Here is a 72089-nt window from a genome sequence, read left to right on the forward strand (position 1 = left end):
ATTGCAGAGATCGTAATTAACGTTAAAGTGACCATAGTTAGAACCCTTTAAACCCTAATATCCAAAATAATGTTAAAACCATAGGTGGAACTGGGAGCTCCAAACTTCTCTACAATATCTGGTACTCAGAGCATTATATAATAGTTACCGTTCTCTATGGCGTAATTGTAAACTTAATTCAAACGTCGCCTACATACTTTCGTATGAAGCATACAATAATAGAGCCCACGTGACTGTGTATAAGCAGAGAAATAGCCTGACAGATGACCATGCTCAAACACCGAGTTACCTATTAAGCATAACCGTCTGACAAGAGACTATTTGAGTCATCGATGATTTTATATACCTAGCTCGTTACTTTGCATGCTACGAGAGTAGGTCAAACAGTTTCAGGAGCCTTCTACGGCTCCTTGCGAGCTACTTAAGTATGCAAAGGTCGGGTTGAACCGAAAGACACATTGGAAAACTTGCCCGATGTCATAGTAGTTGGTATTCTTTGCAGGTACGTAGGTAACTGCAGATTAAGCCGTGAGAAAGTTAAGAGTCCTTGATACAGATGTACGTGTCCCGCTATAGACTCAGTGCTGGATTAGTTACGTGTTCACCAATCGAGCTCGTGTGACGATGGCAAACAATGGTGCACAGTTACCGTACACAGGGGAAATCTCGGTTATTTTTTATATAGGCGTATTGCTTTTCAGCGCAAAAATTTCATGATGGCTTAATATTGATTGTCTGTGTTTTTCTAGAAACACACACTAATATCGACTGCTACCGATAACAATGGAACATCTAACAAGATTAACTACCCATTTACGCTATTAGGAACGTAATTGCTGCTATTAACCGCTACTTCTATCGGAATAGGAGGTCAATGATCTTAAATACAGTAAGCAATGAGCTATCTTAAGCTAACGTAGTTAACTATAATTTACTCTGCACTGTAGTGAAAGGCAGGTGCCCAAGAATTGGGTGAGACGTTCCAGACTTGGTAGAAAAATCCGATAGTATCGGACAGGGACAGAATTGTCCCTGCGCACATATGAATCCTATTCAGTCGATACTACGAAAGTTAATGTATATTTTGCGATCTCGTCTTTAGAATGAAGTGATAAAAAGAAGGTCCTAGGTTAGGCCGAGTGGTATATTTCGAGTCGACTATACGGAAATGTCATGAGCCTACTGAGCAAACAAAAGCACTGGATTGAGATCGAAGATGAAATTACTTTACCGATCCTTTAGTGGATCATCTGATCGAATTCGGATCACAGAAAATGCCACTAGGATGCAATAAGGACGTGCATAGAATGTGTAACAATTTATAAGAATAACGTTAGTGTTTATGGCTTAATGAGACATAGAAGTGCAAACAACAATATGACATATTCTTGCAACTAAGGTTTCTATTTGTACGCTTTAGTTATATCGTTAGAATAGGCAAAAGTCTTTTGCCTGGTGCTCGTATAACAGCATGTTACGATGATAATAACTATAGTAATAATGCTTCTACATTCTAAGGCTACAAGGCTAGAAAACGACAACACTGAGTACTCACAGTAAATAGCCATAAAAATATCTGCGATCTTTCCTAAGAAATAGTTGTTAAAGGTAGCGAGCAAAACAGCCTAGGCTTCTGGAAATAGTGTACGATACTATTTCAAACATTCACGAACGGTGCTTTTACATACCTAGAGAGAGAGAGAAAGACATAAAATTTTCCCTGGATCCTTGCCTTTAAGTCATTTCAGAATTGTACATACCTGCCATTGTCATATATACCTCAACGCATATGTTGCCTGTTTTGCGAACATAATTGGACGACGACTTCTGCGTTTTATGCAGGTGGTAAGAAATTCTATCTGGCAAATGAGCTTTGCCAATGAATCGAATGCTGGCGTAACTGCTTCAATCAGAAAACTAGAATAGAATGCCAATAAATGTAACTTCGGATGAGAAGAATCCAATATTCAGTATATTCGCGGCAACAAATAATGATGATTTATTTTTCTCCACTAAAATGAAGCTTCTGTGAAGATTCGCATACCGATCTGGGTACAGAAATAATCCACAATATTTTTCGATATCAATAATTGAAATATCGGACAAAATTTGGGCTTCAATTCACTGAAGGCTCCCGGGATTCGATCGCGGGTAGGCGGTGTCAGGTAATACAGGTGAAAATACAAAACTACAGTTTAAACGAACGTTTTGTTCGATCTGTAGCCTGTAGGGAGTAGAAACAGGCAATTTTGGTGAGTTAGTTCAGCATTGACCCCCCCCCCCCCCAGAATCGCGTAATATGTACAACGTTTATACAATGCAATATACAAAACCTTGTTTATTAAAAACGTACAAAACGATTATAATATAATAGATATAGGACAGGCCTTCCGTGGGCTAATCTTGCCACCCGCTATGCAAACAAATAGTCAATATTGTTGAGAATGGCTCTTTCTGGAACGCTAATAAACACTCCACTAGGCAGATTATTTCTCTTAATTTCGAAATAATTGCTGATATCCCTGCGTCCTTACGTACCCAAAGTATTGGGAAATAGTTTTCTTTCGAGAAAAATATGTTGCTTCACAACTTTAATAGACTCATGAACGACATCACACTTACATTGTAGTCATCATGACGATCTTGCATATTTTGTAAGGTTGTATGATGAAATGGACACCACGCTTATGAGAAGCAAACAGTTCATCTACGCTATACCGTCGATGTCAAAGCGGCATTCGATAAAGCGTCAAAGGACCTGATTTTGTTGAAACTTATTGAAACAGAAGTCCCTTACTAGCTCACCCGGCTCATCGCTTTGATTCTGTAAGCGAATCTCATTACGGTACAGGATGACGCGTGGGAACTGGCTTCCACCAACAAATGACAGGAGTGCCTTAGGCGACAATTTCGACATTTTACTTTTCTGAGTCCACCTAAACGATCTTCCAAGCAGCACCATGAAAATCCGTGCAAATTGCTCTGAGGTTTAACAGGCATTGGCCCGCCTTCAACGGTACGTGGCGAGTACCACTTAAAAATCTATTTGGACGAGACCAAAGCAATGAAGTTCCAAAAGAAAGGGTCACTTGCAATAACGGACACTCTTTAATTGCACTCATCGCCTTTAGACTACGTGGAAAATTTTCGCTATATAAGCTGATTTTTCGGACTCCGGATTTCGTGCAAATAAATAATATCATGGGGCAAAGCTTCGCCTGGCAGAGGCCCCTGTGGGCCACACGACGTAGACTTATGTTTTAGGACATCTTTCTTGAACAGCATTGCCCAGTCGTACCGTTCTATGTTACACCTTTTTTCTATTTTATTTTAAATATTATTTTATATTGTCTATGTACCAGGCACCTAACAAAGATGTTGATCAATAAATTGGTTCATGGGTATTGATGAGTAATATAACCACTTAAAAATAATTAGGGGTTATAAAGATTCAAGCAAACCTTGAAGTTTTATAGGAGGCGGAATTGGCGTACATGGTTGTAATGATGATTTTGACGATTCAACAACGTGATTTTAATTATTTATTTATTTAATAGGAACACCTTAGAAACACGAAACGTTGACAAAATATAGTGACTGGAAAAGAGGCTTAGGCAAGAGCTTTGCGGGTCTCCAGACGGAGCCTTTGAAGTGGCTGACAGAGCAGATCCGATTTTTTCCCTCAGTGAGCGATCTGAAAGATACGCAGTACTGTTTCAGTACTCTAGAACTCTTACCAAAGGCGCACATTTTTTTATATTAATAGGTCATGATACATCTGCATGGGAAAAAGGTAAATAAACATTTAGGAGTGCATTCTGATACCTTTTTAGTGAATGCCTAGTCATAGGCGACATCCAGTAGCTGTGTTCAGGCTCACCTCCCGCTGGTAGACCAATGCCGATCTGGGTCTAAGGGCCCAGACGAGCATAGGTAAGCGCATATCTGATCCGCGGAATAACATTGTTACTTGAAGTTGTTTAAAAGTATTATCGTTTCCTCTGTCGCTAAGAAGTTAGCATAGAGGCAATCTTACTGTGAATGATCAGTCGTTCAACTGTAGATCGAAAAAAGAAAGGCCTATGTAGAACCTTAACTTGATGAGTTATTATTAGGACGTTTTTGCATGCTACAATTCGTCAGAAAGCCTTGCATACGAAGCATTGGTCAGGAATAAATGCATTAATAGAGCAGTGACCTGGTTCACATGGGTAATCAACGGTCGTATGCCTGTGATTTGCATGTTAATTGCAAAATATGCAAATAATGGAGGAGTTTTCGGTATTGATCCCCAAATCTTGCTCCTGACTCAAAAACGACGCTACTGTTCGGCCTCGATAGTCGCACCTACGGTAAAAAACCATTCTGTGGTAGTTGAACTGCGAGAATTGCCTGGAAGCAAAGTTTAAGTGAACGATTTTAAAAGGTACGGCCAAGTGATCCGAGACGACTGGCGAAAACGTGGCCGATACCGAACACACCAGTTTCTTCTGATCTGTGAGTACTAGGTCACAAATAGGTCCGCTTTTGGGCCTAGTGATCGTTATGGCAAGTCGAACAGGACAGTTTAGTAAGCAAACGCTCGGAAGATTGCTATTCTTAGAGGAACTGGTCATGTATGCCTTTGCCGTAGAGTTGTAGGGAAAATGATCAATCAGTTGGTGGATTTTTAGGAGCCAACCCCATTCAACAAAAGCATTGCATCGACGGTTTGTTGACAGTACGTACAAGTTGAGTAGTTCTCTCTCCTACAAAATAAGATTATAGCTAACAATATGGGTTTGTCTTGCGAATTTTTCTAACCAATCGTTGTTGCGGTGACATAACTTTCCTATAGTGAAATACTTCTTCCTCGACGTAACTCTATTTCAACGGCTTCCCTCTAAGTAAGTTGAACAGCTAATGTTACTGATGATAAAGGCCTCATTCTTCTTTTCAAATCACCATTATGATATTTTCATCTTTTTCATCGTTCACGTCCGAACACATCTACAATGACAACGGAACAGACGCGGCCATAAGTTGCAACAGTTGCCCTTTTCTTTTCGGCGTCTTGTCTAATATACATGCATAACGCCCTATGTGTGAGCAATATACGCGAATCAGAACCAGACCTGTCAAGCCTGAAATTGTCCTAGAGTAGGCCTAACTACTCAACTTGTTACTGGAGAACTAGCGTCAAAAAAACTAACTTTCCTTTCGTTCGTCTTCGTGTAAAGGGCGGGTCCGATAATGCCCACAGCTGATACGCAAATAGTAAATAGCGTACGCTCGCATTTTTCCACGGCGGCGTCGCGAACTCCCTCGATTCTCACTACTATTGGTGACTACCACAACAATTTAGAATGACAAGATAGATGGTTGAAATGTTTTGACGACGCCACGGTCAGGTTCCACGATATCCGTGACGAATTCTAGTGGTACTTATTGTTTCTGCTGCAAAGGATCAGAATTTGCCCCACAATAGCTAGATGGATGGGCTAAAAGAATGAAATTCAAATGCCATTTCGAGAGTCGAGGACAAGCATTGAACTTCATGTTAGTGACCAGTATGCATCTGCTAGTCAGGCAACGGCCGCACAGGGTACTGCAGGGTTTGGAAAAGGTTCTCTTAAGTATTCTCTGGGTCGGAAAAACCTACTTCAAATAGCCAAAATAATAGCAGACGTTGAAAACAGTCGCGACGATGTACGTCTAGAACCTTATTGGGTCATTCAGGTTATCGTTATGATCACTCGCACGTTGAGTCGGATCGAATATGACCGGAACCAAGATGGCATGAAGAGAAGATGTAAGTGTCTTGCCAACGCTCATGCGATTTTCTAAGTGCTAGCTAATTAAAACGACGTTATCCGATGACGATTATTTTTACTTGTTTTGTGAGGCGGGACTGCGCCGTAGCTACGAGTGTATATGGATGAAATCACACCTTCCACAAACACGTTCCAATTGATGTGCTAACGCGGCTTTGCGTATTAATAGTTATTTTTTACGTTTTTTTTTTCCTTTTCATCGTTATTCATGTGTATATACCGTGGGCTGTAACGACCGTAACATGTATACAGACATTCGAAAAACTCAATTCGTGTACGTACCAATAAAAGAAAAAGGTTAAGTACAAGAGAACTTGGCTACTTTTACCGAAGCTGAATTCGACGAAGCGACACACTGAACACATACAGTTCTAACTTGAAAACCGTTAATAATTATTTAGCTCAAATGTACAAGTGCCCAAAGCCAAAAGGGGCCTTACGACGATACGGAACCAACAGAAGGATCGGTACAATATGTCTTCTAATACTATTTTAGCAAATTATTCGTATCCGCCTCAACATGATGAAGAAGCATGTAGAGGTGGCTGTTTTCCATAAGAGATTACTGTTAAAGTCTTCTTCGCGCATATCGGGCTTTTACACACTTCTGGGTAGTTGCCACGATAATGCTGGACTCTAGCCAGCATTTCTGAGCTGCCTAGTACTGGTAGCTACCAAATTCACACCTTCTATTATCTGTGTTACTACGTCTCTACTTATTTTGATACTAGTCCAATTAGTTTGAGAGGTGACTTAGCAACGGTGAAACCCAATGCGGCCTTCTTATTTTATTACTTATGTAGATTAATAGAAATGAACTATTTGTACACCGGTACGAAAAGCCCCTGTAACACAGAGTAGCATCTAACTAATTCAGGAAGTAATGCGGACGGATACGCAACAAACAGATTTTCACATTTGCAATTCACAAGACGCCAGTGTTCGCGTGGCCATACTCCAAGTTCGATTGGACGACGGCTCGTGGGCCTGTAGTAATAGAGATCACCGTCAGGATTGGAAATGCATGAACGGGCCAAAATACTGCCATGTGCACTACCGACTGTGCTATTTTAGCTGGTATCACGCCACAACTACGTCTACATTTACGAAAGGCAAACGTACCGCTTCTTCCTGTGGCTCCATCTACTTGTTCCTGTCGCTAACTGGTGAAGATGTTCAGTGCCACGAAAGATACAAAAGATAGTGTAACTTTCGCAGGATGGCTTTCTCATTTAACAGTGGAGTAATCAATATCTAGACGGCGATTGTACAGTTCTAAATATGTGGCGCTGGACGCTTATGTGGTACCTCACAAAGGTGTCGTTTGTATACGCTAATGCCTCGACTAGTCTCGACAGAAGTACGGGAAAGGAAAAGCTTTTAGTCTGCGGCAGAACTTTCACTGCGTCCTTGGCTGGCAGAACATCAGTAATAACCAACCCATGGTTTTTATCACGTTTGCTTACGTCTATTGTGAAATGTTGGCATTAGCTTGGGCAGCACTATGGTCAACGAAACCGGATAATCCCATTTTTTCGATACCGTTGACGTTAAACAACAAAGTAGGTATACACAATGAAGCAGACGGTTAGTCTGTACGAACGTCTGCTAACGCATAGGACAGCGTGGAATGTTCTGGGTCAGATACGACAGTGGGCAGCGTTGCATTTGTGAAATTGCAAAGGGCGCGCATACACCACAAGCGCGTACCCGTTTGATGACCCAGGAAATGGGAAGCGAATCCCAGGTACGTTACAATTATTTGGAGATATTGACAAAAGATCATATTGTACACATGAGACAAAAATGAAATGTATGGCTCGCAATACTAACTTGGTTGATTTACACAAACCGTACAACTTTTATGTATGGTTGACAGGACCTGAAACAGAGATCCTACACTGACCTGCTTCAACCCGAGGCTGGCGTCATTCGCAAGGGCAGTTAGGATTTAAGGTACAGCCAAATATTCGACAACTTTTTAAGTATAGCCTTACGTTAATTCATATTGGCATGTTAGCCGTATTATGTCAGTAAATCTCGAATAATAAAATAAAACCTTCACGTTCTACACATCAGTTCAAAGTAGAAGGAGGATTACTTAATAAATCGAAATGTCCTGTCTAGCCTTGTTTCGGTAAATACAAACACCATATAGTAGTGAAACTTTTTGACGAAACGAGTTAAGTTTTGGCGAAACGAGACTCTATATGCTACGACGTTCGTATAGCAGATAACACGTATGTTACACAAAACAAAAGGTAAAATTCGCATTAGAAAGATAATGTTGTTTAAGGTTCTGCTACAAATGGGCCTTATTAGAACACCTAATATGGCTGGATTGTGAGACCTGATTGATTTTTGTTCGTTTCTAATCTCACAAAAAATATAGAAACTGAAAGACGACAACTGATGTAGCCTCCTTTGATACTGTCCTAGCACAATGGGTCAAAGCTTTTAGCTGGCACCCACAAGATTGTTGGCCAGACGTAGATGCTTAACATTGTTCAATAAACGCGGCACACATGAGGATTTCAAATTATAAGTAACGGCAAATAGATGGCCAGAAGGGTGTCCGTTTAGTACTGAACGGCGAACACAGATCTAAACGAATTCCGAAACCGGGAAACAGACTCAGAAATAGAGGAAATCGAGCGACAGTGGTCATCAGGCGTGCTTTTCACTTGGTTCTGTATTAAATTGAGTAATTTGTTTCGCTATCAAGTCGCCTACCATATATAGTCCAGGGCGCAATTAAAACGAATACGCGATGCATTTAGTTACCACTGTATAAATTATTGCTACCCGAAGGATTTGCTTATTGCAAAATTTTCCCTGAAATCTTCACGTAAGTGATCATATTTGACAATGTAAAATGTATTCTTCTTGATTTATTTGAAGGTGGATAACATTTTTTTACTCTATTGTTATTATTAATAAATAAATAATTTTAAACAATTGTATTCTTGGCACCCCTCTGAATAAAGATATGTCTGGCACAATACTGTAAAGTCATCTCATCACATCTGTCCTAAAGGTGCCTCTTCCTGGGTATAAAAAAGTTTAAAATATTGGCAGAAAGTCCTCATCTGAAGCGGCTTGAGTTTCTGCGCTTACAGAAATAACGGAAAATATTTTAATAGTGCAATATTCGGGAACTCCCGCTGAGTTGAAATAGAACGGGAAACGACACGAAACAAGCCACGTTTGTCACGCTTCCTACCACGTTTCAACACTATAACACGCCTAGAGATGATTTGACAAAGAACTTACCGCAGACAGATACCGCGGAAGCGAATAGCTCTGTGGAATCTTAATCCTAAACCTAGAATAAATGGGTCGAGAGGCTAAAACTAAATTTTTGGTAGGTAAAAACTTCTCCCTGTGGTAACTTAGTGGTTTTGCCTGCTAATACTTATGGACACGTTATGGTCTAGATTTGAATCTAGGTACAGCGAGACAGTTCGTTTTGTGCTGAAAGCCAGACGTGTATCTGATGGAATGCTTTACGCTGATACTGGACGTAAAACTCGAAACACAGAGGAAAAACTATTCAGACACAAAAGTAGAAATAGTTCAAGTTACGGAGAGATATATAATGAAAGAGAAAAACAGAGGAATGGGCTGAATGCCTGGATAAAATCCTATTCACCATCGCAGGATACGCACAGCTCCTACGAGAGCAGAAGAACGTTTCGTGTTCTCATCTGAAAACAGATCTATCAAACGAAAACAACCAGAAACATGCTACTTCTTCGAAAGGACGGCGAACATCTGCAACATTTTTTTAGCCTTTAATCCTAAGGTCATTTATCATCATACATATGGTAGCGAACCAGTGTTTTAATAACAACCCACAAAATTCAAACTAAAATTGGATTTAAATAAAGAAAGATTTCATTATAAACAGTTTAAATTGTAGATACGGTAAAAACCGATACCCAAGGGTCGTCCGCAAAGGATTCCCTTATGGATATGATTGGGGTGCGGTGTTGTTAGGAAAATTAGCAAAGCAAAACCTTTTCTTCGCGTCTTCCTATCACTTTTCGTATGTGAAATAGGAGCCTTTAACAGCAAAGCCAGAAATCAACTTGAACTCTAATGATTTCACTCACAGGCAACAACAGTTCACAGGCAAACAAAGGTCATATTTGAATACATTATCAACATATTAGACAGTGATGAGCACTTCTTTGTATTTTTGTCGTCATTCGACATCGTATGACCTTTTTGTTTTTTTTTTTATCGTTTAGCCGATTTATCATACATATACCTTCACACCAGAAATCTTCAGATATGATGTTGAAGAACTCATCTAGTCAAGCTTTGCGATACCTTTCTCTGTCAAGTAGACAACTGCGAATTTCATTTACCAGATACCGGAAAAGCCGATCATCCATCGTAGTAAAGTCTGGAGAATACGGTGAGTACCTGACAAGATGCCTCAAAATAGTTTGGTCTACTCAGGTCATCTTCCCGACCAGTTATTGAGTAGTTTTCCATCTAGGACCCTCGTCGACTTCGAACGCTCGATCGGGATGAGGTACATTTTCCAGGTCTAAATTTCTATTTCTGAACTCAGTAAACCCTTCTAGCAATCCTCTAAATCATAAAGTCTTCGTTGTACACGTTACAAGTACACCCGGCTAGTTCGCAAGCCTTTAGCGTTAAAACTCAAAATGGAAAAAGTGTCAAAAAAGCACTTAATATAAACCGAAAGTATTTATGTTTCAACCTGATGTATTATAGTACATTAGGTAACGACCTAATATATATATGACGCATGAGAGAAACTTTGCTTACCAGCTTAGAAGTGAGCTCCATTGTTACATTTTTTCCGCAGCTGTTGAATCCTAGAACACAAGTCTATGAAGGCTCGAAAGGCACTTTCGACGTCATGTCGAGACTCAATACGCAAATGATTTATTCTACTGCTAAGAAGTTGTCGAAAATTTAATGAATAACAGACAGTCTCCAATTGTAGGTTCTGCATTTTGCGGTATAGGTTGTCGTGCATCAGTTGAGCTTGTACCGAAGCATCAATGAAACACCATAAGCCATTGCGGCTGTACATTTGCTATAGAGTGATGTCCCGGTAGTACCCACCCATTGCGGCTATACACTTTTCATCATAAATCATAATTCGGTGCGAGTAGACTAGTTTTATAAGCTGAAGACAAAGGGACACGAACGTCTCTTCGTCCCTTTTGCTCAAATAATCTTACGGCTAATAATCCAATATTGTTACCCTATTGATTCGACCCAACTGAATAGGTATCGTATTGTTATATATATATATATATATATAGAACCTGGGCGCTAACACCTGTACACTTTGATTGAATGTGTCGGCTTCTACTGCAACTCTTCGTTATTGACCTTTGCAAGGAGCTGCCGATGAAACCCATGTTCCAATTCTAAAAATCCCTTCCGAAATTTTTCGAACGAACCGTATTTCTGGTAATGCAATTTGGATGCTAGACGGAAAGCTTGTACGGCCAACTACGTCTACCGCCACAGTCGCAACATGGAACCCGTATTCGTAAACTGCCTACATTTTTTATTTTGCATTATTAATTTCCATTTACCAACAACAAACCTGAAAAGCAATACTCGAGTGCACGGTCTGAGATTTTAGTAAGTACAGGTGCCTTTCGAATGCAAAGGAAGAGCGAACAGACTGGACCTCGACAGAAAATGCCCCAAGTTAATGGGCGGTTGGCTTATCCGAAACAGTTAAGTTAGAACTTACTAATTAAAGAGGGCCTTTAATGTAATTTTTATCTTTTTTAATTAAGCTTTTTCCCTGTGCAAAATAATATTTTATAATGCTTGATCCTTCTTTTGGATATAACAATTTATAAAAAAAAAAAAAAAAAAAAAAAAAAAGCTTTTCTCAATGGCTTACTTAGCAAAAGTCAAAAATGACCGCTCGTGATGTTCATTCAAAAGGGCCTAAAATACAAGCCAATCATATAAACTTATCGTAAAGTTTCACGTAACCCTGTCTATGTGTTCGGTTAGCCATGCGAAAAATATAATCGACCGTCCAGGCGAATATGATTTAGGCTAGTTGGAAATATAGGACACAGGTTGAAGATACGAACCTTGCAATGGTCGACTTTTTCCATATAATATAGTCTGGAAATGTCACTTATTTGTATGTTGCATGTGATCATCTGGGACTATTGTTTATATAGATATGCTGAGCTTCCAGGGCCTTTGTGACGTCTAATTAATCCCTTCAGCTAATAACCGATTTCCTTTTTTGCGACATCCAAAGCCCAAGGAAAAGAGCAATGGTTAACTCTATATTGGCTTTTGACGGCTTACATGAGCCTATTAAAGTAGAGGGGATTCACCTGCTCTCAGGCCCCTTTCTTCACGTTCGATAGAGCTCTGCCAAGAAGTGTCTTCCAAACGCGCTGACGACCATTAGTAATTCTAACGAATTGTTCGGAACTAAAACAAACGGATCGTTTCTGGGTACGGCCCATTCAGCCGTAACACTGCCAAATTGATCTTGAATAGAAATTACGAGCTTGCAATGTCTCTGTTACCATATGTCGTACTTTTACAAGGTCTTAATGCGTAAAAGATCGAATGCGAAGGCTATACGAAGAGCCTTACACCAAGCTATTCATACGTTTCACTACAGTGTCTCAAATAATCTAGCCAGCTAGCAGCAATTTTGTGATGTGTTAGGTTTTATTATATTGATGTCATTTGCTTCCCATGAACGTTTGTGCTACTAACACCTTGCTGATAAACAATTACTTATTCATACCATTAGTCAAAGCTAGTTGTATCACGACCCATAGAGGTCAATGGGCTTTGACGGAAAAAAAATTAATCTGCGTGCTTCAGTTAAATAAAGCGTGTCTTCATCATGTGGCCTTCGTAGTCGCTACCTGTCGAAGCTCAAATTGAAAAAAAAATTTTCAGTGCTGTATATGTAGTAGCTTTGTGATAGAGCCATTGTCTCTTACACGAGATACACACATTCAAATGACATAAGACAGACCTTTTTTTTTTTTTTTTTTTTTTAATTTTTATGTTCCTTTTTCTGAGCGGTTTGAAAAAGCTCAGAATAAGAGTAAAGTTAGAATCATTCCTCATTCGTTGAGAGGCTGTTCTGATCCAAATAGATTGTTACACAAGTACACACCAATCGATTTTAGACGCAAAGCCAATCAACAACCGCCAAGGCGAACACAATCATCAGGCGATCGTATCGTATAATGACGCTAACGTAGAAGCGCGATACACACACACCACCACCAACCCATCCACCAGAGAGAGAGAGAGAGAGAGAGAGAGAGAGAGAGAGAGAACGAACATATGTTACATACATAACAAGAAAGCACATGATGGATCTGCTAAGTTCACATGTCGCATACATCTTGTGTTTTGAAAAGACGTAAACACCAGCATCGTGAAAAGCCAGTTCTTAGACGCCTATTTTACTGATTTGGTCAAATAGATGTTTGTTATTGTTAGTGACTGTGACTAAACTTGAAGAAACAGGTGCCCTCGCCCGGGACCTTCTGAACCGTGCTCAACGATCATTTTGGGGTTACATTTTAATGAACCACAAGTCTATACCAGGTATGAGCTGCTGTCCATGGTGCCCGCTCTTGCGATAGGTGCAAATATCTCAAAGTGCTCATTGTCGCTCTCTCAAACGTATAGAATAAGTCCCGTCGAGTGAATCCCCAATCCCGTATATATGATCTGTGGACAGTGCTCAATATTGCCAAGATAGGAAAATTTTACTTACACAGTAAAGGTTTTCAGCGCTCTGAAAGCGAATTGTCCACTGACGTACTTTATGAGGGGCAGGCTGGAAATATTAGCATTTTAGTCATTAAAACCTTTCTTACCTCAGCCGCGTTGATCATTAACAACAGTATTGCCAAGTCGGCTAACTTTGTGAATTATTGAGATCGTTTTGATATATATTTTAGCAAGAACTTTCGGATGTCGCAAATTGAATTGGCGGTCAATACGATTTACTGTTTGCGGGGTAAACACTATTTTCACTAGTGATAGCAAGACGCTTTTATAAATTGTAAGATACAACGGCAATATACGCGATGCGCTACATAAACGCAAATATATACCGCCGTGTACGCATATAAGCGATGCTAACTAAACGTGCTCTAATTTTCAAATAGGCTTACACAATGTGAACCCGCCTGTCGCTATAGTAGTGCTTTAGGGATACGTAATCGACTAGGTTCAAAGCCTGGAATAGGCCAACATCCGGTTCGTTTAGCAGTCTAAAGTCGTGCCAAGTGGTACTCGACTGATTCCAGATGTCAAACTCCAAATATTTGATGTCGATACGTACGCGTGCGTCTCCAGCGCAAATCCAATGAGCCATTTAAGACTCCCACAGTGTGTACAAGAGGAACGTATAGAAGCATTATAAACAACTTCACCAAACTCATTGTAATGCAGGTGTTTTCGACGATACTTCATAAACACTAAGCAAAAGTTGTTTGAATTTTGCCGATTAAAAAACAATCTGTATTTGGCTGGAGCGTTTTATTTCCTACTGTTCCTGAAGCCACCAGAGGCTAATTCAATGTCCAGCCATATAAGCACCTTCACGTGGCCTGCTTTTCTTTTCCTAGCACGCACACGAATCTGAACGCTTCCGCCTCTTGCCGTTGTTGTTTGCGCAGCAAATACAGACTATTGTATTATATTTTTTATTTAAATTTATTAAATACCAGACGCTGCTTAAGACTGATCGTTATACAGACATCTTACAGAGCACACGTTAAATAGGGCCGTCGACAACTGTGTGACACGACAGAAACTCAACAACTAGTTAGCTTATTAAAAGCGTCATACAGCATTATATACTGTAAAATAAAAAAATTCTATCAGAACCCCAGCTACAGGATGAGTTTACTGCTAACAATACGTATTCGAGTAAGATATTGACTGAATTGAAGGTGCGCGCCAGAGTGCTTGATTAAGTGAGACAGCCGGAAAGAATACCTATTAATGAAATATGCTAAGATCTGATCAACTTCGCAATATAAAACAGGTTGGTCCATTCCATAATAGCGTTGATGATCGCTTCCTCTGTGATTCGGGAGGGAATGTCCGCGGGGTTCTGTTCGACAGAAATTAATTCAGCAGTTCTGGGTATTCAAAATTGGGGAACTCAAAGATCAGATCATTATCGGCCTCTAACAATTGGAAAAGGCCTGGAACAGCGTTACCCGCAGAAAGAAGTGGTCTCAAAGACTAATAACTGACTTCCTGACGTCTCGCGGATTTTGATACAGGATTAAATAAATATTCAAAGTAGTCGAAAGGAGTTGCTTACTTTTAACTCTGTTTTATTTTTTTATCTTTTAAACTAAATTGGTTAATGAAAAACACCTCTCATCTAGTGGCCTTATAGTTGTTGAGAATTTTTTAACTATGGACAAGTTTTTATGCGGTGTCGCTCTGCCAATCGTTGCACAACTGTTCTCGTTCATTATTCCAGTGTGTATATAAGCACAATGTAAATATAATTGCTCGAATCAAATGACTTATAGGTTCTTATTACCCTATTCTGTCTTAGTATATTTTTTTAGTTTTACTTTTACTGCCATTACCTTAATTAAGGGTTGCTTTAAACGACTGCAGCGCCCATCTGAGGAGCTTAAAGCAAAGTGTCGTTTGCCCCTTTTTCAGGATAGACCAGCTCACGTGTTTGTAATTTTCGTAGGCAAATATTCTACCGCTACAACCGTTTCTTTTAGAGGTTGGTATTTTTAGATTAAGATAAAGCTTTTTCTTCTTCAAAAATTCTGGCACAGATAAACAATTTCTTTTTGGGCCCAAGTAAACACAGCTTAATCTTATCCTATGAGGAAGTATTATGCAAACAAAGCACTGTTCGCTTCGGAGAAATGAACCAAGGCCGAGAACTACGCAGAGCACGTGGGGAGCAAGATGTTGTATATGTCACGATCTCCAATCGGAAATTTTTTCCCCTTTAATCAAACCACACAGTAATAGATAACGATCGTAAGCCGCCAAACGCTACGCATAAATAGCGCCATCTCCTTCGTCGTCGTGTACTGAGTTCCGCTTGTACAACAAGTGCCTGGGTCGCAATGCTGCAGGCTAAGAGATCATAGCGGCCGTCCAGTTGTTCCTGATCGTCCTGCTGGCCTTGCACAAAGAGAGAGCACCTTGTGGCATAGGGGACTAAGCTAAGGTGTTATTGGGTGAAGTGCAACGAATAAAAACTTGTGAGGTAAGAGAGTGACTATGATCCAGATTGAAACATGCATCTCAATTACGAATAAACAGGTTTTAACACTATAGGCTAGGATTGGGCACGTGAGAATCCGAGCGCCACATGGGCCTTGAGCCATTTTAAAGATGTGCTTTCCTGTGAGCCTGTGAGCTACTGGAAAAAGTTTTCGGTTTTGTACACTCTTGTAGTAACGTGAACTCAAACGACTACCCAAGGGAAAGGATGACCATGCGTTTGTCCTTTGTAGTAGTAAATGACAGAGACAACAATGCCGCTATGTTCGCTTATCTGAGTGTCAAGTCAGCTTTCCATCAGAGAAAAACGCGGACCAACGTGTGATTAGATGTTCGATACTCTGCCTTGACATAGATTACATTCTCTGCTGAAATCTTACTAGTTCGTGCACACTCTGTATCGATCTTTCACGTTAGCAAATGTTGAACCTCAATGATCCTTAATGCTGTTAATAAAAACGTTTATACACGAGCTGCCTGTTCTGCATTCGTCCGAGTGTGTTACCTAGGGTACTTGTATCTCTTTTCACATAGAAGAGGTTTGACAACTACGTCTCAAATCGCCTTCAAAAAGCATACTAAAACGGCACAACATTACTATATGTACACTCTGATCGAAAAAAATCATCATCTATGAGCAAAGCAAACTCTCATTTTACGCCTATCTAACAAATGATATGGTTCCGCCTTTCGAGACGCTAATCGCATCTACCATCTTATTCACTTGAAAACATTGCCGGAAAACTTGCCCGGTACGTAAACTATTAGGCATTCATCCAGCTGCTTTCAGCGCCAATAGAAGTTTGCCTGTCTACCGCCAACTTCAAGCGTGAGGCACCACGTATGCGTCCCTAAGTTCCTAAGCAGGCGAGCACCGTGTCCACTGCGCTATCACATTGACATGGCTTAATTATCTAACTATATTTTATTTTAGAATTTAAATCATTTACTGACGCTTGTTATCTTGCTTCTTATTGCGACAGAAATTAATTCGCTCTGCTCAATATGCCCTCCACTAGCAAATCAACCCTTCAGATTTCCGTTCCGCAGTGTCTACGTCGTTCCGCGTCCGCAATCGCAATACGTGAAGGTGGCTCGAGATCTTCAAAATATTTTAATGAGTTTGCCGCTGTTAAATATTTGCTGCTTTCTATATATATATGTGTCTGCCCTTGTTTCAAATAGAATGGGAGGCAAGGAAGCGACTGGGCATATATTAAAGTCACGTACATCACCAATTATACCATGGTTTCATATTATTTGTATATATACTACGAAACTACCCGAGAGGCAGCGTTATCATTATTTTTGTTTAAAGGTTGTATTTCCGTTAAAAGAAAGCAGCAAGGTTTGCTATTGCAAACGTAGCTCATTTGCCTTCAGACGCTCCTGTTTTTGCAACAAGAAGAAGTAAACAGAAGGCCAGACTGGGAGGCATTCAGGCCGCTGGCGCGTGGACTTTGTCAGGCGAATAGCGACCTAGCTGGCAGGCCTGCCGCGTCTCACTATCCAACGGCAAACACCGGCACCTCATTTTCTCTGACACTTCATCTTACGCGGCGCACGCAATAACTGCGAAGGGTGCTGATTCCAGAAATACCCGCAGAGACAGCAATGTTATTCTAATCCACTGATGTACTATGCGCCGACATCGACGTTCCATTCGAGTCTTTTTTTGGTTTATGTTGTTATTCGATGTGTGTTATATTGTCTGTGTTTTTTTAGGACAAACAGGAAGCAAAAATAGGTAGCACGTAAAAGATATGCAGGACGAAAGGGAAGATCTCCCTTCATAAGTGGAAGCAAGTTTGAAATCTTGTTTATTATTGCTTGGCTACGATTCCTTTGCAAATTAGCATCTTATTATTTTTAGGTCCATTTCCGAGACGTGCATAACGGACAAGGTTTTCGGTAAAGGAGACGATACTAATTGCTGGCTGTAACTGAAAATGTCCGCGAGGACAGATGGCAAGGAAGTGAATTTCTATTCAAGAGGCAACGCCGGCTGGGGTTGTGTTCGGCCTGCGGGAATGCCAGCAACTTTCAACGGGGTCGTCATATGCAATGGCAGCCTGCCTAAGCGGGTTCAATTAACGAAAAACTGTTTGTGGTCATTTGAATTCAAGATTGAAAGCTACGTTTCATCGTTTATGCGTAAGCGGTCGAGGTGAAGACGTGGCAGAAGAAGTTTGGGAAAAATGAAGAAACTATTCTAGGGCGATTCGAGTGTACGTCAGATTACAGGGCAAGTTATGTTAGTGAATCACAGAAGAAAAATTTAATTTTAGATTGACTTGTTGCAGTTCCTCATTTCGGGTGTACACACGAATTTTTTTGCTTATTTGCCCCTTTTGATGCTTACAAGGAGGAATGGAGGTAGACAACCACTCTTACAAAAAGAATCGTTTTTATCAGTTACAATGCAACGTATGAAAGATCACGCTCGGTGCGAATTCTGATAATGAAACAAAGATTTCAGCATTTTTCATAGAGATATAGTACCTGCTACGAACTAACTGAATTTACAATACAACACTATGCGGTTTGTAGTTGTTGGCTGATCGCAGCACTTACAACTGTCATAAATCAAAGCTTGCGTAGGAGCACCCAAGAGTTCGAACGGAACCGCTGTCATGATGTTTCATAATTGAGGATCATAACTCATTGAATAAATCAATTATCATCACAAATATCTGAAGACGTTATTTTTTCGTCGAAGAAATGATTGTTTGTCTATCGAATGGTCATCCCAAGTACCAAAATTGCCTCAGATCATGTACCCCTTATCCAGGGAAATTTAACGCACACGAAGTTATTTTAGGACTACTAAATAGAATTTCGGATGCTTACTTCTTATCAAATAATTTGCTAGGCGATCCGGTTACGTGATATGGTTGGTACTATCGAGAACAGGCCCTTCATGCATCGCTACATCAATTTTGTAACAAGTCAACAACACGACCAGCGACGATAATGATTATCGGCTGACAGTGCTTCTAGATAGGCTCGTTTTGATCCTAAGTAAGATGTCGGCTACCTGAACTTGTGTTACCCTTTGTTTGAACGTCGTTATCTGAAGCAATGTCTGCTGGCAGTGTCATGCGTTCACGTCAGAATACACCTCACGTATGGGTCTATTGAATTTTTTTTCTATTTATTCGCTCAGAGAGACTTGCGATAGATCTTTACGTGTATGACTCACAGTTGTCATCTGCCGTTCGATCAAGCTAAACTACCTTCTAAAAAAAAATTCGATTTATCGTTACTTGCTAGGCACACTTATTAAGTTGAATATGTTTATTGGAATTTTTGGCTAAAAATTACTTACATAACGCTTACTGAAAACCATGCGTCTGTCTGCGGTCTCCGAAGTGTGAACGAAGCCTATTTTCGTGTAGTAGTCGTAGACGAGTCTGAAACTTGCCATCTAAGTTACATACTGTGATGGCTACATCGAAGCAGCTATCAATTTAAATGAACAAAATACATTAAACACAACCTTGTATGGATACCCATATATATATATATATATATATGGGTACTAATATCGACTATATGTATAATTGATATTAGTAACAAATATGGAAACAGTAATACTATCGTCTCGTACATTTTTGCCACACACCGACGAGCAAGAGACAACCTAATAACACATAAAGAAGGACTGTGGTCGTCTGAGAATTTACAACTATTACTTTTCTATTCATTGGACTCTTTGCAACGACGCCTTTTCTGACCGCTCTCGGCAGCAATGCGGGCCCGTCAGAAACTAGTTCCACCGAACTTCTTTTCATTACGCCCTGAGTTCGTTATAGTTTATTTCATTAAAGTGCTGAAGGCAAATGTTGCTACATTGTTATCCAATTGACCCATCTAGAGGGGCTTGTTGACTGTTGGAGACATGTCGTTTATCTCGTTCGACTCCAAAATCCATACTTGGTCCTAGGTGGCTACTTTTCCACACAACGCTTCAACTTAAATATTTGGTTCTTGTTCTTAGTACGAGTACGAAATAAGAACGCTTGCTTAAACCCACTTTGATAGACTATACGTCATTTGCGTTACGGAAAAAAACACGCCTTCAACGAAGTGCAAATACATGTGTATTCACCACTATCAGTGTAGTTGTACTTCGGTATTTGGCTGTTGAATAGGATTGAGGGGATCCATATTTTAGTGGCCACTAAAACCAGTGGAAAGGCTGCTAATAATACTTGAAAGCCGTCCTAGAGCTGAGATTTTTTGCAGCTTATACCGGAGGTGGTCTTAAAAAGAAGACTTTTGTTAAAAAAAAAAATATATATATATATATGTGTGTTAGGTGGATGCAATCGGTTTTTCAGTCTAGGTTAGCGTTGGTGGAGTGTCGGCATCTCAGTAACAATTGTGGTTAGGGTCAATCGATAGCAACTGTACTACATGTCGGCCTGGGTCAATGTGTTGGACATGCGCATGGAGTAAGAGAACTATTCGAAAGTATCAACCGGTCTTGTTGTCGGATAGATAAACATCCTCGGCAACAAAATATCTACTCAAAAAAATTCAATTGGGGACTGAACCTATAACCATTTGGGTAACTGAATATGGGTCGAACGTAAAACGTCTGCAACTAAATCAATATAATAGCGTAATTTTTAGCTATCATTTACTGAATGTTGAACACGTTTTGCGTCCGACTGAGTATTGCTTTCGATGATTGTTTCGAAACTTCAAGCGAATCGTCTCTACCTTAGGTTTCAACCCTAAACCACTTCACATATCTGTGCGATTAGGAAGCAGACCTATTACCAGCGCTCGACTACGGGGGGTATTCGAGGTCTGTTAGTGCATTATATGTTCTAACCCTCATCGTAAATTCAGAGCCGTAATGAACAGGGTTGAGATGATCTGGTGGCTTAATAGAACATTCATCCAGGTTCTACTTGAAAGAGAGAGAGAGCTGACGTTTTATGATTGGAGCTATTAAGCGACATTTATAAATACGGCCAATAGTTCCGAGGCCATTTCCTGTAGTACACGGCAGGTGAAATCAACTAGGACGCACACTACGGGTAATCTTGATAATCTGAAATGAAAATGAAACAAACATGTATTGGTATATTTGTGACTTCATTTGTCAGTTCCATCAGTTCCATTAGCAGTCACCAATAAACAGCTTCATGAACTTGTCATGTGTGCTTATAGAGAGATGGCACGATATATCAATGGCTAACAACGCCGTAATCTTGTGATTTATTACCGCTTGTTTCCAAACGATCTTTGTCGGGTGATATCCGAACGAAAGGCAACTACTTGCATTTTTCTAGTACTGTTATAATATATTGAGTATATTTTTAATACATAACATTAATTGTATGTTTTTGACGCCAAGCAGGCGTTCTGCAAATACTTAAGCCGGTGAGTGCCGTCAGCCTTTTTCATCGTCTAAATTGCCTAGGGTCAGAAATATTTTGCTATATCTAAGGTGCCCTGTAGAGCGGTGACACATTGCTTATATGGGCTTTTTTCAACGAGGAATCATAAGCCCATTAACCCTTGTGACATTTGTCAGCGGAGGCTTCTACCAAACTGAATTGATGGAAGTGCTGGGCTCGGAATATTTCATATAGTCAAGTACGGCTGGCTATGGGCGGATAGCATATGATTACACCCCAAACTTACTTCCAGTTATTATACGTGTATTCATTTACAGGCCCGAGCATTTGCTGTTGTCGGCGATGTATTTCAATTTAGAAGTTGTATTATACAATGTAAGATTCGATATAACCTCTCAGTTTTCGCTGTTTGCATCCGTATTCATGTCATCATATCAGTGTTACGTAATTGCAAGTTACAGAGCGATCACTATATTAATGATGCAAATCCAGTGTACCAGCCACCAGCCCATCTGAACTGGGTTACCATCAAAGACGTGGTGTACAGACAAACAGTTGTACTCTAAACCCATTTCTAATACTCGTATGTAACGTCGCTAGAGTTACACATGAAAAGCTGACTCTATGCCGGTAGTTAAACGTCGGAGTACTGAATACAGTGAGCTGACACCGCGAGAGAGAGAGAGAGGGAGGCAGAGAGAGAGAGAGAGAGAGAGAGAGAAACACGGCCACCAACGAGTCCTGGGGCAGGAATCGATTTTGTATGGGTCCTGTGTTTGCTTCAGCACCCCAGAGAGTCGTCGTCGTCGAAATGCATCGTCGAACGTAGATTTTATAGCTGCAACGAGATCCTAGTAAGTTTGGACAAACAATCTACCAGCGGCTGTAGCTCGCTGCAACTTGACCGCCGGCGTGGTCAATAACAGCGTGAACAAGTCGCTTGCATCTATACTCTTTTAAGATCGTTATAGCCTCACCAAAGTTTTGCCTTTGAAGCGACACGTGTTGCAGGTTACCAATTACTGCAGCTAAGCAGGTACGGCTTTTTCGCTATGACACGTGGCCATCCTGAGGAAGGTATTGCCTACATGCTAGGCAGGGGACACTACGCCAACAATGGCCTTGAGCCCGACGATTTTTACTTTTCTTCAGTCTGAACCGACTTCTTTTCTGTGAAACGTTTTCAAACGCTGTCAAGGTTATAATAAAGGAAGCATTTTGTGCCTGCTCCATAAGGATCTATGTTATGGGAGTGGCCGCTAGATTCACTAGTGACAATGGGTTTGGGGTCCCAAGAATGAATTGGTGTGGTATTGAGCATCGGTATTGCATAGGATCTGGGGGACGAGAATAGTCGTTTAGGGGCGTTACCAAGTTGTAGGGTAGCTCCAAAGCTAATTTAGGTTGTAAACGCTTAGTTGAATAGTAGCGTGGATTAGGCCATATCTTGATTTCGATAACAAATCTACCAGCTTCGGCAAAAATACCGAGCGTAACTTCTCGGAGTAAAATATAAGTCTACTATATAAACTAAAGCCTGTGCCTGGTTATGGTAAAGTGATGAAAGGGGCAATGTATCGAAGACAGCGGGTATCAAGTGGGAAGAACCAAATATTGACTGCGACACATTTAAATTAAGTAAACTCGGGAAATTCATCATAGAAGCAACAACAGAAGCAAACAACATATCTAACAGAGTTTAAAGTACAAAAACATCCCTAAAATTCGCCGAGAGCTAAAAAGACCAGGTATCAATTCAAAGCGAGATTGCCACTATGCCGTACCGCGCGGAAAATGAGGCACAGCAGAAGGGTCACAAAGACCTGCAATAGGTTCGTCGCCTTTGTTTTTAAGCTATTCTGCTATCTCAATATCAAAGAGGATTTTGTCTTTAATATTGTATATATAATTGGGCAATGTACACATCAATAAATTTCATCCTTCTTTTCCAACCGCTCGAAAATATGTCGGTCGTTACCTGGCGGATTACGCTGTACGGGAAAAAAATAGACAGGCAGAATGTATAAATGCACTTCTGAGCATCCTGCTTCTATATGCAGTACAAGTTACGTGCATGTACTTCAAAAACTAAATGGTCTTTATATATATATATATATATATATATGAAGAAAAAATAAATTAAAAAAATAAAAAATCTCAGCCTGATTATTCTCGAATTATCAGTTGTCGTCGATATAGCTTACCATAAGTAGTCTTCTCCCTATATACATTGGAGCTTATGGAGAGACCCTTTATACGCCACAAGCCGTTTTCGAGACAGTCACCATATTCGTCTCACTCAAACGTACAAAATCCTATTCAGCTTACAGTGAATAATATATACGTATATATGTAGTTGCTTAGTGAGATACCCATACGGCTTTAATAAAGTAGATAACAGAGAATGAACAAAAAACGCTACGATATAAAATTGTTTATAGCTACCGTTGCTGCTGGCCGTGTGGAGACGGCATGAATCACCGCGCTGTTAAAATAAGCCTCTGCATTCTGAGTCGAATAAGCAGATTGATCAAAAAGGTAACGAAGCACAGAAATTTGTAAGTAAAGATGCAAATTGATTTGCTCTTTTTAACAGCAAACGATTCAGGGAACGGTAGGATCGCGGAATCAAGGATGATACGTTGAGGTTACAATGCCTTATCGTTATATGAATATGAAGTTGAGCTTTAGGCGTGTAGAGACGGCGTCAAATTTTTCGAGAATGGGCCTGTTAACTAAGCCCTCCTCGAAGCTGATTCCAGATTGACTTCCATTGAACGGTTGCCCTCTAAATCAGCGAAATGTCATTACTGAGCTAGAATCAACGCCAAACAATGATGTTAATCACCGTCGACTTTAATTTTTTATTAAATTGAATAAGTCGTCAAAACGATTTCCCACAATCGTCTGTTGATGCTGGTAGGCTGGAATTTGTGGAATCTCATAGAGATGAAAAGTTCCACTTAAAAACATAATTGGATTAAAACTGATATAACAAGCTGAAATGTTACTAGCAGACTTTTTCCCAGTCGCCCGATGTTTTTGCAAGACTGAGACAATAACTTATTCAAAACATAGATTCTGTCCTATTTGCTACTGAAAATTTAGTTGGACGCTTATGGCTAATTTCAATTGATGAAGTCTTCCAACAATTTGCATAGTAACACTTCATTAAGTTCGAAAGAGCTTCCTATGTACGTATAACCCCATACCATGCGAGCACGGTGTTGTCCATCTGGTCCTGTACTTTCATAAGTGCACTTTTAACTGACTTATTTTTAAGGTGACTATTATAAAATTTGCCGTTATCATCACGAAAACATCGATGTAATTTTGAGGAGAACTTTGTCATTTCGATATCTATCGTATATCTAAGAATCTCTAAATCTTCTATTTGTCCATCATAATACGTCAGCGAGGGTCGACTCTTCGTCGAGCCTTCAAACTTTTTCAATCCCCGGCGATGTTGGTAATGGCGGAACGCATTACAGCGTTTACATTTGACTGTGTCTTAGCTGAATTTCAAATCATAGAAACCAGTTGTAAGGGTCTGGATACCCCTCCGCTGTCCTAGTTGAATAAAAACATCCTAACCTAGAGTCTCGTTTGTCGGGGACAAATCGATTTAGTTAGCAAATGATAATTTCGAATCCGCTGCTTATTGAAGCGGTCACCACTGTCGTTGATAAATTTTTAACTGCAACAGCGAACCACATATCACTACCATCGCTACCAATAGTAAGAACAGGGTACCCGTTTTGTCAACCTCAAGGAGTTCGAACAGTTTTTCAACGCCTGTAACGCCAACTCCCTCTTGCATATTGCGGCTACCTTCGGTTGAACGACGTTCCATGCCCCTAAACCCAAACCGTCTACGCCGATTTATTATTAGCCTGATAGACTATCCATATTATGATTGCCTTTATATTCGTCTCGACCAATCTGTTCACTTTGTTTTTGCCAATTTTGGTAGGGGAGAGCAATAATATTATTCGATTACACGAAATGGCTCGAAGGACCTGATAGGTATAGGGATAACTAATATGATATCTCTCGTTAAAGTCTGAGCGGGTAATGTACGTCTAGTTGAATCTGTTTGGCCCCACAGCAAAGGTCAGTTTAGGTTTCCCCCGGCAACGAAACGTTGAGAAAGGAACAAGGTTGTCCTGGTAGGCTTTGAAGGATAGGGTCGATGTGGACCAAATCGGTGGATCTCCTTCATTTATTTCAATCATGCAAGAGATTTGTACGAAAATCTAACCCAATGAAGCTATGAAAGGTCTTTACATGTTAACTGGTCTAACACTATCGCATTTCTAACACATTGAATCAACAAACCTACTATGGTCTGCTACGGGGCAACTATAATTTTATTCACAGACAGTAGGCTTCTCTATGAGGCGTTAGCAAGCATTTTCTGACTGCGGTCTCTACCAAACGCGCACGCTCTTCGCCCCCTGGCCCTGGGCCATGAGTATTTATTTTAACATTATTTCGCTTTCAGAGGAAGAATATCGACAAATGACGTATAGAATTTGCTTTGCTCTGCATTTGACTATTATTCCCATAGCTGATTAGCTTTACAGTTAATTATGAACCTACGACATACATATCGAATAAGGCTTTGGCCTAACATCGTAACACCCCAGCGTCGTGTTCCTCTTATCTAAAAATTCGTTTCATTTTTTATTCTGATTTTCGATAAAGCGGCTATAAATCTAAATGTTATTACATATCACATTGCTCGTATGTTATCTCAATTTTTTTTTTTTTGTGAAAAGCTCCGAATCACTCGTTTTATTACGGATCATATGTCCGAATCTAAAAGCTCCGAATTATGTGGCAAATTATACAAGAAAAACGGAAAATTTAGATTACGTTGATATCGAATAGGCTCTTAGAGGGCACAGTCCTAGGTCGTCAACGGTGTACAGCCATACTGATTTTACTAGACTTGTCAGCTGGGTTTAATCTCCATCATATTTAACAACGCCGTCGCCGACGGGTTCAATGCTGTGGTGACTCATTATGCTCACTTCGGACCCCTATCGTGCGTCTGAAAAAGTCGCTAACGAAACGTTTACAATGGTTTCATCCAACAATACATTTCAATAAACATCAATGCGTTTGCTGCTCGCATGTAGAGGGTGGCGTAAAACGTAAAATTAAATTTAATTTCCCTATAGGAGAGGGCTAGCATTCTGTTGAGCGATGAATGCCGCTGAATGGCCACGTAAATAAATAAAAATTATCCCTTCAGGGGCTGACAATTCAACAGAGGGTGAATAATCAGTAGCCGGGTCACTCACAAAAGATTGCTGTGTAACGTGACTTGTAAAACGAAGGTGTTAGCAGACGTTTTTACTTCGGCCAAAACGGCGGCACCAGTCAATGACAAGCTCATATGGTTGCAAATTCTTTTATGGACCTTTCAGGTTACACCTAGTTAACAGACTGTGTACCAGTTAAATAGGATCTGTTTATCTGAGAGTGTTTATATCACCTGTTTTGTTACTATTTTTATGTATACCCGATACTCGACAAAAGTTAAAGAAGAATTAAATTTTGCCACGGTTCTAGTACAGCAAATACTAAACTAATACATAACAAAAAACTATAGAGGCCCTGGCAAAAAGGAAATTTCAACGGCAAAGCAGTAATGCCTAACATTTCTTTAGCAATTTATGTAAGACATCAGGCTGTTAAGTAGGTTTTGTAGTAGAAAAAATGCCAGTGCCCTCTTCAAACCACAAAAACGTAGAAAGCAACGTGGTTCGAACGCATCAAGCGACAAATCAATGTACATTGACCTTTAAGATAAAAGAAAATAGAATACTTTAGAAAAGAAACAAAGTTAAAGTATTTTAGCAGAGGTCTCGTGCGCGCCTTGTACTGAAACCAAACGTATGATTACCAACAAGTTGGCTACAGATAACTTCTCCAAGCGCATCCTTTCCTCAGATTATTCAGGGTGAGATTGATTACGATCTTTGCATCGTCTTGGTAATACGCTTAGGCTCTGTTCTGGGTCTACAAGTAGCCTTAATATATTCCCCGCTAGTCGGTTTAGGCAAACAGGAAATACAATTCTGAGGAACCGCACTGCAGTGGGCCGCTTCGTATTCCGATCTTCTATCTATTAGATTAAAGCTGCGCGCTATATTGGAGTGATGAGCCTAACTCGATGCTAATCGTGTTTGTAATGGCTATTCAAAGAAAGCTATAGAGAGAATGCTCTATGTATGGTATCGGTAAATTCGATCTGTATATATCATAACCTTCTGACTCTTACCTTATACCAATATTAGGTTGGAGCCTTGCCCTGGGTATCGGGAAGTCCCTTAATATCGAACGGCCCCTTCAATAAGTGAAGGTCAGGGTGTCGGAGATTTTATGTCATGATAACCTGATATATGCTTGCTGCCAAAGGTCTAGAACGGGGCGGAACTGGAGACGGATGGAAATTTCAAGAAAAGGCCTACAACTACCTTTCGAAAAACCTCGTAATTAATCAGCTTCTGACAATAGAGTGTGCAATAATCGTCAATAGTAACGTTTTAAATGCGAACGAATGTTGAGAAGTTCTGGCGATTTTTTAACCAGACCTCAAACTTAAAACAGCGATAATAACAAAGCTGTAGACAATTTTAATAAACAGAAGAACGGCACCAGAATATAGGCAATAACTAGTTCATAGTTAATAGATTCTGTCTTCAACGCTTAGGAATAGAAAATTCAGGAGCAGGACAAGGCTGTCGAGGTAGCTCGGAGTATCCACAGCTAGCTGTAAACTCAAAGGGATTAGTCCCACTATAAGGTGTGCACTGTGCAAGATCGAGTCGTACTGAGCCAATGGACTATCTGGGCAAACGAATTTGGGAGGAAATCAGTTCTGACTTCAATAATCGGCACTGCACACATTTCACGTCAATGGAACAAAAAAACGGTAATCGAATATTTAGACAATGTAACGGCGATATATTACATGTAATTGCAATAAGTTTAAAAAAGGGCATCTTTTTTATCGGAAGAATCACTGTCTCGGTTTAAATGCTCTTCATTATTTTGCTTTAACTTGAATACACTTAATTTCAATAAGTACAATTCCGGTAGTACGAACTGCGGCTCATCACTACTAATCCTTTTATGAAATACGCTTATAAGTACTTATACTAACTTATAAACTTATAAGTACTGAAGAAAGTTGCCTTCGGCAGATATCATGCGACTAGTTAGTTAAATTAAATAAATACGTCAGCAATCGCAACATTGAAATCAAATGGTCATATAGACTGCATTTTGCCTCAAAGACATATATATATATATATATATATATATGTATAAGACATATAAAGATATAACTAAAACAAAATTTTTTATTGCCCTGAGTAGTGTAAATTGCGAGCTTTCACAGAGAACATTAATTAAGATGCAGTTTTCGTTTGGATTAAGGGGCTACCGTTATCTTGCTTAGCTGCTTTGTTCTTTTCTAGAGAATAAATTACGTCGCACAGTGTTGTTGCGGATTAGGCAGCCCAGTGGCAAATATGTCATAAAGAAACTCAAGTACTTCTATGCGACTACGATGTACAGTTGAAATAGAACAATTGTGAGTAAACAGCCATGATGGATACTTAGATATCTCATGATAATAATAATCAGCAAAAACGAGCTATTTTGCCAAATGTATTAAGTCCCCATAAGTTAGCTCTAAATACGAATATTTTTACTTGATCATATTAATAAAGGAATAGGATAGAAAAATGAAAAATAGAATAATTGTTCCTGTCTGATCGTCCTGTTGAACAGAATAATTATCCACGTCAGACAAACCTAGGTGTTCTGATGTAAAACAATCTGGTTTTAAATTATACAATGCACGAATTTGATTTGATCTGAAAAAAGTGTTTTAAGTAAAAATAATTAAGCGGGAATTATAGGCATAAGTGAAGAAATCAATGTCGACCGTACACCTAAACGGCAAAAGTAACGTCCGCGAATCGGAACGCCACGAAACAAAAGATCCGATTTGATCTTCATGTGGTTAATTTACGTAAATATAAGTAAAATGCAAAGAAATGGAAACAGCTCGTGCATAGAAGGAAAAACAAATAATCGTAGCTCGATTTTCAACTATTGATACCTATTGAACAAATAGCCGATCAAAATTTGATTTAATTAAAAACTATCTTTAAATACGGCTCTGATAATAGGCATTTGATTTTATATAAAATTCTCCACGTATCGTTTCTATATTAGTATGGCTGGAATACGTCAATCAGTCCGAAACAGAACATTTTCATAGGCTAATTGCGTATAGTGTTATTAGCTTGCTACAAGCGAGTTCGGCAGACTTTGAAACTGAATAACTTCTAAATAAGTTGGGCTACAATGATTATTTAAGAATTACTATGTCTTACTCATTATTTTTTACACATTTTTTTAGCGCTCTGGCAGTCCTGAACAGCCATATACCTACCATTCGCGTTTCCATGTGTAATTTCTCTATGTATGGCTCATCTCACTAAATCGACAGTGGAGTATGCTTGCTTACCACCTGCCCGTTTTAGGGCATAAAAAGTCCCGTAATCACACGAACTTGGATCGGAAGAATAACTGGGTTGAAGCCAACGTCCAGGAGGCAACTGAGGCGTGGCGATACGGTCTGGCTTCGTTCGTAAGTAACCAGTCTATGTGCTTTCAATCGCAGTGCCAAAAGTTTGGAGTCTTTCGAGAAATTCAAGATAGCGGGCTGCATTAACTGCTTCATTTTTGGGCAAGTATCTCATAGTAGCAAATGCCCTTGAGGTCCAGTGATCGTATTACCATCACCTGACATTTAAACCTACTCAATTTTCTTGTTGAATTTGATTTTTTTTCGAGGGCGACGCCATTCCCTCGCCTTGTCCCTTGCCGACTGGCGGTAGATATTGAACCGTGCCTTACTGCAACCTTATGTTCCAGGCGGGTTTTTTTTGTTTGATTCACAAATTTCTGAAAGACTTGTCGGTCAAATTTCGTCTGCTTGTGGCGCGCAGTTTAAAACTGGTTAAATCTTAAAGTTTTCCAGATTCTCTTTTAACTGTTCAATATAATAGTAACAGATCGTCCTTGAAGTTCAGTTGGTGTATATGGATTTCGCAATAATCTAACTCGGTCCGAAAAGACGTTACTTTTTTTAGTGGTACCAGTGAGTCCTGTACCGAGAGCTAAAATTACGGTTGAATTTTAGTTTGTTCATTGGAATAGTGTTCTGTGATTGATTAATAACACGACGTACCTACGGAGTTGATCATTGTCACAACAACTGACACATCGATACCCATGGCTTGAATTTTGCTGATCTGAAAGTGTTATACATCATTTAACACATATCCTGCATAGTAACAACGTTTATGCCATAGAAAAGGTGTGATTTTGACTATGATACTACACAAGGTTATGCAATTACGTCGTTAGCGCTCTGTTACGCGACCACGTCAGTGCGTGGATTGTTGAACGGAAGTAGTGATGTGCGGACAATAGCGGCGGCATCATATGATTATGGGGCGCGTTCGTGGTTCCTATAGTTCTAATTCGATTATGTTCACTACATCTGCCTGCCAATTCTTTTAAATGGAGTATCAGAAAGAACCTATCTGAGCTCTATCATGCGACCCCAGAGCACTAAGAGGTTTTGTTTATACGAGGCTTATGATATAGCGCGCACATAAACTCGAGAAACCGAAAGTGCCTATTTACTGACTAGGACACTCGTCAATATGATCTCGTGTTTCATTTCTGCTGATGTCACAATTTCTATTTGGCTGAAATTGGCTCGGTAAGGAACGAGTCCAGCATACATACACAGAGCAATTAATGTGATTTCTTCTTCTGGCGTCAATAAGTCTTGTAGCACATCGGCTTCTGTTACTCGTATGCTATTTCATTTTATAAATTTATCTACATTTTATAAATTAACTAAAAAATACGCAAGAGAGAAGGAGAGAGAGGCCAAACCTTCAGCTGTGCATCACCCACGCAGTGCAATTACTCAAATTAGATATGAGTGAAGTCTACGACGCCGAAGACTGTGTGACTGAATTTTTTCCAGCGCTCTGGGGCAAATGCAATATCTATTCATGCGGCCCATCTGTTTTATTCGAATTGGTACTAAAGATAGAGTTTTTTGTTAGAAAACATCTTGATGCAATTCTGCGAGAAGCTACCGATAAACTATGTTGAGTGGAATTAAGTCGTAGTTTTGTTAAGAACCTGTATTTATGCGTTTTTTTTTAGCTCTTTTCTTTAGGCGGACAAGTCGATTCAGTACCTTCAAAGAAAACGAAGATTGAGCTTGGTCAGTTTGGTCAGGTTTGTTTTTAACTTGTGTTTCAAATATTGGATGCTATAGAATCGTTCCATAGTCTGCTCGCTTATACCAGGCAAACGTTCAAGCATCTTCGGCAGAATTTTGTTTTGTTATTAGCTTTTTTTCATACACGAACTGTCAATCCAATTGTCCTTAACCCCTAAAAATAACTAGATCCATAGTGCATATACGACTCAAACGACAGTTAGCTCAAATTCAACCGGTAACAATTCATAAACGTAAATCTTTTTCTTGATGAGTTCTATGGCTGCTATCATAACCCTGGCTACTATCGCATAAATTTACGTACTAGCAGTATCCTATACGTAGAGTCCTGTAATCAGTCTAGCAAAACAGCTAATGAATACGTAAATTGAACTATTCGACTTAAAACAACTACTCAGGTTTACACCGCTTCACTCTACCCATTTGCATACGTCATGGAGGTGTTTTGACACGGTGAAGAGCACGACTTCATCCCCCATTGCTGACGATTGCCACATTTTGAAGATGGCGCTTAAGATGAAAAACATACAAGCATGGTAAGCAAGCATGGTTGGGGAGCTGTATACTGAGGATTAAACTATGATCTGCTTATAATCATTGATTTAGCTGACCAGAGCAAGATACCTACCTAGGCCGCTTTTTTCGAAGAACTATCGTTTTTGCTTATTTAGATACTTTAGTATTGGAACTCTCCATCTGATCATACTAGGATATTTCGACTATAATCACTGACATACCCTATTTATTCAAAGCTTTTGACGCTTTTGCAGCGACAGAGGCGCATGGTATTCTTCGCACATTCAGTGTTCATCCGAAAGTATCTTCTGACCGATGCAGTTGGTAAGGCGTCAAATAATTAAACTTAGAGACGCGTGCTGGCCCAGGTTCGAGCCCGCGCGCCACTTCGTGTCGTGTTAGAAGAGGCCAGTCGTTTGAATCAATATTAAACGTTCAAATACCAAATCTGAAAGCAGAGAAATTTAACTCTCGAAAAGTGAGCTGTACAATATATTCTCTATAAAAAAAAATTGTTACATAAACTCTATTTCATAAGTTTGTGCAGAAATTATGAAGTTGAAGACATAATTTCGATCTAAAAATATTGATCCCATCTGCGCGACAGTCTACCATGAGGCCAAGCTAAAACACTAACCCAGTTTACAATTGCATATGGATTATGACAAATCGTATGTTACCAGAGTATTACCATTAACACACCTTGAAATTGTAAATTTGAGATCGCTTACAAAAGGTTGCTATAAAAGGTACGTATTTAGTAAAAAAAATATTATCACGGATATATTTTCGTCGTATTGCTTTCTATAATAGACTAATCTGTACTTATTTGCGAAAGAGAGATCAGACAACCGGTTATTTTAGGAATAGGCACAGCACCGAAAGGAAAATGTTCTCCCCGAGTGCACTACTTCCAAGAGTTTTTGCTACGGGTTTTAACGATCGAATCCGAACAATCATCCAAATAGGAAAAACGAACAGCCCTTTTCGGCCTACACAAACCACTACGCCAAAAAGCACAGGGTGTCACTGTGATCTTGCTGGATTATTATATTAACGAAATTGCTAGTAAACGACCCAATAGGAGAACAAATTGAACAGAGGGTACGATTTTTAATCTTTTACCGAATATTGCAGATTCTGTCCGTTAATGTCAATGTCCTGTTAGTAAAAGGACATCGAGGATTTCTAATATGGGCCGTCAGTAGAGCTTAGGTAGGTCTCTCAGGGTCACCGAAAGCAAGATATGCCTTGCTTTCCGAATCGTTACCCTGAAAATATTTGCGGCTAATATTTCTACCGAGGAAACAGGTCGGTGCATCCGGTGTCGCCAATATTTTTGCAAACTCCTTTTGTGGTTTTGAACAACGCTGTAGTTTTTCATCATTTTGTATGCCATAGAATCATATAGTCTTTTCTCCCAGGCGGAAAGTAAACTGCTTAGGCAAATGTTCTTTGCAGTCTTACCTTTCAGTGGAAGTTCCCGTCTATCGATGGCAACGTCCACGGGATACGTACTAATGATTGCGTACATAAGCTAGTATCCCTCTAAACCGCATTTATTTATTAACCTAACTCAGATCGATTAATTGATTTCTAAGCGTCACTGTTTGGAAGTGCCTGTCAGTTCTTCGTAAATATATTTGACTAAGTTAAAATCATTCACTTTCTATAGGTAGGTGATAGCTTTGGCTAACCTGTATAGAAGGGCGTCTAAAGCATTGGTCTCAAATTCTCCATTTTAGCAATGACGGTCAGTCAGTATCACTGTCTTCACGCTAGTCACTTATAATATATTTGAACTTAGTTCCCACTCTATTACTTGCAGTATTGCCCGTTGTAGACTCTATCGTAGAGAATCGACTCTGATGGGTTTCATCACAAAAAGGAGATTATTATAACAGCTTGCATATGAGCACGCACTAACTTCGAGCGATTTCCTGCACGGATTCTGTCGTTGGGGTCACTTGACTAAACATAAATAGACCAACCTTGCTTCTGTTCGCAAATGAAAAATTCTAAATAGGTTCAGACGGGCGATAAGCGACTGGGTCGACCTGAGCTTGTCTTCTGACAACACAGCCAGTTTTCGCCTCTCCGTCTTGCTTGCCTGCCGTTCTATTCATGCGTTCCGCAACTGAATAGCGCGCAAAGGTCAAACACCTACACCCTTTACGGGACACGCCGAGGGCAAACAAAGCCCAGAAGTAAACGGTCTGGCCGAGTGCAAACATTATAGTGTATATGGCGCTCCAACAAGCTTGTTTATTTATTATCGAAGCTTTACCACTCAATTTCGATTCAGTGTTAGAACGATCATGATGCTTAGGTATGCCGCAAAAAAATGTTCTGTAGTAATGAAGCCTGCTAACTTTATAGTGATTATGCAGGTTATTATGACGACTAACTGTTGTAATTTGTAATGATCGACTCTATGCTTTCTGATCCGATCGAAAAATATTTTTTTTTTATTAAACATACGTGTAGTTGATACAGTATGGTCACTTTACCAAGCTCGTATTGTTATTTTCTGTTTTACTTAGATTACTATTCTATGGCTGTAAACCTTTAAATAAGAATGAACGAACACCTGAATGCTCTCGACAAGAACCCTTCGTCTTTCAGATTTATCCTAGATTGTTGTATTTAATAATTAATCGAGCTTTCCTCCGCTTGAAAGGCGTTTTGCGTCCTCCTCATGTATTTGAACGTGTCATGGCCACGTTCATACTTCGTTTTTGGTGCCCAACACGGCGAAAAGCCATTTTCCCACTACTACATCGACTTTTGAAGACTTGATTGGCCTCTTCGAGCCTATCTGCTGCATTAATTTAGATTCTTCTTGGGGGGACATGCACCATATGCATATCCAACAACAAATTAGGTGCAAGGCAGACGCGCTTTATCTATCCTCTGTCGCACGACTCTACATTGGGTCCCTTTATTTTGTCGAATGAAATACACCGGGTTCAGACTGTAAAACCACATCGTGGAACCCTCTTCTACTCTAGTCGGAGCATCACTTTCTTATCTGTTTTTGTCACACGGCCATCCTGACAGTCTTCTGACTAATATGCTCTGTTACTATACAAACCGTTGTCGTTCCGTTTGTATCTCTCCGCGTTCCGCGTCTTCTACTCCGCTCCAGCTTGAAGCAGTTTAGAATGAATGATTTCTGCTCCATGCTGTCCCAGTTTACACCATTAAAGGAGCACCCGTAGTGACGGGAAGACCGCGCGTTAGCCAGATGCAGTCCAATCAGGGTCTCTGACGTCGTCGAATAAGGTATTCAAAGCGGAAAGATCACTCTACTAATGTTCCCTCACTGCTGAGCTTTGGATACTCGATAGGCGTTTGGGGTTCTCTTAGGCTCCGACTTATCGGCAGTGCAGCCAAGGCCAATAAGAAGTCCTTGGAGTCCTCTTACTCGCTGCTTTTTCATTCTAACCTCATTGGTTGCTACAACGGACACTCCCCACTCTTTGAATCGGCGTCTAGCAGCTATATTGGCGGCGCCTACTCCTTTGGCTCGTCGAGCTAGCAAAACAGAAATTCTTCTAGATACCGGGTTAACAGGTGCTCAGCTGTCGCCGATCTCGGCGGTGGTAAGCTCTTTACCTTTTATTTGGCTCTTTACGGGCCATTGGTGAAGCTTGATGTCTAGCGTAAAATTCTTTAGTGGCAGATACGGTGGGACTTATTCAGATGGGAAGGGAAAAGTTGCGGGGACAAGTTAATTGGAATAAAAGTAATCATTGTTCATTGATCTATGTAGCGGTTAGCAATAAGTTCCAGCGATTCCGTGACCGCAATTGGCGTTTCGATAGTCTGCGCACAATAAATGGGTGTTCACTAAAAGCAACGAAAAATACATTTTTTTGGAAAAGCTATTTTGAAACTTACTGATTAGTTTTGGTGCTGTCGGGAAGAGTCACCAATAGTATCGACTGATTGTTATTTGTGCCGTACGTTTTATCTGTATATGCAACTTAATATCATAAACTGACCGGATTAGTCTTGATGCCCAGATAGGCTGAAAATGTGGGAAAGAACAAAGATGACATCGTAATAGTTGAGCGCATATATTTACAGAGACAATACGTTGTATAGCATGTTGGGTCCTTGTATAGTTGAATATGTTGTATAGTTGACTTGTATAGTACTTATTACAAGATAAAATGTTCTCAGACAGTTGACGTATTTTGTTTTGAAAAATGAAAGTAGGTCTTTTGTGAAAATGCTAATAATAAAGCTAACCCATTAGCAAGTATAAAATTTGTGGCTGACCGGTTGTGACAGTGGATTTCGGTGTAATGTGATATAGAAAATATGGGACACCTTAAATTAATTCACCCTTAAAAGCGTTTTGATAAAATGTACTATTTTCAAGAATAATTGTAAAAACTTTAATTTCATAAACCAAAATGTAAAGCGTTTCTCGCATGAACAACTGACATTCCAGGAACGCTATTGAAACTTACGCTACGCTCAACTTCAGCAACCCCTGGTTCGAATATCTGGTCACGCCGGTAATCCCGCTACTCAGAACACTCGTTGATTTCCGCTTAATGAAACCCATAATTTTCTTAGGCCTTTAATCGACAACTATTTCCAAATACCTCTAAGCATCTTCTCGTTAATCAGAATGATGTAACTAAATGTCAATGCCACAACTCTTCTATAGCCTTGCTGTGTTTTCGAATTGTGATTTTCCAAATGATTCACCTAAGCCCCAATAAACTTCTTGCTTGTTTAGCTCCACCCAAATCGCTTCGCAGTGTTTATCTTATAGGATATTTTCTGACAACTTGCTGAATCATCTCGGAACTGCCCGCACACACCCGAAAAGCCGCTGGTCGGGTACTGCCTGGTTTGAAGCTGTCTCAATCGGAACGAGGGAACGTTGCAACCAGCTGGAGCCGAAAACTGTGGCTTCGTCCAGGATACCGCAGCTGGAACCTCATATTCCCGGGTGGCTGTTATCGCAAGCGTCGTTTGCTCCGAGTTCAACTCTGCGACCGATAAGAGAACGCTCATAGAGCTTACTCATAGAGTGGTAGTTCTGCATCTAGGGACACCACTCGTGAGGACTGCCCTAATAGAGCTATGTAGCTCTTTAGTTTTAGCTTTTTCGACTGATTTCTATCTTTGTGTCGCACTCTCTTGCTATTTCCTCCTGCAAGTTGTACATTGTGCAGTCCCGTGGGACCGTTCGTAATTCGTTATGCAAGCTAAAGAGTTAGACTGGGACTGCGCTCGGCGGAGCAGGTATCTCTTTCTGGGGAAAACAATGGATGGTGGCTAGTGGGTAAGTACTCCGAATTAACAAAAACAGCAGTGGCAAGATCTAGAGTAGCACAAAAAGGGTCAGCTGCGTATATGAACAGAAGAAAGTCCTAGTCAGCAGTAGCTGCATTTTAACGATTAACGTCAGTATACCTCAAAGTGCAGTAGGAGACCATTGAGGTGACGACTTCGAGCAGCTTGACGTTAGCGCCGTGCAGCGGTCAAGGCACACAGGAATTCAGTGTACAGTGAATTTAATAGAACAAGTCTTTGTTTCTATATGCCTTTTTTGTGAACGAGCGAATTTTACTATGAGTAGTAACTGAACAACGCCTATATGTAGGAGAAGCATACAAAGTAAGCCTGATATAGTAATACTGAAGCGCAGAACTGGTTCAGAAACGTCGCGAGAGTGATTTATGGGTAGGTAAATGTTATTGCTAGCAGACTTTAAGCACTGATATGTTTGGGTGTGTATCCATTCTTCAATCATATGATGAAACTCGTTATCAGTGCGTTTGTACTTTTTTGCCATTGTTTATACAGGCAAACGGCGAGTATTCTATGGTACTTTTTTCGGGTTAGCTAACCCAGTCTTAGATTTAAAGTGGTAGAACTTATATGTAATAGAAGCCATTTTAACTGTGGTTAGTTCAGCCTTCAGGTGCTTCTATTATCTGAACTCACTTAACTGTAGGAGGTCTTAATCCAATCATCGCTATTCCATCGGTCTTAAAAAACCTAAATATTTGTGTAGGTCTAAACTTATCCCAGGTAATCTTATAACCCGCACTAGCAAGCCTTTGTCGGCAGTGTAATTTATCGACCTGTTAATTAGGTGCAACGATTTTGATAGTAAATAATACTCGGGTACTAGGTTTGGAGTAAAAATCATGAAAAAAATAAGCCGCTAGCTTCAGCTCTCATAGGGAATAAATACAGATTCTCAAACAGCGGATTACTTCAGTAAACGAATTCAGATAAAGTGAGCAGCTAGCTCGATATTGTTTACTATTGTAGTGGTATAGGGATTCTACAGAACGTTTACAATTCTAATTTACAATGTAACAGGGGCACATATAGTGTATATGATTTTAAACACATTGCGGGAGGGATCATTTCATTTCGGAACAACAAATAGACATTTAGGAAGTGGAAGTGTTTATTAATGGCCTGTGCATTTCCTTTTGCATATAGATATGAGCCTGCACGAATTTTCACTACATAAATGGACGGTTATACCTCACGTGATGGAGTAGCACAATTTAGTTATCGTAGAAGACCCATGCAATTGAATATATATTTATATATCAAGGTTGCAATGTTGAATAAATGGCAGCTGAAAAGGACCAATACTTAACTAATCATTGGAGTTAACGACCGCTAAACCTTCTACTAATGTGTTCGCATATAATCAACACCTCTGTCCAAGCTAGGACAAGCAAGTATTAAGCTAGGACCTATAACATATAGTAATTCCTGCATAAAATAGAGGACACTCCCGATAGAATAAATTATCTGTGCGCGCGTACTTTGCCTTACATGATATTCATGCATACGAGCGACACTTATCGATCTAAAGACCTCCTATGCTTTTTACCCTGACTGTCTCTCACTCTTCCCATATTCTAATATGCTCAGACCATATATTATTTATGCTAAAATTATTAGTTTTTTTTTTTTTTTTTTTATAATCTCCGAATCTTTATTACAAATACTTGCGGGTGCCTAAGCAAGCATATAAACGCATGGGAAGCTTCGATCCAAAGAGTTTATGTAAGGTCTGTTAGCATCACTAAGTGTTTTCACCCCGTCAGTCTTATGGGATAACCAGCTAACTAGAGGTCAAATGCTATTACCTTGGTCATAGGTAATATCGTCACTACTTGACCTACTAAATAGGACCGTGCCTGGTCCACATGAAAAACACCACCGATCATGGCCTGGCACTAGAGCCTTTCGTATATTTGGTCGATTTCCGTTACTCGTCGGATGATCAACTTTTTGTCGTGAACTATTACGCCATATTTATATCTTCTCAGATAATCTACACCCAAGAAATAATGGAAGGATAACGTTTGCCCAGTCTTGGCCCTTTCGCCCAATAATATCTCTCCGCGGTGGGCTCTATAAAGCAATGAAGAACCATGGACTGGAAGGAATGAGAATGCTGGCAGAGCATTGGACCTTGCCAACAAATAGAAACAGCATCCACTAGGGACAAGTAGAGCCAATTCTATGTACGCAAAAGCAAAGGCGAAGGCATGCACCTGTCGTGTATCGCAATCTTTGTTAAACACAATGTCATTAATATTCTGCGTTTAATGAACCTGCTAATAGTCCGATACAACCTGGGAGTTGTTTTAGCATTGGTGTCGGATCGTCTGCCAGCGGGCCTTCTGATTGCCTTCAGTGGCAGCCTGATCAGGTATCGAGCCGGGCGCGCTAAACATGTGCGTGTACCAGTTGCTACAAGATCTGAAAAATGCTATTTCTAGGTTAAAAATCATAGGTAATTTTGATGCTTGTAAAATGTGGATACTTGTACGGCGGAACGTTGAGCAGAAGTAATAAGGCTTCGTATTTGCTATTGATCTCCTGTGAACTTGGGTGACATTTCAAAAAGGGTCTGTAGTACTGGCTAGCTTAGTTTGCTGAGAATGTTTTTTTCGGTAGTCTGTCTTGCGCTAGAAACAGGATCATATCTTTTGCCGTTTCACATTTGCCGACCATTTGTTAGTTATGTGAAAAACATACCTGAGTCAAAAAATTATAAACTTAGTATGTTATTTACATTCATATTAGTTATTTTTTAGTATATCATTAGATTTTATTATTGAGATAGTTACATTTATAAAAAAAAACACCATTACGAGCAATGGGGTAAAATAGCTTTTCGAAAAACACAAATTGTTTTGTCGTGTCTGAGTGCAGCTTTAGTGGATTTGCCATATCCTTCTAATATTAATTACGCACGAAATTTTGATTCTTTATTGGGGTTTAATCGTTCAAATTTGGTCTGCTTTTTTTTTTTTTTGAGATATGCCTTTTCTCATATTATTCGTGATTGTAATTATGATTAATTAAGTAATACCTAAATGTGTAGTGTTGGATTTATATTTTATATACATACTGGTGTTCAATTAGCATTATTATGTACGATCTACTACTTTAATCCAGACAACGGGACGTTTTGCTGGCGGCAGGAGGCCATGCTGACGTTTAAACGAGTAGTCATGTCCAAATACTTAGTATGTGTCTGTATTTTGAAATCACCCTATGGTAACTGTACAACAGGCAGGTATGTAGTAAGTACCGGTAGTGACTAGCATTTACTTGGAGCACTGACTTCGTTTAAGGGTCATACTTGCATCTTGTAATCTTATTAAAAATAATATTTAAGGACACTCAGTCTTCTTAAGGACTCGAATTTCAATTTGGCTTTCAACATAGCGCACGTACGAGCCCGTACATTTAAGGGCAATTATAATTAACATGACATCTATAAGTCCGTTCCTAAGGATGGAGTTCCCGTTAGAAGCTTCAAAACAAGTTTCTTATACATTCTGCAAGTTCCTTGGCTGTCCTTTATTTTTGAAAGTACCCGATTCGGTTTTTCTCAATTCGAGCATTAAGAACAGATTATGGCGCAGGTTTTACTAAACTAAATGTGTTAGCACAAATGCGCATTCTGTCGGCATCCATTAATAAATTTTCAGGTATGAAATTTTTTGGTACATTAGCTCACTATATCTCTGAAAGGCCAGCTATACACGCGTAGATTATAGGTGCTTTGATACCTTACCGAAAATCGTACTTAGCACCATTTTGTACACCAAAATCATCCTCTTCGTTCACATATGATTTGGGTAGTTAGAGCGCCAATTGTATATTTGGTGGGTCATCGAGTAGATGACTCCAACATTTCATTGCAAGCGTGACAACTTCTATTAATTATAGAAACAGGAAGTGCACTTTTTGCTTGTGGCAGCTCGTCAGAAGTTCGAGTTAAGTAGTTCGGAATAGCAGATGTCTCTGGAATAAGTAAATCACACCTTTCGACCTCAAATGATTCCGCTCACGCCGAATCCGACCTTTCAACCTATCACAGTTGCACGACTGCCAATTTGGGTTTAAGGATGCAGCAAGCATACGAGCTCAGTGTGACTTTCGGGTCGTCGACATGTTGACCATAGACATGCAGCTATCTGAACTGCGGCCACGATTTATTTCGATTTCTCATTCACTAGATATTTGAGGTGGGTGCTTAATACGGACGGTTCGAAAGCGGTAGTTTAATAAAGCGCCTGAGCGTGGTTGTCCTCGAATCTTTGACACGGTAATAACAAAGTTGGCTGTATTTATTTACCGTCTTGAACGCCAACGTAAACACACGTCACTAATCGTTAGAGCTTTAATACCTAATAAACTAGCCAATTATACTGTTGAGGCTATACAATAATAAATACATGCTATTTTGTTCTAAATTCGTGGTTCATTTGACCGTGCCTGTGTGCCACCCCGAAACCTGTGTGTGTAAGAGCTGTACCAGTAACCTAAATGTAAACCCTAAAAAAAAAGTAAAAATGTCCCGCAATCAAGTCTAATTAATTTCCTAGGTATGCTTTATTTTAACAGTTGATTTTCTGTTACGGAAGCGGTTATCACTGTAGGCCAACAGGTCACGGCCTTACACCTTCAAATCGTATCGACTTTGTACCGTTTTACTTTACAGTCTCTCGGCACGTCTGAATGATACGAGCAAGACGAAATGATCGTAAGTGTCGATGCTATATTTCTAAAATGTTAAGCTTTTTATATGCTAGTGAAACATTTTCGCCAAAAAAATGAAAATCTATACAAGGAACATATATAGGACAATATTTACGATTAATATTATTAAATGATATATAGGATGATTACTTAGCTTAATTTCGAATTCGAACATGTTTCACGTTATACGGACAACGGAGAGCAATCGTAATAACACGTTTTTTTTTGCTTTATCCATTTTTTTTAGTTCATCATTATTGTTTATATATATATATATATAACTATATAGTTGTATATAGGCTTCAGGTAGTAATTTTATTGGCAATGTATCGAAGTGAGCGTATGAAGACGTGTTCAGTAGCTGCTCCCGCTCTTATTCTCATCGGCTTTTTCGTAACTGAGTGCTGTTGGGGGTATATTTAATATGAACATAGGTACCAATTTGTATTGATTATCATTTTGTGCATAGGACTGAGGGAGGTCTTTGTAGGGTCCATCTATTTCAAATACATATAAGCTGCTTCCGAGTAAAAAGTTTAGAGTCAACTTTAGTTCAAAACATGAATATTAGGTTTCCATTTGTCAGCCTGAAAATAATTAATTCTTGAGATAAAATCCTGTAATCAGTTGTTGTAGACTGTTTTTGTATGGGTTCCTTAGTAAACTTTCGCAGTGATAAGATATGAATTTTTGAGATTTTTCATTCGATAGTTAATAACATCCGAAGGATATTTAACACTCACTTAAAAAAAACTTAGGTTTTTTTTACACGGAAAGTCCTATTTCCTTCAATATTTTCGTTCCTTTTTTAGCCAATCTTCTGGATGCTTATATTACGAAATTGCCTAAGGTATCGTGTTAGATTATTGGAAACAACAGTAGGATTTGAAGAATATATATAGCTTAGGACCGAAAAAGGAATTAGGTCCCTTCTGGCGGAAACACTTAATTCTTATATTATGAATAATAACCGTAATCAGAGGTCGATCGTATGAAGTGTCGACCCTCATTGCACTACGTTCAGCTGCTATTCGCATGGTAGTTGTTTGGTCATTTGTACGCATGAGTTAAGTGTTTTTTAATGCTTCGCGTTACCTCAACGCGGTGGAGATCACTCAGGGCGTTACTCACCTGGAGCATCTGGAGCAAATACGAGGTGGGGGTCCTCCTGAAAATAAACACAGAGGAGCCGGTTTCTCTGAAATGCGCATCCTCTCTAGGTTAGCAGGTAACCAAACAGAAGTCGCTTATGTTGCCGGCAGTAAGCTCAGCGTACGCAGCAGAGGGGAACTATCGGATGCATGGGAAACGTCTGAACCGAGAAAAGGAGAACGACGGCGGGTGGTCGATGAGCATTTTGAGAAGCGGATAAAAGCGCCTACAATAGGGCCGCATCACGGACCTTCTCCCTTGTATATTATCCATCTTATTATATTCTGTCGTACTCAGTATAACTGGTTGCTTTCTATTATTATCTGTAGGGCGTACTATAGAGTTTTAGCGCTGGTCGGTTTTGCGTTTCCATATACCTACCAGACAGCTTCGCCACCACGGGCTACCTTACAATCGGCAGGCATATGGTCATTTCTTTGTTACCCAGAAATCGTCACACACATACTAGTAGCCGGATTCGCAGTATGATTCGCTGGCACATCTGCTCCTTGCGCCACTAATGCCATCAACTTTCCGAGTTTGTCAAGACAATGGTTTTAATTAGATTCTGCAAGGGAGGAAATGCAGCAGTAAAAAAGAGTGAGAGGACAAAAGATAGAAAGAAGGAAAAGAAAGCGAGACCGAAAGAGTGAGCATGCAAATAGAGCCGCGCGGTCCCATATGTCAGCGTCTGCATTACTCTTGACCATTGCAGCTAGATTTTGGGTGTTCGGGCCCACGCCCATTGTCCGGTAGGTACGCTGGAATAAGCTCTCAGAAGATTGTAAAGGCAATGGGAGGCACTGATGATGGCAGGGGTTCGAAAAAGGATCGTTTAAAATGGAACAGGTACAGCGAGAGAACAACGAACTACGGTCTCACATATCGAGAGTCGTGATAATGTCCATAGCATAGAACTGGGATTGAAGATTACGCGGTGAACCATGTACGACGAAATCCCTTTAAACAATGCATGCCAATAGAGGAGAATCAATAGGTCAGAAGTGGGCTTGTAGTCTATGAAGTATGTGTTTATCGCTTGTACTAAAATTGTAAGGAAAGGTAGAAAAAGGTGCTTTAGCATTTGGTTGACTCGAAAACAAGTATGGCACGGTCGTTAAGCACTACCAGAAATGAGTAGTAATGTTAAAACTTACTAAATTTAAAGGACACTTTCGTGTGCCTTGACGCCTTTAGAATGCCAAATGTAATTAAGGAGGGTAGGGCCAGGGTATGCAAGACGCGCCCGTTGAAGTCTAGGTAGACTAATTTTGCTCACATTGTCGATATTTAATAATCTCTGAAATCCATAGAATAGATTAATTCATGTTTTGATACTCCAGAGAAAAGCATTCGACCGTGTCATGTTGTGAAGGAGTCGTGCTAGATGATTACGGTCAGAAGCGGGCAAACGACTACGCATTTTGACCCATCTGTAATATTATTGTGAATACCCTACACGCTATTCATCCAACGATTTCCTTAGATGCGTTTTCTTTTTTAATCTATTCGGACAGTTTCTATATGAATTTGTTTCTCTTCACAAACTGCCCATCAGCCACTGTGGTTGTTTTTAAATCGCTCCTCTACGAGCACTTCACAATATATCGACGGCCTATTTTTGTCTTCATGACAAAAAAAAAAAGGACTCGTCATTAGTGCTCAGTATAATGCCATTGGGAATTGATTTATCCTCATGTTTGTGACGTTTAATACCAGTGATCGAACAAAGTCTGGTGATTCAGATGCGATGCGTCCATTTCTATGCGTAGCTTGTATTCCGATAGTTGTTTTTCTATTAGGTATGATAGGAATTGAGGGTAAGTCGTTTACAGAAAAGCTTATTGAACACAGTTTTCCACTCCGAAATTGTATGAGTCATGCATCCAATGATCGGGCGTCGAAACTAGCCCTGTTGCTCATTGCTATACGTTGATATTTTCTAAATACCGAGGGAATACTTATTAGGACAGTCGTGAAATTAGCAGTGAGTAGCTTAGATGATTTATCTCTATGTAGAGTGTCTCTTTCTGTCACATCAGGTAAAAAATTTGTAAAGATGCTTCAAAATCAAATCAGTATATAATTAATAAATACCTCAAGTCACATTGAGAACATCTCGTATGGGAACTAAAAGCGTTTGAAGGTGCGGCGCGATGTCACGATACCTATCAGTATCTACGAAACGACTGGGTACTAGGGGGAAGTTGAAGAAGAATAAAAATGACTCTGCGGTGCCTAGGGCTATTTACGTTGTTAATGACCAGACGCGGATCCAACAGTGGGAACTCACCAGACATCGACGGAATGGGCTGTATATTAACCACTGATCGATATAATGGCACATGTTAGGGTTCAGCTCTTTAACATCTTTCTACAGTTTCCTATAGCACTTAGGCAGGCACAGCGTTTGTCCAACCAATTTCTCATAGGGGAAGCGAAAACGTTGCTTTCAAAAAAATCCTAGTTAAACTCTGTGCTTCTACCGATTTCGGAAGGTTTGCTTTGAATACGCTGTTTTCATTGTAGTACCTGATTGCAGTATTCGATTGTTTAAGCGAATGATCTTACGGTATACACAATGTATAAGCCTATCTGGACCTAGATGGGTTACTTTCGTGTCACAACTAAAAAGAATTTCGCCTTCGCAAAAAAAAAGCTTTTGGAAAATATATATATATATATATAGATATATACACACCCATAAGACATTAGAATAACTAGCTGTATATAAATCATCTCTCTGGGATCTCAGCCTCGCGTTATAAAGAAACCTTGAATTTAACGGAAGGAATGTGAGGCTCTAAGCTCATCAGCTGTGCCCTACAGGCTTTATAGCCTGTCATGGTGAAACGAAGAAGAGAAACAATCCCCCAGGCAATCGTGGAAAACATACGCATAGTTTACGTTTGCCACTGTACTGAAAATTGCGGTGGGTATATTTGTCACGGCCCATGATCCAAGACGTAATCGTCACATCAAGTGGTCCTGTATCTATGCACGTACCTAAAATTGCAGTTTACGTCTTTGTTTGAAAAGAGAGCATTGACGCTTACGTTTGATTTAAGCAAAAGATAAGTATAACTTATATTAAAATGAATGTCATTATGATTATAGTTATGTAGCTATGATTTAATGTAACGTAATGATACAAAATTAGGTGAGTTAGAACGCCGACGGAGCCCGGCGGCGTTAGGTGCAGCTATAGATGATTTACGAATTGTCCTAAAGTGCAGTTGTGACGAAAACGGCCTCCAGACCACCTCCGTTGGCAGCAGATACAAGGAATATACACGTTTATCGCACTAGTTAATTTGTTTCCCGCTTCAAAGTCACTACACCTAAAAATCACTTGTCTATCTGTGTCAGAGTAAAATAATCAGTACATGGTGGGGTACATATCCCCAGATATATTTGAGCCTCTAAAAGAGTACAGGGACGCATTTGAAATAGGCATTTAAGTGAACATTGATGTTGATGACGGGCACCGAATCTGCCAAGAAAAACATGTTGCAGGTCAACAAACAAAACCTACAATAGATCGTTTGAAAGTAATCACTTTCTTGCGAACTTCAAGTAAATCGTGATAAATATTCAATCTTTATGGAATGGAAGCGCAGCTGTCGCCCTCTTCATCAAACAACAGATCCAACACTGCGTCGTCGTTGCTTCTGTTTACTTGGTTGTTGTTATCGCTGCTGCTAATGTTGTTGTTGTTTTTGTCGCCAAATTGTCGTTTCTATTACGCGTCTCGATGCCTCCCTCTGCTATGTCCCAATTTACATAGTTCTGTCTTATTCTTTTGTCTCTTCCGGCTTTTCCCGCACCCAGCGGTAATAGGTACGAAGAAGACCTCGGTATAAGCAGAGCGTCCCGTTGCTGAAGCCACCCATTTCGGTGTTAAAAACTTTTCAGCGAGCAACTTAGTGCAGTACGCCTCTAACTGGCCTCTAACTCAGATTTCGGCTCTTTGTAGGAAGTCGTGTTATTGCATGATGCGCCATGTCGCTGTTACGACATCGCAGTACACAACGTATCACCAGTACTTCTACATTGAGTGTCGTCCGTAGAAGCAGCCTCTTTGCTATAATGTCTTTGCTAGACTTTCCGCGTCTTACGTACCCCCCGGGGCTTACGTAGTGCGAAAGTTGTGCGTATACGATACGTCTACGATTATTCTGAGGAAAAATGATTACAAAAACAGAAGTTTATCCATACCAGAAAGTACATCAAAAAGTCGATTAGTATGTTATTGTTTTTTTTTTTTTTTTTTTTTTTAATATATATATGTTCATAGCAATGGTGATCACAACTGATTTTATTGAGGCACTTGGAATCTCTTATACACAGCATGCACACACTTTAAATCTGCTACCATTGCCACTGCGGTCGAGAAGTACCACTGGAAGAGGGTGTTACTAAAACACTTTCATCTATAGAGTCATTAACGTCTGAGCAAAAGCCAGTTTTTGTCCTCTAACTATTTATCTACAGTAATGGAAGAGTGGACGAAATATCGTTGAAAAATTCCAATGACTAAAAATACTATCGACTTCTACTAGGGGGGCAATATAAAATCTCTGATCAAATATCATCTAGCATACTAAGTCTGTAATTGTCAGATGAAACGGCGTTATTTTAAAGTTACTTTTTCGCTGTATTGCATATCGCATTAATTTGTTAACACTGAAGAGCCACAAGGATAAAGTTGGAAAAGTTTGAATGTTCATTTTCATGTTTTGATACAAACTTTAACGGTTATGATGAACACGAATGAAACCACTAGCCATGGAAGACATCACGAGGATCTCAGGTAGACATGGTTTACTATGAGACTACCGCAGATGATCTTTGAGGTTGCTAAAGCTCGGATTTGCTGGTCAAACTTTGAAGCACGAAGTAGCTATCGAACAATGGCCGCTGGCGGCCCAATAATTCTAGAACGAATTTGCGTGCCATTATTCATCTAAATATTGTGTCTGGAGTAGATGATGTCTTGCTGTCTCACTTCTTTTAGATAGACAAATTCATAGTAGATGTATGCACTCTAAAAAATGTCGTAAAACCGTAAATGATCAACAGACTAGCCAACAGAAGACAGTACCTTATGGCAATGGGGCTCATTTGTGAACAACCCCATGAAACGATCTTTTGCTCATTTGAGCCTTTTCTCCCAGTCGCCTAGCGGTCGAATTTTAGTCGCTTATATTTTTTGTAGGGCGCGGGGGGGGAGGGGCGGTAGGTACTGATCTAGGGAGATAAACAAGTCTAGACATGTCTGTGCCAATGGATGCATTGCCGATATTGTATGTTCGTTCGCTAATTTCCAAAAGGAAGCTCCGGCAGGTGTCGTCCAAAAGTGAAAGAAATATCGAATGGCAGTTATTTAGGACGCAATAGTCCATCGAAGATAAACTAGCAAATTATTAAAACAGACGTTATGAAAAAACAAAAGTACACATTTGTCACTTAAAAAAAAAAAGAAGAATATTTATTAAAAAATGTATTTGTATACGTCAGCTCACAAACGACGCTGAAATGCAACAAGTTGAATAAAAAATTTTCTATGTAATATTAAACATTAGAAGAATACTTGGTAGGTATATTCACATAAAGTATGCTGCATAGAGAGACTGCAGACGTAGTGTCAAGTTTATACTTTGTATTTGGCGTCACATAGAAACTATACAACTATAGCAATCTTCACCACAAACACACGAATACAGTGATTTTCGGAGAAGGTATCATCATAACTTGGGCTTAAATGGAATAAAAGTGCATTTTAAATCTGCCGCTGAACGTTGTCCAGCTTGTTTTTTCTTTTTTGTTAATAACATGTCTGCTGTGTGTAACCGATGGTTTTAACCACGCGCCGGTAGTTGTTATTGGCAGATTTAACGGCCCACCAAATGCCGATAAGCGAAACTCGTTCGAACAGTTCACGGTACGGAGCTCCTGCTTCAAACGTTCGTTTGTCAAAATTAAGTTTCTACGGAGTTTCTGCACTATAAAAGGAACCACTGCCGAACGTTGTTGTATTTTACGAACGTTGTATTTTACAGAATTCTGTTTGGAGTCTTATTAAAAAATCATTCAAATGCCATTTTAAAAGGTTCTTTTTTTAAAACACCGGCCAGATCAGGTTAGATAATAAATATCTTCGACAATATTTATTATTTATCCATTAGATTTTTCCCAATAAGGCCGGCCAGTTAATTGTGAATAGTTTTAGGTTCGGACATATCTATGAGACCACTGGATGAGCTAGGCGTAATAGTAAAATGCAGCAATATATGATAGACGGAAACGCGTCTTTGACTAGGGGATACCCATTTCGTTGTTTGTGTACAAGGAGGCTGGGAGCTTCGGAAGAACGAATCACCCATTCCGATAACATTCGGCCAATTTTTTCATAGGACACGATGAAAAGGTACAAAACAATTGAGGAATTAAGTGTTGATAGTTTTGTGAAATGTTACACACAAGAAAACGAATAATTGAGAAAGCTCAGTTTTTCAGAGCTGCGGCAAAGTTTAGAAAAAGGAGGGTCGATCCCGAGCTCAAACACGATTTTCGCTGTAGGGATCTCTTACGACGCCTAGGGACAGACAGAGTCTAGCAAGGAATATACCATGTATTTTTTTTCATATTATCCCAAGATTACTGGCAAAGGAGTATGCCCAAAGGGCATTTGATACTGAATGACTGCATGAGCGCACCTAGACGCAGGAGACTGGAATTCTAAAGGAGCAACGCGCTATCGTGCTATGCCATATCTGACTATTAAAAATTTTGTTATGCCAAATCCTCTGATCGTTGTTTTGTTCCAACGTCCTTATTCGTTTCACTTAGTCCCTTACGACCTTTTTCGATTTCCTAAATTTTCAGAAGTCAAAGAAAAGCTTGGATCAATTAAGCCAGCCATTAATTAAAAAAAAAAAAGTCATTCAGCGATTGGAAAATACGGTGGCATAAAGGTATTGGATCAGAGAAAAAGAATCTTTTTAGAAATACAAATAGGCTTCAGTGTTGAATAAACAACCTCATTTACTGACACCAGTAGTATATTCGTCAGGTAGTAAAAATGAAGACAGGCTTTTACGATACGCATCGTGCCTGAATCAGCTACTCAGCCTCGTACAACCGGACCACAGGCTTAATATTTAAATGTAAATCTGCGCTATCTAACTTTAGGACTGTATTTGGAACATCATGATTTAGCGCTTTGCTCTCCTTTGATAGATGAAAACTGAAAAATTAGACTGTCCTAACCTATCTACCATGCTCACGAAAATATCATATATATATATATATATATATATAACTTTGACCGCCAGGTCAAGATGATTCCAATCTGTAAGAACGTCGGCCTCGTTATCTAATAATGAAACAATCCTCACGCTAGCTTGAATTAACTCAAGCGCTTGATACGATCAATGCATCTCTTCGTCGTTCTTTTCCAACTGACGATTGATTTAGCAGGCTGGATTTCATTGGGGTGCTATCGGTTTCGTTGTCAGCCACGACTTGAATCGTAACTGTTCTCCAAGTGCTTCCCCACGTATACATGCCCTACACGTATATTCGGTCGCTTTTCATTGCTGCAGGTTATTTTTAGCGTCCGCAGCTGTGTAAGGCATTTTTAGCCAGTACCGTTTAGTCAGCACTTTACGTTCATATTTTCTTTTTTCTATAGTAAAAACGGCCACGACGTATTGGTACTTTATCAGAAGTAAAATGAAACTATTGCAAGTAAAGGATGATGAGCTTAGCGTGAAAAACTTTTTTCGGATGGAGAAATATACATCAGCGCTAGGTACGAGTTCGTCATCAATATGCATCGAGTGCGATAGGCCGCTGAGAGTATTTTTTCTCTCTAGTAGCATTAGAGGCAGTCTTAGTTGCAGCAGAAGAATTGTCCTTAAATAATGCAACAGGCTTTTCTAGCTGCTGAGGAGTCACCCCCCAAAGTTTAGCGCCTGTTTTTGTGCCTTAACAACTACCACGACCGTCACGTCATATGGCCAGAGACGCTTTGATGGACCACACCCTCTTGTTCCTTACCCATTACAGGAGTAGTACCCTCGTGTGTGGCTATTCTGCTCATTCTAGGAACCCCAGATTTTATAACTGCCCTGTTTTGTCCCTCGTTCTTGGAGCTATCCATTGTATTCGAGCCATGCGAATAACCATGGCGCGTACTATGCACCGGGCGGCGACGGCGACAGGGAACACCTTTCCGGAAGAAGCCTACAAAAGGCTTTGGCAAGCAACACTGTAGCGGCCATTTTCAAGGTCGGTGCAGCTTTGTCCAGCAGTAGCTAACCTAACCTACCGCTTGGCATCAAATGCCAGCCAAACTCTATAAATATTATAAGAGGCCTTCTCAGTGGATCGGAAGTGCAGCTACGAAAACAACGTGGAGAGCAGGCGGGTGCGTTACTTAGCTTGTTCGATGGGGGGCATGAATTTGAGACGCGGTGCGTGATATTATGGGAGAATTATTCGTAGCCAGACTATTATTCTGTTGCTGTTGTTCATTTTTCACCGAAGGACGTTCTTAAGGCTCACTCTTTATTATGAGAGTAATTGGTTCAATAAAATCGTCGTGGAACATCGTTTATTTTGTTATCGCTTTGTCACGAAAATGATGGCCCTTAATATTCTTCTGATTACTGTTTGTCTTCAGAGTCGATTCCATTTTATTGTTATCGTTAGTATATAATACCGCTTTTCGTTTATTGAATTCGTAGTTTGTTTCGAATGTCTGCTGGAAGAGACTAGCATCGCTCAAATCTTTTTTCTTCGTGACAGCATGCGTCAGAGGAACCTAAACTACAGTATCTAGGCAAACCGACAAATCATCTCTCTTCAAATATGCTTTCTATATCAATGACACGAAGACTGCTTTTTAGGGGTTGTAACGCACAAATCTATTTTAGCTAACGTCAAAAGCGATAACATTAGCCACTTGTTATAGTTGAGCATTCGGTACATAGTAAAGCCAAACTTCATCAAAAAAATACGGGTAGCCAGTTAGTGTAAAAAAGCCGCTTCCACCGACCATCGAAACGAAACATATTAGCGCCTTACGAAAGATGGGCCTAAACAATTTGGTTCCGCTTATGTATCACTATGGAACGAATAAACTTATCTGAGAATGTGTCAATTGTTTAGCCACTCGTATATTTTCGTTGACTTCTGTAAAGACAACAGTCATTTAAGCAGAAGAGAGTTATCTTGTGGGGGGAGACAAGAAAGCAATAATATTGTTATCGGACGACGGCCAGTCGTTTAGGTCATGTGGAATAGTGGTTTAGACTCCACTACTCAGTTTAGCGACATGTGAGGTGGTCAGGGTTCGAGACCTGGCGTAGACAGACTTCGTTTGTGCCGTCTAGAGCAATCCTAGCTAGATCCGCTACCTTAAACCTGTCGGCCATCTTGACTTCTAACGATAGTCGGTAATGTTATATAGAACAATTCTCAACATGTGTTTAAACTGTACAGGTTTGCTCTTGTTTTGCGGTGTTGATACTCATTATCACGGTAAAGGCTGATAAACAAAGTGGAGATACTATTTGTTATTAACGAATATTAGTGAACGACATCGCAAAGGCCTCTGGCGGATCCGTTTCAAAACGATTCTAACGGTTGTTCGATACTATTGGATAATTTCGGATGGACTGAGACAATTACATATTTGAGTTTTTCTCATGTTCAAAGGAGCTTTCTGGCCTTCTTCAAAAAGCGTTTTAATCATAACCGATGTATTAGCACGGATGTATGCCTGAAGCAGGACGACGCTAAGGGAAACTCCGTAAAGCGCAAGGAATGCAAGATAGCATAGAAATGCATAGTTGCTGCATGTTAGGAAAGCGTTGGGGGAACGTGCACACGCGAAAGGGGCATTCGTATATGCCGACCATTTTCACTGAAATACGGGGCTACGGGACGCTAAAAACGTGAATAGCGCTTTCAGCATTCCGCTAACTTGTCCACAGTTTACCAAAATGTCAAAACGAGTTAAAACATGGCGGCTTGTAGAACTTTAGCGGTTAGTGGTTTAAAACCCAAGGCGAACATCGTTTCTAGAAGCGTGTTTGCTTGTGCTTTTTATTTCGAATTTCACACTTGCTGTTTCTACCTCGATTCTATGAAAACTGCTACAGAATAAATAATGTGGAGGAAGGCGGTATCTGCTCCGTTCATTTTCGATTAAGTACTATAGAGGGGAGAGTATAAAACGTTGCTTTTACATCTACCACTGAGGAGCCTATTTATATAATCTTTTGTTGTCCCAGTAGAAACACAGCTCAATAAAAACGTGCGACTTGTATAAAGCGCGTCAAATTGACATTTTTAGCAATTTTCATCACTTCTATTTATTTTCGTTTTTTCAATTGCTTTTTCCTCATATCGAAAATGGTTTATTAGAAAAGCTGCATTAGAACGGTCCACGAGTCTTTTGTCAGCATTTATATGTATCGCGTTTGCTAACCTGCGGCTACGGCATTTTCTTTAAAGGATTATCAGAACATGCTAAGCTTATTTGTGAAGCATGTGAAAACACTCAGCTATTCTTACAACGTTATCGTTGAACATGATTTTCTGACTATCTTCTTCAGTTTTAATTTAACGTCAATTTCGTATGAAACGCTTATTTGAAACCCAAGTACAGCTTTGAAAGTTAGTTAACAATTCAAGGTTTTGTCTCCAGTGGCACAAAGTCGATATACTTGCACCCAAAAAAAGCCTGCCCTACTGTATACTAATTTTGCGTCGAAGAGAAACACCTTGTCCGTGCCTCATTTTCTTAACAAGGACTTGTTTCTAGGCCACTTTCCTTGTACAGGTGTCTGGAACTAAACGAGATTGTCCACCTTAAGCCTGAAGGATTCGTCCGCTGAAAAACGGCTCAGGGCAAATGTACAGCTGTACCTTCTCAAGTTATCAATTAGAGAATCTATGCCTTAGGCTGTTCAAATGATCCCCATAGAGAAGTGTTGTGTGATTTCAGAGAGTAACCGTGATAGAGTCGTCGTCGCGTTCATTTGATGCCAGCCAATTGGTCGACAAAAAGCTCAATGGTGGAACCTGTTGAACGTGTCGGCAAGAGTTTTGCGGAGCCTCGGTGGAATATTCGTGAGCCTGTAGAAAGTGACATTGCCACTGATTTGCGTATAATGACAAATTGATAAAGACTATTCGGTCTTCGTTGTGTTACCGCGTTCATTATAGACTGACTTCGTAGCATTTAGTTACGGTGTTAAAGTACGGTAAAGACGGTGGTAAAGAGGAATGGGGCCGATATATTTGTTTTACGGGAAAATATAACTTGTAAAGACTATTCAGCTCATATGATTAATAGGCGGTTTACTGGGAGAGGCTCTTCATACATTCTTTGAACATAACTGAACACGAGGATGAAAGGCTTGAAATAACCTACCTGCTCTATGCTTAGATAAGGTCGAGGTCCTGCTCGTGTAGGCGAACGGACCCTCGAACCCCAACTCAAAGCAAACTCGAATTAGCTGTCAAGCGATGACACCTGTGTACATGCACGGACATATGTACACGGCAAGCTAGGGAACTAATCGTCTCAAACAGAAGAAATCAATATTGGTAGGATGACTACTATATCTTCAGTTGCCTAGTCTTCAGCTTGTAAATATCGTGCGTGCTTTTTCCACGATAACCGGTAAACGTGCTGGGCAGTAATATTGCCGATGTCTTTATTACGTTATATTGGAAAAAATAGTCTGAAACCGTAAACAGCATTGATCCAGAATATTGAGTTAGGTTTGCGCGTTCGTATTATTTGACAACGACAGTTTATTTGACGCTCTCGTCTATGCGCCTGCCCGATATGACCAAGATCCGGCTATCTGTTTCAGCCTCTTTAGATGTCCTTATCTACAGACGCTGATTGCATACATATTGATATAGGCGCTTGCTATACCGCTCCATGAAATTGATTATTTGAATATCTATGAATCTGAGGGGCTTCTTAAAGGAATGTCCGATGACTTGATTTTTGTGTAGCAGCGTACAATTTTACCAATAGTGTGTAAGCAATCATCCTTATATGGACTACATACGTTACGAAGGAAGCACTCAATCATACGACTGTATATCGACTATCACAGCTTACGTAAGGGACAATCATTTATTAGGTACATTTATTTGCATGAAAAATAAGCGAGTATCAATAGCGGGAGCGTTCAGTCCATCTAAACACATTTATTCTAGGCATATATTGTAAGGACGGCTCGGTTGTTGCGGACCGGAAATAGTATGAACCCATGTTCGCTATTTGACAATGCTGACTATATTCTACTACCGTCTTTATATATTTTATTACCCTAACACATATAATCACCTTACACCAATACATTAATTGATATTTCCAGTTAAAGATGTATACAGGTATGCATCTATATAATGATGTATTTAGAGACGGTGACTAGAAACGTACTTATGTGAATTATCGGAATCTGTATAACTTCTTTTCAACAATATGTTTCTTGTACGTGCAATAAGAGCTTTCTTTTTTTTATGGTAAGTCTTTTTTTTCTATTTTGTTAAAGTTTATAAAAATTCAAACTTGCCACTAATCGATCAATTTCTCGATGAACAGGTAAAGAGTGACGGATGTAAAGGTTGCCAGCGGGTACATGCTTACTTCGATAGTCAATCATCCTCACTAATCATAGGCGCATGATAGGCTTAATACAATAGATCTGTTTATCACCCTTCTCTCATTCTTGAGAGTATTTAAATTTATGGAAATGCTATTTAGAGGTTAACTTTCTAAAAAATGTTAAAAAAGAAAGAGCTTGCGACATTGATATATCTGTACAAAAGAATTATCTATACAGAAAAATATCTGTTTTTGAATCCAACCTTAAATATATGAATGTCTCTAAGCCACGTTCTTGTAACAGCAGCTGTACAAGTTCTGCTCTGCGTTAACACCTCCAACTGAACCCGATGCGTACATGCTATTCTAAGCCATTACAATAACATTCCTTCATCGCGTTGCGGTAATAACTATATCGGCCCGTCTAACCGCTTCAAATTGTAGTCTCATCAAAAAGAAGATTGACCAGGTACATTGAATTTGTCAGCGCGTCATTGCCTCGTCGTAATCAGTCGTGTTTGACCGTAACCGTGTCACGGCACTAGGTTTCGTACATACAACTGCGTAACCAGTTAACGGCAGGGCGATAATCTGTAAGTCGCGGTGGGTAGGGGATCTATTCAACTGCACTAGCATCAATAAGAGTTGCTTACCCATCGCTCTCGATTCGTTCCGCAGGGGATCCTCCGAAGTTCTTATATCCTACCAGCCCAGGGTCCCAAGTCAATAGGAACTTAGTGAACATAGCGGACGAATAGTGACTTTTTTCGAATACGGGACGCCATCCGCGTTTTACCCGCACACAAACATCCATGGTCTAACATCAATATGACATGCAAATATCGGTTAGAAACCGGAAAACTTTGACGCCCGTAGACGGCGGGCGCCCGGGTGACGGACCGGTATTCCAAGTAAAATTATCTTCTTGCCCTTCTATAGGCTGTTTCTCGCAAATGGGTGGTAACGACACGTATAGTCCTAATTGCACGAGAGAATATGGACGCGACCGGGTATATTTGTTGTGTACGGCAAGATTGGAATACGCCATTGCGAAAGCGATGGAGGCCGCTGGACTCCCCGTCGGAAGCGGCACTGTCATCGCAGCGACTGACGCTCAACTAGTCGAAGCGTTAGACGGTGACTGGCTGGCTGTACACGTACGATGATAGATAATATTACCGGAACTAGAGGAAAAAAGGAGACGTAAATCACGCAGGGAATCTGAATGACGACGCTGAGGAAATGGTGACGCACGGAGCTCCAGTAAGGATATCGGTAAAAACGACGATGACAGTAGGGTTCACTCAACAGTAGCGGCCACTTCCGACGACGCGTATCGCCTTCAGGCGGTGGAGCGTCAGAAGCATAACGTTGTCGGGCAGAGCAGTCACTTAATTTGGGTAACAATGGTGGCGACAGCGGTGAGAACCCAATCAACGCAGTATACAGTCATGTGGCATGAGAGTACGTTCGGGCAAGCTAGGTTTTATGGTTGTAGCTAAAGATATTTCTACAATTTTTTTTTGCATGTGTTAAAACTATCATTCCTGACTATCACGTTTATTTCATATATGCATCATTTCCCGTGACTGCAGCTTCAATCTGGAACCTAGACCACTAACTGCTCATTTTCTCTTCCATTCGCAAGTAACTTTTTAAGAGAAATCGTGCGTCAAACGATATGGTGATGTAAACTTGTGAAGGTGTCAGCCAGATAGGCGACATACGAAAAACGCTAACGGAAATGAAAGCGGGCTAAAAGCAAAATTACAAGGGTTCAAAAGGTCTAATAAGTTAAAAAAGCACCAAAAATAACAAAAAATCTCAATTGATACTTTCCTCTGATTGAAGTCGTCGTTAAAAAACAAGATATATTAAAAATGGCTTCTGAGCCATTTGGATACATTTTCAAGCTTTTTTTTTTTTTTTGTAAAATCTAACTATATCGAGGACCTTCTGGTTTTTTCCATAGAAGTCTCGTTCGGATTTTTTTACAGGCCGCATGTTAACCGGAAATAACGTAAATCTACAATTTGGGACAGAAAATTAAGCTTTCTCAGATCTTCGTGAAGTCTTGGCCAGCATAGAAAGATTGACTGACAGCTAATCTTTGCTTGAATCCCGAACAGGACAGTTGTTGTTCGCCGTGACGAGCGTCCTGTTTTTTTTTCTGTAAAAAAAAAAAGAACCGGATCCTCGTCTACTGAATGAACGCTTGCCTGTTACGACCAATAGGCGGCCAAAACCCTTTCAAATTTAAACCAACTATTCTGTCATGTAACGAGTAACTTCAATATGTGTCAAATTGGATTGTATTTGGGGTGAGGATTACTGGATTGTGTTTTTGTCTGTTGAGCATGTCTCTACGGGTCGTAGACTTGCGCATATGAGCGACGACGTGCAAAAGAAGATCTCTTTCCAAACGCTCGGTAACATCTACTGTGTAGCTTTCTTGTGACATGTGAGAATTTCCGCCTATACTGAATGAATGTAATATATGAAAATTTCTAAAAATGTTTTTAAAACAAAAAAAAATTATGAAAATATTCTAATTTATTGTTATATCATTACATGAATGTATATGCATAAACCAGTAGTTTATGTGTACGTATATGTAGTTTATGCCGTCCAACGGTTTATGGCCATTCGAGTTATTCTATATGTTCCACGATTTGAGTAAAGTTTTTCTTATTCACACGAAGCACCTGTTCATAGGCTCCTTGTAATGATGAGAACTACTAAAAGTACTCACGAGTACCAGTAGACTGCTGGTCAGACCATTGTGGTTGTCGTTTATGGCAAGTCCCTACAATGCTATCTTTTCTTCCAGCTGCAACAAATGATGTCCAGGTATCGTTTGCTAACTTTGTTTAGCATATTTTATATGCGTGTATATGTGGCCAAACCAAGCTTCGTGAGTTCGGCTAGTGGTACGGATGCTTACTAGGAAACTTCACAGTCATAATGTTCTCATCCGGTCTGAATATTATTTACGCTGGACAAATATGAGTTGGATGGAGTGTGAGGTATTATGCTTTTACTTTGCATACAAAATATCTAGAAGAGAAACGCTACATAATATATTTTGTCGGCATAAAGGTTCTATGAGCGTTGAAACATCCTAGCAACAGTACTGCCACTATCGTATCGGTTTCTTTGGTGCATTAAGGAGACACTTCGGAAACGATGCGTAGAACATATGCCACGTTGGATAGCTGGCCAACATTGGCTACAGGGGTTAGCTGTACACAAAACTCAAATCATTTGAAGATAATTAGCTCACAGTCCGGTACGTAAGACTCTGCAGATGTATGTCTGGCGTGGGATCCTTAGTCTCTAGACTCCACTCCAGCGAGGAGATTATCGTTTCCTCGTATCGGAGGTTCCGTTATTTGTTCTACACTAATGAATATGCTGTTAAGTAAAGTCAGGTACAGGTAAAAAAAAATATGCCTAAAAAATTGTTGGCTGATCAATTCGATCGAGAGTGGTCGTTGACGATCGCTGGTGGAACACGTATTAACTAGATAAGAAATGGCGTCTCTACAATTGTAAGGGGTGTACTTTGATACTATCTATATCTATTCTTGTCTGAAAATTAAAGCCGCGAACTTACGAAGCGGCGTGAAGCGATGAGGTGTGGCCAACTTCGAATAGTGAGAGACCCTTACTTCACTGAAATGCGAATATAGGCAATATATCAAAGCAGCAGAGGTTCGCTGTTTTGGTTGTCGGGGCATAAAAAAAGCTGAATCTTGATGTTGACTCTTCAAAGAAACGGAAAGACGTAGTGACACACGGAAAATGGTGAAATACTCCACATGAGGCATAATTAACTTCATCTCAGAACGCACTCAAGACGGTACTGTCAGATAGAGTAACCGTATGTTCTCAGCAAGGAGATTCACGTTCGAAGTCATCCTGTAGAAAAGGATCGATTTCAGTAACGGCACTTCAGTTTTGGTGTTGGGGCGCTGGTCCTTTACTAACCTACCTGTTTTCCTTCTCCAGGCTAGCACATGTATGGAAGCGTTATTTATATATTTGGCATTTTTCCTTGTTTTTTGCGTTTAATTTTAGCGATTTTAAGTTCATCTATTCGTTATGCTACCTAATTTTTCAAGCACTTCACAAGAAACACAAGTGTTTCTTATCTAGTTCTGTCATATAATAATCACAAACTATAGACATTCATTACTTGATGCATATACCACATCAATTCATAATCTAAAAAATGTTTTTTGAACTAAATTATACTTTTTTTTTTTCATCTATAGATGTGACAAAACGGTAAGTATCCACTGGATCCGTGAATTTTCACAGAGACGTATGGAAGGCACCGAGCACTGAAAGTGAATCTGCGCGTTCATTTCTGTACATCGTCGTTCCGTCATAAGGGAACGTTCTTGTCAGCTTTACGTAGCTCCGTAGAAAGGTCTGCTTCGACGACGTAGGGCCTTAGCTAGTTCGTTATAAGTCCCTGTTAAAACGAATACTATAGACAAATCCGATTCGAGTTCAAACCGTCCAAGTACATTGGGAAATTTTATTTTTTTCCACTAAAATTGGGCGTATTAGTGAGGTTCTTTCGATTGCCTTGACACTCGAAAGGACGGACCAATTACAATCCTCGTTACACGATGTAAGACCTATTTTTTTTGGAAGCATTCCATACTAATCAAAATAGTTGCATTAATTATGTCATGTAACTGCAGAGTAAACCCGAATATTGCTAGCTTTTTTATGTTACATTTTTACATACAGCTTTTCTATCCTATCAAGAAAAAATATAAATCTTTAAAATCGTTTTTGCCCGACATGTTTCGATAATTTTTTTTCTCGGTAATCCGACGATCACTATTATAACCAGTTTGGTTATAGTGAAAATTATATTTCATTTGTATGTCCTATTTAATCGTTAATTCATTGATTGTCATTGTTCGGTTCAAGTTTGCGGATATTTGGTTTGAAGTTGTGAACATAGAGCTAGAGTACTTGATGTTAGTGGCTATTCATAGTGGGCCAAAAACGGACATAGACAGCCTCGTATGTAAAGCAGAGGAGTATATTAACAGTATCGATGAGCCAATTGTCGTGTTTTTAAGCGTTAGTTATTATGGCATAGAATCTAAAAACGACAGATATATTTCGAAAGTGTACAGCTTTTTGGAGACGTTAATTACCTTCAGACCCAAGTCGGACGTACATGTGTTCTCCGCCTCCCTCTTTGTCCAGGCGGGAAAAACCTGTTAACAAATATGAAATTTTTTCGGCTCTTTATATAACAGCGCCCGATCGTCGAGAGTGGATTTAAAAGTGAGGTAGTCTATATTAAGGTAAAAAATATATACAATATCGCCAGAAAGATGAAACGTCTGTTAGGCACAAAAATCCAGAGAGCCAGAAGATATCCGTTTAAAATGCATTTACCAAGTTCTTCATGTATCAGACGTGATGAACGCCGAAAGTTATTCACAGCATCTGCTTGAGATTCTCTTGTTTACAGTACAGTTCCTCCAACTTTTGGAGGCATAGGCCGTGGCTCAACCACACTTACAACCCTGCCGAGGTTTAGGCCGAGTTCTATTCCTTTACCTCCGTTGTTAGGATGATTCATCGAAAAATGTATGCATCATAAAGGTAACATTACTTTGAGCGGTCAAGAACGTCTCATCTCCGATGCAGGACGTCGATTACCTAGGCGGCGAATGCATCACGGTGGCTTAACGGCTTGTCCCATTAATTTTTCGGCATACGGCAATACATTACTTCTCAGAAATATTTGCGTCAATGGGTACGATACCACGGGGCGGTACCCTTTTGTTGTCGCAGCGTAGGAAGAGGAAATCTTAGTACAACGCGGTATCCTTCAACAAAGTTTCACAGTGCGGGAACTAATGTAACACCTTGAAAGCATACTCAACAAGAAAGCTGCTAGTTTAGATACAGTTAGCAACAAGGATCTCAAATGCGTCGTCACTGTGGCACTATTTAATAAATGCGCAGGGTTGCTACCCTGTTAGTGATCTTTAAAGGAAAAAACGACCCTACCGCGCCGACCTTATTGCGAAGGTTAACGAAGAAAAGTGTCTAGCATGAGTCATTTTCCGGCATGCTGGCTAAAAGATTGAATAGTTTCTTTGAAAGCATAAACGCTATCAGAACTGAGCAACATGGGTTTTGGAAGTGACGCTCTAGAAAAATGGCTTGTAGGCTTCTGATGGCCGACGTCAAAACAGCATTGGTCACGTCGCGCTACGTGCCGTGTTAGTCGTCTTCAAGGCAGCCTTCGGCCCGGCGACCAGAAATAATGTTATGTTTAGGCTGGCCAAGGTCAGGACTTGGTATCGCTAGTTTTGCCGTGCATCTACGGTAATATAGATTCTGCAGAAAATCAGGTTTCCCAGCGCCTAATGGTACATGTAGGCGCTCAAGATGGGGAAAACTGTGAGAGGTATCATGCCGCTCATGTCCTCTAGTACCATCTTTAGGACGCCTAACAAACCTCAGAAACTAGTTCTCACCAAGACATCAAAACCAATCTCGACAAGACTCGTATAACACACATGACACAAAGTATTTTGAATGGTTTTCTTTGATATGCGAATATTGTACCTGTATTTACGAAGCCTTTGATTACTACCAGCAAATTGGAACAAGCAAAATTTTGATTGAAATGTTAGATTTGATGTTAGGGAGAAGATGATCGACAACCAATTCGTCGTAATGATAGGTTTCGGAGCAGAATTGTAAATAAGGCTACCATACAGAAAGTCCATCCTTTTCTACTACAACATCAGATCACTAACTGCAAAAGTCTTTAAAGCCGCCGCAAGAGCATAAGTGTAATGCCCTCCCACAAAGGCCTTACGCCGTCAGAATACTTGACTATCATTTTCAATAAAAAAAATTAAGTTAGAAAGTCAATTTGAATAAAGAGGCTTTTAGAAACTGACTAAACAAGTTCGTCAGACCTAAAAACTTCAGCAAGACGAGATAAATAAATTGATTAAACAATCAAACAACGCTATAGGGACTGAGCACGAATATATAATAAATGAAGCGAGACTTCGAATAAAATCCGTTGTAAGTTTAGAGACCGTCATTACATATTTTCCAATTTTAGAAAGTACTGTCTGTTCGAACCGTCATGTAACTTATGAACAGGAACTTTAACTGGAAAATTTCTGAAGTTCATCAGAGATAGTAGATATAACAATCGAGTTCGATCATAACAGAACGAACTCTGCAAGATAAACGCTCTTGTAGCCTTTTGGGAGTAGAGTTGTTATAGCTTTTGAACGGTTCGACGTATGCGGCCCGGGTTTTTGAAAATGTAAACGCTATCATTCGATAGGACTACGTCAGATTTTTCGCCTTGTACTCCGTAAGGTGACCTTGAGACAGTTTTTAATTCTGCAGTGAAACCACAACTTCGTGAGTCTTTATAGTGCTGCTCATTTGGACTTTTGCGAATTTAAATATTAAAGTAGGGTAGAATAATCTAATACGCAGTAACGGCCGCGGTATACGTAAGACAATTAACCACCATTGAAACATTAAATTTGTAACACGTAAAGGCGTATTGCATTTTAGAAGTGTAAAACCCTTTGTTACTATGCTGCACTCTACATAATATTTAAAAATAATATCACAAACAAATAACCGCTTATTCTATTGTACTGATAATATTGCTAGTCTAAAATATAGGCAAAAGCAAAGATTTCTCGTTACGTATGACGGTCCGATGCCTTAATTGACTCATTGTTAGAAAACCTCAGATCCTTAGTCTCAAACCAATTTGACTGTTTCGTATTTAAAGAAGCTTTCGTAAAAGAAGCTTACAATAAAACTATAGTTCACACCCGTACCATGCCGACAGTGTGGACCTCGGTGCTCGACAAGAACAAACTGTATACATGGTTGTATGCCAATCCAACTCACACATAAATACTCATAAGAAAGATAACGCCTTGAACGTTGTGCTTAACTAGGAGGTTCTTAGTAATCCACTGTAGGCTTCTTTTTCGTTCCACCTATACGGCCTGCCACGCGTGCCACAAGCGGCAAGCAATTCGTTTGATGTAATTTTTAATTTATTGTGTCTCTTATGTAGGGCTTATATGAAATGAAATATATATATGAGATATATATATATATATATCTGTGAGCGAAATTTGAATTCCGCTGGTGTGGCATCTGGGCGAAAGAATATCGTATGGATCTTTCTTTCGTCATTGTTAAATATGTGCTGTGATGGGTGTTTTGTTCGTAATGCTATGTAGGCTTTGTTTAGCAGACTATTTATCCTATTAGTCGGTGCTGTTCGCCTATAAGCAATCGTACATAGAACGACAGAAATTATCTTAAGCCAGGACAGATATTCTTTTGATTTGTTTACTCAACGATATCTATAGACATCTCTTGCGCGGAACGCGCAGTTCATCACTAGATTTAGCATAATAATGTAGTATAGCAAAATAATATAAGGCTCCACGCGCCCACAGTCTTCCTGTTATTGATGCATTACTTTAGTATTAGTTTAAGATGAAAGTATCTGGCCTCCGCATAAGTTTTCCTCGTTTTCCAGCGGCATGCATACTGGGACTTTACGCAAGAAAGAGACAGGCTGGAAAATAAACACAGACATAGACAAATTTCGTATTCTGTCAAGGTATGACGTCTACTGCAGGGTCGAACGTAATTCCGATGTGCGGATTGGCAAACAAAAAAAAAAACAGATGCCTTATGGAAATGTATGTGTGTTTGTTCGTGCAGAGGAAAAATGGCAGCCCGAAAGTACACTGAGCACATATTCAGTAGCCCTTAAAGAGAATATTTAGAGCATCATTCCTTGTTTGACAGGGGGGCTGCTTTTGCCACTCCGCAAGTTTTTCTAGCTATATAATATAGCGCTAAACTATTGCGCCACAACGAAAACTGAACTTTGATGCGGGTCTCACACGTCTCTAGAAGAATGGTTTTCGAAAAACGATAATTATAGACAAGGATTAAATACGAAAAATTGCTCACTGCTTCAGAGGACGGGCGTATGGACGGAACGGGCAATAAAGGTGGGTAGATACTAATAGAGGATGTATCAAAATCTTCCGACCACTAGAAAACACGTACTGGAATCGATATGATCACATCATTGTACTCACACCCTTTATACACCTTATTTCGTACCATCTATTACAACCATGGGGTTAAAGCCTTACACACAAGGATCTTTTGTGACCTCAATAAGCACGCAGCTTCCTGAGTGCTAATGAATCAAGTTATTGGTATAACATCGATTACCGAAGCCATTTTATTTACACCTTAGGTTGTATACCTTAGATATGCAACTAGCCTGTCTACCTGCGAGTTTCATCACGCTTATCAAAGCTATGTATTCCCCTTAATATTCTAATGCGTTTGGCTTGGATCTACCCTTCAGCAGAAGACAAAACACATTAATTCATCAGACACATACTAAACGCTAAAATATGTGGCATTGATTCGAAAGCCCTTATACCTCAGATCTATAGAAAGCTTCCAAGATAGCGTTGAATTTCTGGCCGTACATAATATCATTCAGATCAAGTGGATATTGGACATGGTCCTACTAGATATACTCTATGTTTCGACCTTTGCGTCAGGTATCGCCGTTAGGCATTCTATCAGACGGCTGGGTTGCTCCCAGCACGAAGCGAAATCTATCTACGCCCGGATCCGAATCTAGACCACATCGTATCCCTAAAATTAGCTCGCAAAACTGTCTGCTTAGATTCTTTTCCCTGTGCTTCAACGCACAAGGCAATGCTTTACGCTTTGATGAATTTTCACGTGCTTAAGTAATCTGTACTTATAAATTTCACTGAAGTTGTATAGCACAACGGTAAAAAAAACAAATTCGAGTAGCATAGATTGGAATACCCTTGAGCCCATCAAAAGTATAAAAGCGTACAGAAGTTCTAAGCAGAGCTAGTTGTTCTTTTTTATCTAAATTAGTTTGCATACTACTTTAGTAAAAATGTACGTTCGTTTAATGCATTGGAAATACATACTTAGGCCACGCCTTTACAGGTACGCAGAACAGTGCACATTCATATAAAGAGTATCTATAGGGTAATTCCCGATGCTAATGGACGGCAAGGCACCTGTATGCGGAATTAGGCATGGCTGCCTTAATTTTTAAATGTTGCTATGAAAATAACAAACTCAGAGCTATCGTTTGATGCAGAGCACGTGATTACGAAAACGTGTGCACGTAAAAAGGAGGCGTTCCGCATCTCACATACTCACAATAGTTCCCTATGGGGCGAATGCGCCGAGTGGTAACCTCGTAAGTAAGATAAAAGGTTAAAGCCGCGATCAATCTATATATATATTCTGTAGCTAGGCCTTGTAACTATTGCTTGTATCCTCTTAGCATGACCTAATACACCTACTTTTATAAATACGCATACACCTAATTTTATAAATACGGTGTGTTTAAGTATTTAAAAAATAAAGTGTTAAAGGAGATAAGGCAGCCAATTCGAATCTTTTATGAGATACACAGCCGGTAAATTGGACATCAATAGTTCTAGAAAATTACATTGATACTGTTGTTATAATAATAATGACGTTTTGAGTAATGACAACGTTATTAGCACAGTGTGTCCTTTGAAGATCCTATTCCGGCAGATAAGTTCTCGAAATATAGAGGGTGTAGTTCAGTTTTGAATATTTCATTATGGAATAAACAAATTTTCCCACGTTAAAGAGGAAAAAAACATTCTATTTGAGGTCTGCCTGTGGGCCTAAAGGGATGAAATTTTTTTCGGCTATAGGTACATACTGCTATACATATCGTAAAATGATGGAAAGTTGATCGAGATGACTCTACATTAGCCAACGTCAGACGTTCGTTGATAAAATTTTAGCGCTTCAAAATGGCGTACAGTGAAGAATTTGCCGCCATCTTGAAGTGCTCCATTTCAGTTACAAGCCAAAGAGGGAGCAAAGAGGTTTATCTTAACTTGAAATCAAATACAAATCTGTAATGCAATGTAAGTACTCGATTCTATTTGGCTACATCGGGTGTCGATAATGTCAAGCATATGTTGGTAGATGCTTGCCGCTTTATTTTACACTGTTTTTTCCAGCAGAGAGCATTAACTGCTGCGTAAATGATAGTTCTGATACAGTGTCGATATTGGTTTCTATATGCTTTAGTGAACACAAATCGTCACCGTTCGAGGTTCACTAACGATTTGAAAAGACAGGAATAAACAATAAGCTATTATTGTTGATTGGCCACCTATGTATCAAAATACATCTTAAATAATAGACGTTCGAGAACATCTATTATTTTACGTCAAAATTTCATATCTAACCTAACGTATGACGTAACCTAAAACAACTATGTGGATATTGTTGGATACTGATTTTTCCGCGAAAATGCTATTTATTTAAGGTCTCAACAACCTCTGACCTGCTAAATGTCTTTCGGCAAAATAATTTCTCTTGGATGACTATCTTCCGGAATTAGTAACTTCATTAATTTCAAGATTAGCACGTGGAAGTATATGGTATTAGCTATACGAATGCTCTTATTCAGTGTCTCTAGTTACAAGCAATTTCCGCTTTTAAGTTTCGATCTTTGGACGACCCCCATCTTTGAATGCTTCATCGGTTCCAGCTCTAGAATCTCATTGGGTTTCACTAATACGGAAGCCATAAAGCACGCTATTGGCCCTACAACCACGCAACCTTCACGTATCTCTTCAACATCGTTAACATATGGTAGCATTTTTTTTTAAACGAGAGATATCTTCTTGTAAGAAATCTCCGAAAGAACTTGTTTTGCGCGCAATGCCAAGATCTGAGCATGTGACTTATGCCAGATCTGCTTATAATACGAGCTTTGCTGCTGTTTCATCTAGCACTAAAGCAATAAACTTTCACTGTAATCCTCAATGCGTCCTGATCCTGATAGATAATAACAGAACTTAGACTTTCGATCAGACTTCAGCGAATATTTGTTCACAAGAATGCTCCCATTACAACAACAAAAAGCGATACTTTTTCAAAGGCCACATATAATTCGTTCGATCCCTACCTACGGACAAATGTATCGACGCATATAATCGATACCATCGGCACATACGCAATATGCCACGCCTCTGCCGTATAGCATCGCGTCTATTGAAAAAATCTACAGCTGCCCTCATCACTGAGAACGCTAGAGGCATAATAAAAATAGGATAGACAAACGCCTGCAAACAGCAAACCTAATAGTAAGTTCACTAAGATCTACTTTATGGAAGTGCAACACTTGCGATATACGAGGTGTAGGGGAGGCACGAACGCAATGAAAAAATAGAAAGGCCACAATAAGAAGGGGATAGCTGCGAGGGAGCAAGAGAACTCAGGGATAGGTAGTGAAGCTCTGAATGGGTAGACCCAGAACTTTTTTTATGCAAATTTTTTGTGCCAGCGGACGGGACCAGGGTGTATTAAGACGGGGAGTGCTCGTGGACAGAATTGCGAACGACGTTAGGACCGATAGCAAAAAAAGCTTCGAGTAAGTAGAAAAAAGTAGAATTCGTAGAAGTAGATGAAAGGAAGAATGTCGATTTATCGATGAAACCTTCTATCACCAGCAGGTACAGCTGCGACACGATACCAATCAATACTGGCACCCGCAGCAGTAAGTGCCGTTCGCACGGCTTCGTAGCACGGGATAGCAACATCATCAGTATCACCCGCATATCAACGCTTCTCTTGATCCCTGCCTGTTCCTATTTGGCCACCTACTTTTCCTACATCTTGTTTTATTATTTATACTATTAACGTATGTAATGCGGATCAGACGACAAACGATAACTTGCGGGTTTGAATAGTGACGGCACCAGCAATGCAACCGCTGAAGAACGAACTAATTATAATTAATAATAACAATATTTTTTACTAACGGTGACCGGAGGCATTTCTATGAAGCTTATTATACACGAATTTATTTCTCGAAAATAAAAATGTAGCGTTTGTCACATGTGGCTCTACCTTGATTCCAAATGAACTTATCTGGAATTAGTTACTGGTATACGAAGGGTACTTACAAGCCATACAATGTAATTGTAACTGAAAATTTGAACGTAACGTATTATAAATCAAATGTTTTATGAAAGACAAAACATTGGGGCTTCGACGGTGCTCAGTGTTATGCGGCCTGCGTCCCGAATAGATACTGAATCATTTCATTACTAAAATGTTCTAAGACAGCGTAATAACCTAATTAATTGATGGCAACACGGTGCCTGAACGAAATATTACGCATCACAAACATGCGATGAGTTGATGGGCGACACCCTGTTTACTTCTCCCTCATCGAAGTCGATCTCTTCAGGGAAGTATGTAATGCACAACAATCCCCTGAAGTTTCGTAAGCCAAAATGACTGTAGCAGACGTACGCTCTAGGCCACTTAAAGTTATTACAAAATTCTCGTGTGAGTGATGTATTTATCTATCGGTTGACATTTGCGATCTGAGAGCTTTCTGTCAAATACCTTCGTTCAATCTTAACGGAAGCTTGCAGAATTATTTGTTAGTTGAGCTTCATAAGTCGTCATGTATTGTAGCCCCACTTACTATTTGCCAATGTATAGCTGCTGCGGTATCATTATTTACCGGATTTCTTTCTCCTCTATCTGCTGCATTTTACCTGTAATGGGTTACATATTGAGCCAAATCACCTTAACAATGCAAAAATGAATGTAACTGAAAGTCAAATAGCACTAACCATACTATAGTATAACTGCCGGATAGGGGAAATCGTCAAAAACAGACCTCTCGAGAAGACAAGAAGCGCTAACTCAACTCTAAGTATACGATTTCATTGGGTCGCCGGACAGCCGTTGCGAAACAGTTCACGGGAACACTTGACTCCAACATAGAGTTTTGTACCTCAGTTCTTCTCACTCCCTTTCACCTTTTTTGGCCCAATCAGACACCGTCAAGTTTGCCCTAATGTCCTTCTGATAGATCCCCATTCCCACACTCTCCTCTTCCACCTGATGAGTAGATACTGCATACAAGAATAATCCAATAGAATACGTTTCCAGAAAGCACCCCGATGTCGACCTATTTCTTTCCAAGGCAAATGCTAGGAACTGGCTGAATTGCAGCTTTTTCGGATACAGGAAAGGCACAAGGATCGATTTTCCCCCGTTAAATAATGCACGAGATTCTCATTTTTGCTCCACAAATTACTTACGTAGGACTGGATCGACGTAGAGTGTGTAACGTAAGCACACAACGTAAAAATACACAGGGCTCACTATCCAATACATGGTAAGAGGATTTTGTAGCGGTCGACCGTCATCGGTAAGCTGGAGCATTATTGCCAAAAGACGACTTTTGTCTGCGTTTAAGCAGAAAATGGCTAAGTTCATACATATTATATAGCGGAACGTTGCCTTATAGGTATCGATGCGTACAGGGCGGGCAGTGAAAAAGTAAGGAGTTTTCTTATTCTATAAAAAAGCTTATAGTATTGATTGCAGGACATGTTCAGCCCACTTGTTGGCGCAACACAATTTTCACAGAAATAGACATTTTTATATTTGATAATACGGGTAGTACGGATGATTCCAGTGGCAGTCCTGCACTCTCTGGAAAAAATCGAACTTTGTTGGCAAATCCATTAGATATGGACAGGATAGATGTAGAAGGCGCGTATTAACCTGTTGTTGTAGCCTTTTACTGTGTATATATCCGACAATACTGTTTGGATCCCGGCCTGTAGGCTGAATACTTTCTTGAAAAAGTTCATTCTATGCAATCAGGCCACCCTAAAACCTCTTCGTTTAATGTAACATCCGGGCACCACCGTACGTCCCTCGAATACGACGGGGCAATCAGTTGATCAACGGACGACCCGGCTGATCTCGGCACATTGTTTCGTGATAATATTTCTAGAGTAGGCACGTTGCACGACGTTAAGTAAACTGGCATACCCCTTACGATACGTTAGGAACAGGATGGATAATAGCGATTTCGTCGTACAGTTTGGTCCTTTCGAGGGTCGCTGCGTGTTCCCATCGAGTGGAAGGTTTGATTCTCTGCAAGTAAGTCGGAAACGTAGCGGGTGCAGTGATGCCCTTTAAGTACCGAATGAATTTTGCATGACTGAATAAAATTCTGCACTATTCGATCCGACAGATGGCGCTCGTTTTCATGCATTTCGAAGCAGCGCGATACCGCAATGCACACACTTTCGGTACATCGTTTAAAAGTTTGTCTCCTTTTGTTTGGCCATATTATTGCGAATTGCTCTCATCATTACGATACTATTGGTGTTATAATATTGCGATATTAATTAGCTGCATAAATGATATAAATATATCTATGTATAATTATCATATTTGCTGAAGCCGCCATATTTACAAGAGGCAAAGGTTGAGAGTGTAATGAATTACGTGCCTAGTTTTTCAGTGTTTTTCTTTAGAAAAGTTTGAGAAACTAAGTGTCGTCCACAATTTTATGTAACTTTACGTGCTAACAAAATTAGCGTAGTTAATTATGCATACAACAACTACAAAATGGAAATATAGTTATCACTTGATATATCTCCTGTTCGAAGTGTACAGCCGTTCAAAACTATGCCACTGACCTTTAAAGTGACAATGTGAAAGCATTAACTTAACTAAAAACAGGGCTTATAAGTGACAGTGTTGGTTATCTATATGACGGGGACATGCGCTAAACGAGGAGATAAATAATAATATCGATAGTTCCTAGCTCGCTAGCTAAATTGAAAGGTCAACTTTAAAGCCGTCCCATCAAGTTATGCTATCTCGAGTACGAGGATCCCGTTGGAGCTCAACAACGTGGGGGCAGATGATTTGATCTCAAG

The 72089-nt window shown here is 39.8% G+C and overlaps 3 long non-coding RNA genes across 7 annotated transcripts; 2 read left to right on the forward strand and 1 right to left on the reverse strand.

Moving 5' to 3' along the window:
- Nucleotides 1-3519: 3519 nt before the first annotated feature.
- Nucleotides 3520-7696, reverse strand: LOC111271619 (uncharacterized). Its single transcript, XR_002686975.2, has 3 exons — nucleotides 6936-7696; nucleotides 3826-4392; nucleotides 3520-3694 (listed from the first exon to the last, which is right to left on the reverse strand). It is a non-coding gene; the product is annotated as an uncharacterized LOC111271619 (long non-coding RNA).
- Nucleotides 7430-7898, forward strand: LOC147751975 (uncharacterized). The gene is made up of 2 exons (XR_015315395.1): nucleotides 7430-7560; nucleotides 7693-7898. It is a non-coding gene; the product is annotated as an uncharacterized LOC147751975 (long non-coding RNA).
- A 4993-nt stretch (nucleotides 7899-12891) lies between these two features.
- LOC111271618 (uncharacterized) lies at nucleotides 12892-37126 on the forward strand. Of its 5 annotated transcripts, XR_015315393.1 has the most exons (6): nucleotides 12895-13421; nucleotides 29922-30152; nucleotides 31754-31828; nucleotides 32231-32368; nucleotides 32603-32672; nucleotides 36811-37126. It is a non-coding gene; the product is annotated as an uncharacterized LOC111271618 (long non-coding RNA). The 5 variants fall into 5 exon arrangements; XR_015315394.1 differs by lacking the exon at nucleotides 36811-37126 and having other exon boundaries at nucleotides 12892-13421; nucleotides 31754-31814; nucleotides 32603-33132; XR_002686972.2 differs by lacking the exon at nucleotides 36811-37126 and having other exon boundaries at nucleotides 32603-33132.
- The last annotated feature ends 34963 nt before the right edge of the window (nucleotides 37127-72089 follow it).

This window comes from Varroa jacobsoni, unplaced genomic scaffold (genome assembly GCF_002532875.2).
Source record: "Varroa jacobsoni isolate VJ856 unplaced genomic scaffold, vjacob_1.0 contig00796, whole genome shotgun sequence".
In the NCBI taxonomy this organism is placed as follows: domain Eukaryota; kingdom Metazoa; phylum Arthropoda; class Arachnida; order Mesostigmata; family Varroidae; genus Varroa; species Varroa jacobsoni.